General features: G+C 35.7%; 1 protein-coding gene across 1 annotated transcript; it reads left to right on the top strand.

Annotated features, from left to right (window-relative positions):
• The first annotated feature begins 18,600 nt into the window (after positions 1-18,600).
• LOC120878121 (platelet glycoprotein 4-like) lies at positions 18,601-56,913 on the top strand. Its single transcript, XM_040260731.1, has 14 exons — positions 18,601-18,965; positions 25,054-25,208; positions 32,221-32,381; positions 35,773-35,920; positions 36,343-36,522; positions 41,307-41,398; positions 43,505-43,551; positions 46,980-47,049; positions 49,728-49,915; positions 50,928-51,046; positions 52,221-52,294; positions 52,865-52,919; positions 53,730-53,894; positions 56,295-56,913. Exons 2-13 carry the CDS (start codon positions 25,089-25,091, stop codon positions 53,892-53,894), a joined length of 1,419 nt encoding a protein of 472 aa, XP_040116665.1. The 5' UTR covers positions 18,601-18,965; positions 25,054-25,088; the 3' UTR covers positions 56,295-56,913.
• Positions 56,914-58,724: the final 1,811 nt, after the last annotated feature.

Raw genomic sequence — 58,724 nt, 5'->3', positions numbered from 1 at the left:
GCCTCAAGACTTCTCCATCTATACAACACCGATGATAAAACATCTAGGTTAAAGATGAAAAGTTTCTCCACATTGAGGGACACCCAGAGAGGTTCACTGTTTTTAAAGACAATGATCTGCTTTTCTGGGTGCCTGATGTGCTCTGCCATTATTGAGAAGTTGTTTTGTAGAATTTACTCAGCATTGAAATGTCCTTTTGATGAATTTGTGGGGGAGAAAGTGGTCTCCCCATCCTATTCCTCCACCATCTTAGATAACCTCCAATTTTGAGGAATTTTGAGAAAGAAGAACAAAGCTGGAGACATCATACACACTGATTCCAAACTGTATTACAAAGCAAAACAGGATGTTATTAACGTAAAAACAGACACATATTAATGGAACAGACCAGAGACTGCAGCAATAAACCTCTGCATATATGGTCTAAACCTATGCAATAATTTACAACAAAGTAGTTCAGAATATATAACAGGAAAAGAATAATCTCTTCAATAAATGTTGGTGCAAAAACTGAACAGCCACATTAAATAACTGACACTCAGTTCAGTTCAGTTGCTCAGTCGTGTCCGACTATTTGTGACCCCATGAATTACAGCACGCCAGGCCTCCCTGGCCATCCCCAACTCCTGGAGTTCACTCAGACTCACATCCATCGAGTCAGTGATGCCATCCAGCCATCTCATTCTCTGTCGTCCCCATCTCCTCCTGCCCCCAATCCGTCCCAGCATCAGGGTCTTTTCCAATGAGTCAACTCGTCACATGAGGTGGACAAAGTACTGGAGTTTCAGCTTCAGCATCATTCCTTCCAAAGAAATCCCAGGGCTGATCTTCAGAATGGACTGGTTGGATCTCCTTGCAGTCCAAGGGACTCTCAAGAGTCTTCTCCAACACCACAGTTCAAATGCATCAATTCTTCAGCACTCAGCCTTCTTCACAGTCCAACTCTCACATCCATACATGACCACTGGAAAAACCATAGCCTTGACTAGATGGACCTTTGTTGGCAAAGTAATGTCTCTGCTTTTGAATATGCTATCTAGGTTGGTCATAACTTTTCTTTCAAGGAGTAAGCGTCTTTGAATTTCATGGCTGGAGTCACTATCTGCAGTGATTTTGGAGACCAAAAAAATAAAGTCTGACACTGTTTCCACTATTTCCCCATCTATTTCCCACGAAGTGATAGGACCGGATGCCTGGATCTTCGTTTTCTGAATGTTGAGTTTTGAGCCAACATTTTCACTGTCCACTTTCACTTTCCTCAAGAGGTTTTTGAGTTCCTCTTCACTTTCTGCCATAAGGGTGGTGTCATCTGCATATCTGAGGTGATTGATATTTCTCCTGGCAATCTTGATTCCAACTTGTGTTTCTTCCAGCCCAGCATTTCTCTTGATGTACTCTGCATGTAAGTTAAATAAGCAGGGTGACAATATACAGCCTTGATATACTCCTTTTCCTATTTGGAACCAGTCTGTTGTTGCATGTCCAGTTCTAACTGTTGCTTCCTGACCTGAATACAGGTTTCTCAAGAGGCAGGTCATGTGGTCTGGTATTCCCATCTCTCAGAATTTTCCACAGTTTATGGTGATCCACACAGTCAAAGGCTTTGGCATAGTCAATAAAGCAGAAATAGATGTTTTTCTGGAACTCTCTTGCTTTTTCCATGATCCAGCAGATGTTAGCAATTTGATCTCTGGTTCCTCTGACTTTTCTAAAACCAGCTTGAACATCTGGAAGTTCACTGTTCACATATTGCTGAAGCCTGGCTGGAGAATTTTGAGCATTACTTTACTAGCATGTGAGATGAATGCAATTGTGCAGTAGTTTGAGCATTCTTTGGCATTGTCTTTCTTTGGCATTGGAATGAAAACTGACCTTTTCCAGTCCTGTGGCCACTGCTGAGTTTTCCAAATTTGCTGGCATACTGAGTGCAACACTTTCACAGGATCATCTTTCAGGATTTGAAATAGCTCAACTGGAATTCCATCACCTCCACTAGCTTTGTTCATAGCGATGCTTTTTAAGGCCCACTGACTTCACATTCCAGGATGTCTGGCTCTAGGTGAGTGATCACATCATCATGATTATCTGGGTCATGAAGATCTTTTTTGTACAGTTCTTCTGTGTATTCTTGCCACGTCTTCTTAATATCTTCTGCTTCTGTTAGGTCCATACCATTTCTGTCCTTTATCTAGCTCATCTTTGCGTGAAATTTTCCCTTGGTATCTCTAATTTTCTTGAAGAGATCTCTAGTCTTTCCTATTCTGTTCTTTTCCTCTATTTCTTTGCATTGATCGCTGAAGAAGGCTTTCTTATCTCTTCTTGCTATTCTTTGGAACTCTGCATTCAGATGCTTATATCTTTCCTTTTCTCCTTTGCTTTTTGCCTCTCTTATTTTCACAGCTATTTGTAAGGCCTCTCCAGACAGACATTTTGCTTTTTTGCATTTCTTTTCCATGGGGATGGTCTTGATCCCTGTCTCCTGTACAATGTCACGAACCTCATTCCATAGTTCATCAGGCACTATATCAGATCTAGGCCCTTAAATCTATTTCTCACTTCCACTGTATAATCATAAGGGATTTGATTTAGGTCATCCCTGAATGGTCTAGTGATTTTCCCTACTTTCTTCAATTTAAGTCTGAATTTGGTAATAAGAAGTTCATGATCTGAGCCACAGTCAGCTCCTGGTCTTGTTTTTGTGGACTGTTTGGAGCTTCTCCATCTTTGGCTGCAAAGAATATAATCAATCTGATTTTGGTGTTGACCATCTGGTGATGTCCATGTGTAGAGTCTTCTCTTGTGTTGTTGGAAGAGGGTGTTTGCTATGACCAGTGCATTTTCTTGGCAAAACTCTATTAGTCTTTGCCCTGCTTCATTCTGCATTCCAAGGCCAAATTTGCCTGGTACTTCAGGTGTTTCTTGACTTCCTACTTTTGCATTCCAGTCCCCTTTAATGAAAAGGACATCTTTTTTGGGTGTTAGTTCTAAAAGGTCTTGTAGGTCTTCATAGAACCATTAACTTCAGCTTCTTCAGTGTTACTGGTTGGGGCATAGACTTGGATTACTGTGATAGATAGGATACTGAAAGAGGAACTCCCCAGGTCAGTAGGTGCCCAATATGCTACTGGAGATCAGTGGAGAAATAACTCCAGAAAGAATGAAGGGAGGGAGCCAAAGCAAAAACAATACCCAGCTGTGGATGTGACTGGTGACAGAAGCAAGGTCTGATGCTGTAAAGAGCAATATTGCATAGGAACCTGGAATTTCAGGTCCATGAATCAAGGCAAATTGGAAGTGGTCAAACAAGAGATGGCAAGAATGAACGTTGACATTCTAGGAATCAGCGAACTAAAATGGACTGAAATGGGTGAATTTAACTCAAATGACCATTATATCTACTACTGCGGGAAGGAATCCCTCAGAAGAAATGGAGTAGCCATCATGGTCAAAAGAGTCCAAAATGCAGTACTTGGATGCAATCTCAAAAATGACAGAATGATCTCTGTTCATTTCCAAGGCAAACCATTTAATAACTGACACTAGACCATCTTATAACATACACAAAATTAACTCAAAATGCACTGAAGACTTGAATGTTAGGCCTGAAACCATATAACTCTTCAAAGAAAACATAGCTCTTTGACAACAATCTTGAGTTTTTTTCAAATTTTGCAACAAAAGGAAAACAAATAGGTCTATATCAAATTCAAAAATTTCAGCAGAGTAAAGGAAACCAATAAAATAAAAAGACAAACTATGGAATAGGAGAAAATATTTGCAAATCATGTATTTGATAAGAGGCTAATATATGAAAGACATAAAGAATAAAAAAATTCTTGACGAATAGAAAAAGAAATCTGATTAAACAATTGGAAGAAGATCTGAATAGATATTTTTCAAATGAATATATACAAATGGCCTAACAGGTAGTTGAAGTGAAAATCACAACCACTATGAGATACCACTGCACACTTATTAGAATGGCTGTCATTAAAAAGACAAAAAATAGCAAGTGTTGGAAAAGATGGAGAAAAGGAAACCCTTGTGCACTGTTGTTGGGAATATAAATCGGAGTACACAACATGGGAAAACAGTGGAAGTTCCTCAAAAAATTAAAAATATCATAAGATTCAGGAATTCTACTTCTGGGCATTTTTTGAAGAAAACAAAAACACTAATTTTGAAAGATATAGTCATTCCCCATATTGTTGCAGCATTACTGATGAAAGCCAAGATCTGGAAACAACTTAAATGTTCACTGAGGAATGGAAGGACAGAGAAATTGTGATAGATAGACAAACACAATGGAATATTATTCAGCCATTAAAACTGACATATTGCCATTTGTGATGACATGAATAAATCCTGAGGGCATTGTGCTAAGTGAAATAAGTCAAAGAGAGAAAGACAAACATGGTATGATCTCATTCATATACAGAATCTAAAAGAAAAAAAAAATCAAGCTCATAAATACAGAAAATACATTGGTGGTTGCCAGAGGCAAGGGGTGGGCATAGGTGTCAGGAAAGGAAGTCAAAAGTAAAACCTTCAGTTATAAAATTAGCCTTGAACATGTACGGCATGATGACTCTAGTTAGTAATAATGTATTGCACATTTGAAAGCTGCTAAGACAATCAATCTTAAGAGTCTTTATCATAGGAAAAAATTGTAACTATTTACAGTGATAGTCGTTAACTAGACTTATAGTAGGGTCTTTTTTGGTGGCTCAAATGGTAAAGAATCTGCCTGTAATGCAGGAGACCTGGGTTTGATCCCTGGCTTGGGAAGATCCCCTGAAGGGCATGGAAACCCACTCCAGTATTCTTGCTGGGAGAATCCCATGGACCAAGGAGCCCGGGGTTACAAAGGGTTGGACATGACTGAGAAACTTTCACTTCACTTCAGACTTATTGTGGTGTGATCACCACACAGTATAACTATGTTGTACACCTGAAACCAAGATAATGTTATACAGTCATCCCTATGTATTTTGCAGGGGATTTGCCCAGACCTCCCTGAATACCAAAACCCAAGGATGCTCGAGGCCCTTACATAAAATGACATAGTACAGTTGGATCTCTATGTCTACCCTCTGCATCCCAAGATTCAGCAAGTACACACTGAACTCCAAACATAGCTTAATCTGTAGATGGAGAACCCATGGGTATGGAGAGACAACTGTGTGTAAATTGTACAATTTTTTAAAAAAAGGGTATTCAGTTCTGCTAACCAAAGAACAAATAACAAGAACAGATGAAACTGAAGGTAGAAGCCAGTATGACTCATTAGATGCAGAGTATTTGTTGAAAACAGAAGGGATGAAACACCAAATAAACATGAGTCAGTAAACAATTAAAATTCTACATTTATAGGAGGCAAAGAGGTATCCTGGGCTTCCCCAGTGATTCAGTGGTAAAGAACCTGCTTGCAATGCAGGAGACCCAGGTTCGATCCTTGGGTCAGGAAGATCCCCCGGGGAGGACATGGCAGCCACTCCAGGATTCTTGCCTGAAGAGAGGAGCGTGGCAGGCTACAGTCCATAGGGTTGCAAAGAGTCAGACACGACTGAAGCGACTTAGCATGCATGCACACACAGAGGTGTCCCATTTGTCCGCTCTCAGTAACAAGTAAAAAAAACAAACAAACAATGCTGTCCATCAGGTCACTAGTTGTCTACAGCTGTGGCCATACTTGTTCCTGTGTCTCTCCAATACAACAATAAAAGGGTGGAATTTGACCCCAAGTACTTCCAGTATTTTAGACTCACTTGGTCCCCGATAATGTGCCTCAGGATTCATGTACAGTGAGGCTTTCATCCTGCGAGCATCCTTTCTTGTTTGTAAACCTAGCACATCTCTCTCCTCTAATTTCTCACTGTGTACTTTTATATTGATTCAAAAATTATACTACTCAACCGTCTAAAGTTTGGGGATTTTTTGGTTTGAAGGCCACTGGGAGAGTGCCTAGACATGTGCTTGGAAGACACTGTTGCATCAAGGTAATTTTTTACACAACTTTATGTTAGGATCAAAAAAAGTGTCTGTTTATCTGAAATAATTTAGCATGCAAAATATGAAGAAAATATTCAACAGATTTACCAAATTAAAAATAAAAAACAAACTATAAGAACCATATGCCATATAAGGCCAAGATGGCAAATACATTTCTTTCAACATTTATTTGATAGTAGTAGCCTAAAATCAATTGGTTGAGAAAGACTTAAACTGGTTGAGAAAAATAAATAGATAGTTCAAGATCTGTGTAGACAAAAGGCCATGAACAGTTAGTAAAAGTATATCATGAGAAAAGATAAGTGAGAAAATTTATGTAAACCTAGGGGAAGAAAAAAATCCCTAAACATAACTATAAATGAGCAATTTGATCTCTGCCTTTAACCACTGACATCATTAAATGGAATAAACATGGTCCATTAGTTGAAAATGTCACACTGTAGAAATGAAGAAAAAAAGTTCAGTATAGTAATAATAGAGTTCAGTTCAGTTTAGTCGCTCAGTAGTGTCCAACTCTTCGCAACCCCATGAACTGCAGCACGCCAGGCCTCCCTGTCCATCACCAACTCCCAGAGTCCATGGATATGGAGAATTTATCATAGGAAAAAATTCTCCCTGTCATCCATCGAGTTGGTGATGCCATCCAACTATCTCATCCTCTGTCGTCCCCTTCTCCTCCTGCCTTCAATCTTTCCCAGCATCAGGGTCTTTTCCAATGAGTCAGCTCTTCGCATCAGGTAGCCAACATATTGGAGTTTCAGCTTCAACATCAGTTCTTCCAATGAACACCCAGGACTGATCTCCTTTAGGGTGGACTAGCTGGACATCCTTGCAGTCCAAGGGACTCTCAAGAGTCTTGTCCAACACCATATTTCAAAAGCATCAATTCTTCAGCGCTCAGCTTTCTTTACAGTCCCAACTTTCACATCCATACATGACCACTGGAAAAACCATAGCCTTGACTAGACAGACCTTTTTTTGGCAAAGTAATTTCTCTGCTTTTTAATATGCTATCTAGGTTGGTCATAACTTTCCTTCCAAGGAGTAAGTGTCTTTTAATTTCATTGCTGCAATCACCATCTGCAGTGATTTTGGAGCCTAGAAAAATAAAGTCAGCCACTGTTTCCACTGTTTTTCCATCTATTTGCCATGAAGTGATGGGACAGGGTGCCATGATCTTAGTTTTCTGAATGTTGAGCTTTAAGCCAACTTTTTCACTCTCCTCTTTCACTTTCATCAAGAGGCTCTTTAGTTCTTCTTCACTTTCTGCCATAAGGGTGGTGTCATTTGCATGTCTGAGGTTATTGATATTTCTCCCAGCAATCTTGATTCCAGCTTGTGCTTTCTCCAGCCCAGCATTTCTCTTGATGTACTCTGCATATAAGTTAAATAAGCAGGGTGACAATATACAGCCTTGATGTACTCCTTTTCCTATTTGGAACCAGTCTGTTGTTCCATGTCCAGTTCTAACTGTTGCTTCCTGACCTGCATACAGGTTTCTCAAGAGGCAGGTCAGGTGGTCTGGTATGCTTATCTCTTTCAGAATTTTCCACAGTTTATTGTGATTCACACAGTCAAAGGCTTTGGCATAGTCAATAAAGCAGAAATAGATGTTTTTTTGGAACTCTCTTGCTTTTTGATGATCTAGCAGATGTCTGCAATTTGATCTCTGGTTCCTCTGCCTTTTCTAAAACCAGCTTGAACATCTGGAAGTTCACAGTTCCTGTATTGCTGAAGCCTGGCTTGGAGATTTTTGAGCATTACTTTACTAGCGTGTGAGATGAATGCAATTGTGCAGTAGTTTGAGCATTCTTTGGCATTGCCTTTCTTTGGCATTGGAATGAAAACTGACCTTTTCCAGTCCTGTGGCCACTGCCGAGTTTTCCAAATTTGCTGGCATATTGAGTGCAGCACTTTCACAGCATCATCTTTCAGGATTTGAAAGAGCTCAACTGGAATTCCATCACCTCTACTAGCTTTGTTCATAGTGATGCTTCCTAAGGCCCAGTTGACTTCACATTCCAGGATGTCTGGCTCTAGGTGAGTGATCACACCATCAAGATTATCTGGGTCATGAATATGTCTTTTGTACAGTTTTTCTGTGTATTCTTGCCACCTCTTCTTAATATCTTCTGCTTCTGTTAGGTCTGTACCATTTCTGTCCTTTATTGAGCCCATCTTTGCATGAAATGTTCCCTTGGTATCGCTAGTTTTCTTGAAGAGATCTCTAGTCTTTCTCATTCTATTTTTTCCTCTATTTCTTTGCATTGATCATTGAGGAAGGCTTTCTTATCTCTTCTTGCTATTCTTTGGAACTCTGCATTCAAGTGGATGTATCTTTCCTTTTCTCCTTTGCTTTTCACTTCCCTCCTTTTCACAGCTATTTGTAAGGCCTCTTTAGATAGCTATTTTGCTTTTTTGCATTTCTGTTTTCTTGGCGGTGGTCTTGAACCCTGTCTCCTGTACAATGTCACGAACCTCTATCCATAGTTCATCAGGCACTCTGTCTATCAGATCTAGTCCCTCAAATCTATTTCTCACTTCCACTGTATAGTCATAAGGAACTTGATTTAGGTCATACCTGAATGGTCTAGTGGTTTTCTCCACTTTCTTCAATTTCAGTATGAATCTATCAATAAGGAGTTCACTTCTAAACATAAAGAAGCATGTTTCACTCACTTTTATATACCTGCTGAATAAGATAATTTAAATAACATATGATATTGTTAATATGTGGATTTAGAAAAGGGTACCAATGAACTTATTAATATCTACAAAAAACACAAATAAGAGTTACATGTGAAGATAACAAACTTATGGTTACCAAGGGGTAAGTCGGCAGAGGGATAAATTGGGAGACTGGGATTGACATATACACACTACTATATATAAAACAGATAACCAATAAGGACCTACTGTATAGCAGAGAATTGTACTCAATATTTTATAAGGTCCCATATGGGAAAAGAATCTAAAAAAGAGTGGGTATATATATAACTGATTCACTTTGTTGTATAGCAGAAACTACATAACATTGTAAATCTACTATATTCCAATAAACACTAAAAACAAAACATATTTGTCATTGATGAAAATGTGTTTAAGGCAGTGAAACAGGAATTTAAAAACTTTTTCTGTAAAGGCCCAGACAGGAAATACTGCAGGCTTTGCAGGTCATACAGCCTCTGTGGCAGTAACCCCTACTCAGTTCTGTCACTGGAGCACGAAAGCAATTATAAACAATACTCAACAATTGGGTATGGCTGTGTTCCAAGAAACAATTGTTTATAAACAGAGAGTGCAGTAGTACTGGCCTGTGTTTCATGGTTTGGTGATCCCTGCAGCAGGTCGTTAAGTTTACAGATCTTTGTATCGTGAGTAATCATTTTTAGTAGCTTGGTTAACCTGATAGTTTCCTGGAATACTACAATTATACTAACACATTACTTCCCTGGTGGCTCAGATGGCAAAGAATCTGCCTGCAATGTGGGAGACCTGGGTTTGATCCCTGAATTGGGAAGATTCCCTGGCAGAAGGCATGGCTACCCACTCCAGTATTCCTGCCTGGAGAATCCCATGGATGGAGAAGCCTGGATGGAGAAGCATGGCAGTCCAAGGGGTTGCAAACTCAGAAGTGCTAGTCACACTTCTGAGTGACTAGCACACACATTACAGCTATGTAAAGTATATATCATATAAAACTGAGGCTACACAAAATAGATTCTCTTCAACTGACTGAACTGCTTTGCCACACAAACAAGAACCCTGACTTTGGGGGTTAGAGATCCATGTTAACATCTGAATGGGACTGCTATGCTATCTGAATGATTAAATAAGGAGTATTAACCATATCTTGAATTGGTGAGGCCCAAACTCATTTATTTACTCTCTTTCCAGATTTTACTTATACTTGTTAGACAATGACATTTAGATTTGCTTTTCTTTTTATGGGTAGACATTTGCAAACTCAGGTTCTTAATATTTAAAAAATCCATCTTCAATTTGGTTTTTATGTTTTGTGACAGCTGTTCTTGTTTCTATTATGAATAAATTTAAAATTCCTTTATCTTCTTTCTTTAAATATCATAGATAGAAATTTGCTTCTGGTGCCTGGGGTTTGAATTCGAGGCCCACCACTTACTGTGTGACCTCATAAAAATTAATTAACCCCTCCATTTCTTAGTTTCCTCATCTGTAAAATGAAGGTACTCATATTACTGTCATAGAGTGGTTTTGAGGATTAAATAAGGTAATGCATTAAACAACTTAAAGAACTTTAGTTCTTTCCACAGTGAATATATAGAGTAAGCACTCAAATGTTAATTAAGACCTTGTAACTTTGATAGGTTATATCTGTGAGTTGATTGTCTTGTAACTCATACTTCTCCTCTGTCAAAATTAGTAGCCCTGGAAAGATTATTCAAATTAATATGGAAAGCACTGAAAGTTCATTATTACCACATTGTAACTGTTTTATCCTGGATTTAAATTTACCCTCGTTACAAAATAGAAAATTAATTTAAACTGTACATGGATGCTGGCAAAAGACACATGATACTCCTGGATCAAAGACAAAAGATTCTATTATAGTTCAGTAAAAAGCACAAGTCAGTTGCCCTGGACCTCAAGTCTCACACAGAGATCCAACAAGCTCAAATGGATGTTGGGCACATAGTGAGATTATACTGTAGCTCAGGAAGACTGAGTCTCAGGGATCCATCACTTTCACAGCAAGCAGTAAACAATACCTCTTAAGGTTTAGGGGCAGGAGTGAGATGTTACATAATTCCTCCAGGTTCACCACTGCAAACAAAAGCCCAAGAAAAGGCCCACATAACAAGCAGCTAGGAGATTTCTTTCTTAGCACAGTCAGCAAGACATGTAGAAAAACAAGAAGAATCTAGAAAAATGGCACTGATGACTCTATCTGCAGGGAGGGAATGGAGACAGAGATGTACAGTACGGACTTAAGGACAAAGTGGGGAAGGAAGAGAATGGGATGAATGAGAAAGTACCATTGACAAATATACACTATCAGGTGTCAGACGGATGGCTGGTGGAAGTTGCTGTGCAGCACAGGGAGCCTAGTCTGGTGTCTGTGATGTCCTGCAGGAGCGGGATAGAGGAAGGCAAGGTAAGCATAAATATGACTGATTCATGTTGTTGTATGGCAGAAACCAACACAATATTGTAAAAATTAAAAAACAATTTTTTAAAGGAAATTAAAAAAATAATGATTACAAATACAAAGTGAATTTTTCAAAAATACTGTTGGATGTTGCTATTTTGCTTGCTTCACACAATTTATTTCCTGGTCTTAAAAGAAAAAATCCCTTGTAATACCCTTAATCTGTAAAGGAATATAAAGTGCTGAGGGAAGAATGGAAAGAGGAAAGATACATACATCTGAATGCAGAGTTCCAAAGAATAGCAAGGAGAGATAAGAAAGCCTTCAGGGATCAATGCATGAAATAGAGGAAAACAACAAATTATGAAAGACTAGAGATCTCTTCAAGAAAATTAGAGAAACCAAGGGAACACTTAATGCAAAGATGGGCACAACAAAGGAAATAAATGGTAGGAACCTAACAGAAGCAGAAGATACTAAGAAGAGGTGGCAGAAATACACAGAAGAACTATACAAAAAAGATCTTCATGACCCAGATAACCATGATGGTGTGATCATGCACATAGAGCCAACATCCTGGAATGTGGAGTCAAGTGGGCCATAGGAAGCATCATTACAAACAAAGTTAGTGGAGGTGATGGAGTTCCACTCGAACTATTTCAAATCCTAAAAGATGATGCTGTGAAAGTGCTGCACTCAATATGCCAGCAAATGTGGAAAACTCAGCAGTGGCCACAGAACTGGAAAAGGGCAGCTTTCATTCTAATCCCAAAGAAAGGCAATGCCAAAGAATGCTCAAACTAATGCACAGTTGCACTCATTTCACATGCTAACAAAGTAATGCTCAAAATTCTCCAAGCTAGGCTTCAATGATGCATGAACCAAGAACTACCAGACATTCAAGCTAGATTTAGAAAAGACCGAGGCACCAGAGTCAAATTGACAACATCTGTTGGATCATAGAAAAAGCAAGACAATTTCAGAAAAAAACATCTATTTCTACTTCATTGACTATGCTAAAGCTGTTGAACAACAAACTGGAAAATTCTTAAAGAGAATGAGAACAGCAGACCACTTTCTGTGCCTCCTGAGAAATCTATATGCATGTCAAGAAGCAACAGTTAGAACCAGAGATGGAAAAATAGACTGATTCCAAATTGGGAAAGGAGTATGTCAAGGCTGTATACTGTCACCCTGCTTATTTAACTTCTATGCAGGGTACATCATGTGAAGACAGGCTGGATGAATCACAAACTGGAATCAATATTGCCAGGAGAAATATCAATAACCTCAGATATGCAGATGATACTACCTTTATGGCAGAAAGCAAAGAGAAACTAAAGAGGCTCTTGATGAAGACGAAAGAGGAGAGTGAAAAAAGCTGGCTTGAAACTCAACATTCAAAAAATGAAGATGATGGTAACTGGTTCCATTACTTCATGGCAGAGATGGAAAACAATGGAAAACCATGACAGACTTTATTTTCTTGGGCTCCAAAATCACTGAAGATGGTGACTGCAGCCATGAAATTAAAAGACACTTGCTCCTTGGAAGAATAGCTATGACCAACCTACACAGCACATTAAAAAGCAGGGACATTACTTTGCCAGCAATGGTCCATCTAGTCAAAGCTATGGTTTTTCCAGTAGTTATATACAGATGTGAGAGTTGGACCATAAAGAAGGGTGGGTGCTGAAGACAATGCTTTTGAACTGTGGTGTTGGAGAGGACTCTTGAGAGTCCCTTGGACAGCAAGGAGATCAAACCAGTCAGTCTGAAGCTGAAGCTGCAATACTTTGGCCACCTGATGAGAAGAGCCAACTCATTACAAAAGACCCTGATGCTGTGAAAGATTGAACGCAGGCGTAGAAGGGGATGACAGAGGATGAGATGGCTGGATGGCATCACTGACCTAATGGACATGAGTTTGAGCAAGCTCCAGGAGTTGGTTAAAGAAAGGGAAGCCTGCTGTGCTGCAGTCCATGGGGCTTCAAGGAGTTAGACACAACTGAGGGGCTGAATAACACAAGAGCAGAGTAAGGTACACAAAATGTTCTCAGTATTTGAAATGGTTGTTTTCTCTGTTCTTTGCTTGCACTGACATCCTAACTTTTATCATCTGATTATAGTAGTAACAGCACTATTTTATTAACTTTTTGTACCACGTGACACTTTCCTGTAACTACATAGCTACCATTTAAGTGAATTCTAAACATGACTTCAATTTCCTTCTGTAACTTTCTGAAACTTCCCTTAAATGTGAAATATCTTACTAATGATTTAATCTTCCTTTACACTGAATGCATCCTCATTCTGTGAGAAACCATTCACCATTGTACAATATCTAGATTATTACGAAATTCAGAAGATATCAATCTGTTAATACCATGGCAATTTTCTTCATAAAAAGGAGATAAAGAGTATTGTCAGCTGTGGCAGAGACAGAGGTGGCCCCAAATATTTTGTCCACTCTCCTGCATCTCTCAGACCCCTACAGTTAGGAGCAGTTATGCAGTAAATTCTGGCTGACAGTCTATGGATGGAAGTTCCGTGCAATGCTTCCTAGGAAGTGCCACACAATGCTTTCTAGGAAGCACTTCAGAGCACTGAGGTTCTTATCACCTGCTGCTACCCCTGACAATATGCAGAGATTCCCATCAGCATGGCTTCCTGGGTGATGGTGTGGAGCACTGCCTCACCAGCAAGTGTTATGAGAAAGAAATAAATTACTGTCATGTTAAGCTGCGGAGAGTTTGCTAAGTTATATTACCCTTAAAAAAAAAAAAACTTTAAATAATAAAAGGCCTTCCCCAAAGCAAAGTTTTTAGGGTTCTCTTTGAAGTCATCAACAGCCTATATATTACCTGTGTAATGATCTGGAAACCTTGAAGAACCTTATATTTAGGGACTAAAATATCCTGTAGTAATATTTACTAAATGGTATAACTTAGAACACTAGTTCTGGGGTATGATAACAGATACTATATGGGGAAAATTTGGTCCTCTGGGTAAATATTTGGGAAATATTGCAAACTAAATAGCCCTTCTGAGGAGTCACCAAACATATAAGCATGACATATGTTCCACCAATATTCCTTTAATCTAGTTTTCTAAACATAAGCATGGAACAGTTTTTCCATTCAATATTTAAGGTAGCAACTTACAGAATTCTAATTTTGGAAAGCTAACATGGGGAAAAGTTTAGTACTTCTTTTCAATATGGCTGCTAAGTGATAGAGGGATTATGTGTATTTCATATGCCTCAAGAGCTTCAGGTAAATGGGCACAATATAAGGAAGATAAAGAGGTTATATGTTGGCTCAAAAAGAAGCCTCTTTACTCCTAATGAAGTGCTTGGATGGATACAAACAAGGACAACCTTCAACTTCAGCTGGCAGCATTCAAGCTCCAAATTGGAATCATTTATTTGAGTGGGTGCCTAAAGCATTTGAACCTTAACTTCTGAGTCCTGACAAAAATTTTCTGTTGCAGAGAGGATGTGGAGACAAGGGAGCCCTCCTATACTTTGGTGGGAATGTAAATTGGTACAGGCACTGTAGAGAATAGTATGGAGGTCCCTTAAAAACCAAAAATAACAGATGTACCATATAACCCTGCAATCCCACTCCTGAGCATATATCCAGAGAAAAATATGATCTGAAAGCATACAGGCACCTCAATGTTCATTGCAGCACTGTTTGCAATCGCCAAGACATGGAAGTAACATAGATGTCCATCAGCAGAGGAATAGACAAAGAAGAAATGGTACATATATGCAGTGGAATACTACTCAGCCATTAAAAAGAGTGAAATAATGTCATTTTAAGCACCATGGATGGACCTAAAGACTGTCATAATAGGTGAAGTAAGTCAGACAGAGAGGGAGAAATATCATATGACATTCCTTATATGTGGAACATAAAAATAAATTATACAAATGAATGTACTTACAAAACAGAAAGAGATCAACAGAGAAACTGGGGGAAGGATGGGGGAAGGGATAGTTAGGGAGTTTGGGATGGACATGTACACATGTACACACTGCTATACTTAAAATAGATAACCAACAAGGACCTTCTGTAAAGTACATGAAACTCCACTCAATGTTATGTGACAGCCTGGATGGGAGTGGAGTTTGGGGGAGAATAGATACATGTAACTGTATGGCTGAGTTCCTTCCCTGTTCACCTAAAGCTATCAAACAATTAACATTGTTTCTTTATGGTCTATACCCAAATACAAAATAAAAAGTTTAAAAGACAAAAAAAATTTCCTGTTACATATAAAATTTTGAGGCAGATAGACAAAGGGAAGTACAAGATATACACACATATAAGCATGCATATGTGTGCACACGTGTGGATATATGTGTGCACATACATATGTATGTATATATAGATAAGAACTTAAAAATGATTTTTTTTCGCTCTCCTTAGAGAGTTGAGTCAGCTGTGCAAACAAGTAAAGATGATGTCTGCCAAGATTTTTAGGTAGCCTTTGAAATTACATATTGATCTAACTCTGCCCACATGAGAGCTATCCACATATACTGAGGCTCTCTCGCTTTAATCTGTCTTTTACACACAGCTCCTACCACAGCTTCTACAAAATATATGGGTAAGTTTATTTTATATCTTTGATGAAGTAGGTTTACTTTCATCCTGTGTTTTTATTCATTAGACTACATGGCTTAAGTCTAAACTTTAATGACCTTGATATTATCTTTAGCAATGTCCTTGAAATTTTCTTTTAAAAGTTGTATAGAAATCTCAATTTTAATATCTCAAGCTTTCACTGGCATTATTGTGTACTTAATATGCTTTGTGTATTTAATATTCTCTTTTTAAACTGTGTACATATATATTTATTTTTATTCCTGCATGTGAAGCCCCTACTCACAATATGAATCAGGTAGAGCCTACTGCTGCCTTAATACTTCTGTAAATGAACAAGGCAGTGATTGAAAATATAGGTGTTCATGTATATATAGATACATACACACATATGCACAAATATGTGTGTGTAAATATCCATGATTAGTTACCCCAAGGATAAAAGTGATGACACAAATTTTACCTTATTGTTTTATACTGGTAACTAATACTGTGAAATACTTTACTGTGTATGTGTACTTTACAGGTCTTTAGGATAAAATTTGTTTTATTTAATCTCAAAATAATTTTATTACTTGCCACATACAGAATATACTCATTTTCATTTTTTGTCTGTTGAATTTAGATATAACTTTCTAACATCAGGTTATTTAAAACTGTTATTCAGTTTGTACAAATGTCTTAAAAAGAATATATAAAGTTAGGTATTGACCAAGAACTAATTTATATATGTATATATATATATATATGTTTTTTCTTTTAGAAAAGTATATGGGCTCTTCAGTCAGATGATTGGGGTTTTAATCCTTGTTTTGGCATATATTAGTTGTGTGATCTCAACTAGTTGTCTAAAGAACATACAAGGTCAATGAGATAACATATGTGAAACACTTTTTTCAATAATTGACAGATAGTAAGCTCCCAATACATGTTAACTCTGTGACCATATCATCATTAAAATGTATAGGTCTTTGACTGCCCATACAATCTAGAATTGCAAAGCATATTGAAATTCTTTTCATTTGTTAGACTACAAAAAAAGAATGAATCACTTAAACATTTATGTCTATTATATAAAATCTGTATTCATCTTTACATCTTAAATTTAAACCTACCATATGATTTAATCTTCAGCTTGAGGCTGTAGGTAGGCTCTATAGTTAGTTTCTTTAACAAGAAAGACAATCAGGAATATGATGACTGTATGAAGCTCAGTTCACAAAACCTATTATTATTAATAGAGCTGTGGTCAGAAATTGGACTCTGTGATCCCCCATCTAGAACTCTTTATTATGCATCTGTCATCTGCTTCCTAAATATGTTGTAATATTTACAATTACACAATGTACTTTACTCTTCCTCTTTCACTTCACAAGGGATAAAGTCCATGATTCAGCTGATTGAGAAATACTGTCCTAAAGGATTTTCTGAAACCATACAAAAGCTAGAAGAAAGTTTATTTATTAAATTTCATAAAAATTAAAATTTAAATAATCTTAAAAATAAAGTTTAAAATATTTAAAAAATCTTTTTTAAAGGGTCAAATGTTAAAAGAGTAGCTATTTCATTATTAATTAATAAGGACAAACGAACCCCAAGGAAAAAAATGATGAGCAAGGGTATTAGCAGAATTACTTTAAAATACAAATGCCAATATAATTAATAGGTTAAACTTCACTAAATTATTTACCAATAAAGAATAAAGTTCAGTATGAACCAGTGTGTGTGATATATTGAGACAGGCATTTGCAAACACTGCTGGGTACAGAAATTTGCTAATACTCTTTCTACCAAAAGAAAGTATGTATTATTGATCCAGAAATTTCACTTTTGCTGTTTACTAGGCCCAAGTACATAAATAAAACCACACATATGAATTTTTAGCATTGTTTTTAAAGTTCCATTAGATATGATATGGGTTATTTAAAACACAATACACTTTTATTATGGACTATTTTTCTATAATTGAATAAAAAAGTTAACACTACTCATAATATGAGAATATCTCCAAGTACCTGATATTAAAAGAGGCAAGTAGCAGAAGTTATGATTCACTGTATGCACTAGTCCATATACATATGGATATAAGTTTGTGGGCAAACTCTTTGCAACCCCAAGGACTGTAGCTTGCCAGGCTCCTACATCCATAGGATTCTCCAGGCAAGAACGTTGGAGTGGGTTGCCATTTCCTTCCACAGGGGATTGAACCCTCATCTCCTATGTTTCCTGTACTTGCAGGCAGGTTCTTTACCACTAGCGCCACCTGGGAGGGTCTTTCTCTCAAAGTGCAAGGCCTTTTATTTGGTCAGATTTTAAAATAATGACTTTATTACTTATGTATACACTCTTTTTTTTTACATTAAAAGTTCATCCTAAATAGTAGAATTACTTAAGTGTTATGTGATGATTGTCTTTTTATCTGAAAAGATTGAAGATAAATTAAATGATTTTTAGTTTGCATAGCAGAATTTTTCTGTGGTCATGAAACTTCTGTAAAACTAACAGAAAATGATAGTGAAGAACTTCCAGTTAGAACAATAGGCTATTTCCTTTTTTAAAATTTGTTTGTCATCCTTGTCGACTGACAGTCTCCAGTTTTGTTTTGCAGTTATTAGCCTCAACACCCTTTCGATTAATGCTGTATGGGAAAGTGTACTTTATTTAAACTTCATGAAATGAGTTTTTCAAGTTATATTATGCAGGAAAGTCAGACTGATAATTCTTTCATCTGCACTTCCTATCCATCCCCAGGTCTTAGTTTATCATCTGAAATAATGATTGTGTAGTAAAAGTGTATTAAAGGCCACTCAGCAAGTTAGTTCCTTTTGTCTCTCTGGTATCTGATCTGCTTGGACGGAAAAGGTGTGTGATACACGCACACAAAGAGCTGCAGAGGATCTCAGATATGGGCAATGGATCTTCAGCAGAATACAAAAAGCAGACTCTAAGGGTCCATATCAGTTCTGAGATGAACGTGGGTTTCTTTCTTTTTCTTTAAATTTCTCTTGCAACGAAACACTCACTGAGATGTGGCTATCTCTCTCTTTTTTTTCCTTAAAGCATATTTAAACTTTCAAACTTTATGTAATCATAAACTGAAATCAGGATTTCAGTGTAGGGTTTTCTAGGGAATATCATTTGATCCTACTAAGAATTAACTGTTCAAATGTTGGAGCATTTGACTGAAAAATCCTTTATAACCTTTTTTAAAGGTGAGTCAATGTTTCTTTCATGTTTTAATAAAAGATTTCTATCTTCCAAATTGTAGGAGATGACACTACTATATAAAAACTCTTAAGAAGTTACAGAACAAGAATAGCGAGCAGGAATTTTCTTAAGGTCATCAGGCTTTTTTAAAAAAATTAGGTTTGTATTGTTTTATAACTTATCAATCTTAACTTTTATTTGTAAAAAAATTATTAAAACCTTGTCCACTAGTCTATGGCATTTTGCTTCTTGTTTAAAATCTTATGTTTATCTCTACATATTTGTGAATATTTAAAATAATGTACTATCCAATGTGATTAACTGCAGAACTTTCATTGTCTACTTAAGCTATTTATACATGATTTTTCATTTAAGTTATGAATGAAAATCAGCATTAATAAAAATAAATATAGAATTATTTCTTATAAATGATTTGTTACTCTTATAGCAACATGCTTTCTTCTATGCAATTATTAACTACTTATTATTTTAGAGTTTTTAGTTTAACTTTCTATCTGAATTACCCAATTTTTGGTGAATCTCACATTTGTCTACATGGCGAAATGCAATGTGTTCTTGGATATGTTATTTTTAAGTGAACAAAGCTATTATAATTGTACTGGGAATGGTAAATTATATTTCAAATAATGATTCTAAATTTAATAATTTTGTATAAATTATATAAAACTTGGTAATATAATAAAAACAAATCAGAATGAATGATTTTAGCTATTTAGGAAGCTTATGACAAATATCAGTGCATTATTTTCCTGAGTGATGATACCAAGTTTAAATAAGAATAAATCATTTTGAAGAAATTTAAAGTTATAATTTAATTAGTAATGGAATTCATACATAACTGTAATGGCATAAATTTTCTGTATCTCAGTTTCTGGAATTATCAAGTTATATATTGAAAGGTATTTTCAAAAATGTTGCAAGTACTTTTCAGTCTTTTCTTCACTATGTGGTATTAAAATAGTAAAAGAAACATTGCTTTTAATATCAGTTCAAAAATGATCAAAAAATTGCAAAAATTTTGTCATCTGGAAGGTCCAGTGGTCCACTGGATTTTGAGAAGAAAAATACATATAATTTTTTTTTCATTTACCAGAATCATTATAAGACCAGAAAGATAAATCCAATATATAATCACCAGAGAGCAGATTAGCCTGGGAGGATCTCAAAATCATAACGAGAGGTATTAGGACAGAGTGTACTGAAAAATTTGTAATTTACCTTGGAAGTTATAGTTGCTACCTATGTATTTCATGAAAATATTTGGCAAAGTTTATTCAAATATATTTGAATCATGGATTCTTTGGTCCTGAAGAATTGGTTCTCTATTTTCTGATTTAATCACAAGGTGTTTTTCTTTTCCTTTTTTTTTGGTTCACTGGCCCAAATCATACCTGAAAGTTTCAAAGAGCACTGTTCTAAGCTAGAAGCTGCAGTTTTATTTGCATGATTGTCAGTTTCTGTATATATAAAGGACAAATCATCTCATCAGATTTTATGGTAGTCTCAAGTGTTTTGCAAATAATCATTCCTACTTGTGTAAAATATATTTATTAGATTTTAAAAAATAATACTTGGTCAATATGCAATAATATTTTACTGTTATGATTGCTTAAAATAATATGTCATAATAACATTTGAAATAAAAATAACATGGTGTGATAGGAATTTTTATCTCATTTAATCTGATTTGACATTTGAAATTTGAAAAGTCCCTGATGCTGGGAAAGATTGAAGGTGGGAGGAAAAGGGGATATCAGTGGATGAGATGGTTGGATGGCATCACCGACTCAATGGACATGAGTTTGAGTATGCTCTGGGAGTTGGTGATAGACAGGGAAGCCTGGCGTGCTGCAGTCCATGGGGTCACAAAGAGGTGGACACGACTGAGCTGAACTGACATTTGAAAGCTTACATGATATATATCATATCCAGTTAGAGAAAATTGAGCCACAGAGAAACTATATAATATTAAGACCCAAAATTGACCTAAATTACTTGACTTCAAAGCCCAGAATCAGTATAATTCCTGCAGACTGTATAGTATCTTACAACTTGAGGTAAAAAAACTTGAGGTAGGAAAAAAAAAAAGATAATAGTATTTCCATCTTGGATACATCAAAAATGGCTTCAGATAGTTCTATTTAAACCAATATGACTCTAAGGGAATCACTTCAAGCTTATAGCAGTCCCAGTAATCAAGTATTCCAAAAGTACTCTAAAAGATAAGGTTGTTTCTAGAAGAATCTTTAGTATACTACATGAAATCCAATGCATTTGTCTTAATTTTTTAAGACTGTCACCAAAACAGTTGTAAGTTCTAATATGTGAGAGGTATCATTTAGTGAAGTATATTATTTTATGTCTATTTTTTTTCTATTATATATTAGCTCCATATATTCTGATAGGATGGAAATGCACAAGTAAATTGGAAGCTTTGTGGTAATTTCAATGAGAAAAGGTGTTGGAGATCCCCTAACCTAATTATTTAAACATTTTCCACAGAGCCCTTGGGTTCTTTGGGAATGACTCAGAGTCCATACTTTGACCAGAATAGCTTTTCTTTTAACTATATTTATATACTGGGATTGTGTGTAAAATAAGTATTAGTCTAATGACCTTATGTTTCCTTATGATGAAACACAAGATTTAAATGACTGATTTAACTAGCTGGATGTGAATCTACATCTTATCCATGGCTAGGGAATCATAGCTTTGTAAACACACCTAGAAATCATGTAAGAGTGTGAAAAGGAACTTTCATCATTCATACTCCACCTGCTTGTTGCAGTAATCATAACCAAAACTCTAAAACTGGGTCATCTAGGTCCTGGCATTCATTGATGGCACATGTATGTACTTTTGTAACCCAAAATTGTTTTAAAGTATTGTAGTTCACAGCCCAGGAAATTTCACCTCTGGCCAAGACTGTCCTTGGGCTTCCCTGGCAGCTCAGATGGTAAAGAATCTGCCTGCAATGCAGGAGACCCAGGTTTGATCCCTGGGTTGGAACGATCCCCTGGAGAAGGGGATCTTCCAGTATCTTTACCTGGAGAACCCCATTAACAGACCATGGGGTCACACAAAGAGTTGGACACGACTGAGTGACTAACACTCACTTCAAGCTTTTCCTTGGTGGCATCTCCCAAGGAACACAGCACTATCCACATATCTGAGTTATTATAGATTTTCAGGCAACTTTCTCTAATATTCTGACCTATTCATTGGAGAAGCTTCTTATAGCTCAGTCTCAGTTTCTGCCACCAAATTTCTAACACAGTGGAAAGTCATAATGCTCGTAAGTTCACTCCAGAAACACTCCATTGATTTGACAGAAAAGAAAAACCAGAGAAGCTCTTAGTTCTTTCAAAGATAGCTCACATGTAGATATATTCGTGAATTCTACAAAAGGAATAAAATGTATAATCTCTGAAATGGTAGAGCTAATCTCCCTACAGACTCAAGAAAGGTATAAGATAGTTATACTTTATAGATCAAATTTGCCTCTTTATTTTCTCTTCTTGACCTGGTGGTGGTGGTTTAGTCGCTAAGTCGTGTCCGACTTCTGCGACCCCATGGGCTGTAGCCCGCCAGGCTCCATTGTCCATGGATTCTCCAAGGGAGAATACTGGAGTGTGTTGCCATTTCCTTCCTGACTTAAGTCCAAATAATTAGTTTTCATTCCCAAACCTGTGATTATTCTTCGTTTCCTAAATTTAAGCACTTTAAGAAAGCAATAAATTGCTACAGATATCTATATCTTACTGTTTCTTATGACAAACAAATAACAATGAACAAAAGTTAATTTAAAGTTAGCAAGTAAAATAAATTTCAATATGTAAGAAGCTACATTATTAAGACAACCGAACATGTAAGGCAGAAATATTATATGCTGTATATAGCTGCATTTGAAAGAAAAGTGGATACAAACAACACTGCTTTTTGAATATAAAATTAATGGAAAAGCAGCTGAGTAGAATGTGCTGAGTAACTTGAACTTTTCTCTTATGTACTCAGGGTATGTCTTGCATAATGTGTTTGTCCCTCTTTTGCTGCAGGTGAATAAAACTACAGGTAACCCTTGAACATAATAGGTTTAAACTTGTGGGTGTACTTTTACACAGAATTTTTTCAGTAAATATCACAGTACTACCTGATCCACAATATGTAGCTGGTTGGATCCATGGATGCAGAGCCACAGATAAGAAGGGCTACACTGTTTGTTATACTGGGATTTTCCACTGTGTACAGGGTCCATGTCTGTAACCCTTCTGTGTTGTTCAAGGGTCAACTCTATTTGGAATTTTGTAGTATGAAGTATAAGGTTAAAGTACGATTAGAATGGCAACATTCACTCGTGGTGACAAGATACTGAATCATAATAAATGAACACAAGTACAGCAGTCCCTCTTTTTTCCACAGGTATGGGCAGATACCTTCTAAAACCTTCGTGTGGCTGAAATCACAGATAGCATCAAGCCATAAGTAGAACTTCCCCTTATTCTATGGTTTCAGTTACACTCAGTTGACCTTATTTGACCATGGGTAAGTGAAACCATAGAGAGCAAAGCTGCTGATAGAGCAGGACAAAACTCATGTGAAATATCTTGTCTATTCTTAAAAAAAAAAAAAAAATGTAAAGTTATATCAAGGTAACAAAGTGAGTCAGGGAGTTCAAAATTTGAAAAAGTAGATAAATTCAATCTCACCTTTCAGTCTATGTATGCAGGAATGTTACAGCAAAACTTCTTTCTTTCTTTATATGATCCAGACCAGTGTTAGACTAGTAACTGTCTAACCATGCAATTCAACAGAATAAATTACTGTTTTCTTGCACTTGACTTATTAGCAGTGTGCTGTGTGAACTATTTCACTACAATTTTAGGTCAAAGCAGACAGAACCTAGGCAGTACCCAGTCTGCCCACGACTTGATATCTCTGGGCTCAGGGTCCTCGAAAGTCATAATAATGAGTTCTCAGGTTTTGAGCAGAAGACACTGAAGAGCCTGTTGTTCCCTGGATCATAAAGTGGACATTCTTGGGACCCTTCCCTGTAGTCCATGGGGCTGCTTGAATAAAGGGAAATGATTCAGGTATAGGTCTGGTATATTCTCGACTATGACAGCATATAGTCCAAAAACAGGCAAATATTCACATATATACAATTTTAGAAACAGTAGTTTAGTAATGTTTAGAACAATTCATATTCTATCTGTCAGAATTGCAAAGGACATTAATATTGACTAATTTTATGGGCCCATGAAAACTGTAAGGCGATGTACAATTATACTTAGCAAAGGGGATTCTACCCGAGAATTATCTAGTCATTATGATCAGGTTTACATAACTTGTTTCATCGCATTATGACCACCCTGGCCAAAGCCATAAAAGGTAACCCTCCATCCCCAAGAAATTAATTAAAAACCCCACTCTAATTGCTTAGGAACACATTAAATTCCACAGGAAAAATGAATCATTGGTTTCACCGTGTGTGGTGTTTATGTTGGAAAAATCATGTAACACTAATGATGATATACATTTCATCAGGACCTCAAGGTGAATCCATTTGTTCATCCTAATATACAGTGGAAGAATTTTCGGTCTTAGGCACTGGCCAGGGAAACCATAATGGATAAAAAATAAATTGCCATGAAAAATTGCTTATAATTCTTTCTACATTTTGGGGAAAATCTAATTTTTCTTATTTCCTTACCTGTGCAATTAATTCTTTAAAAAAACTAAATGGTTCTTCAAGTGGACAGAAATAGTCATAAAAGCATCATAGTGGTATTTCTACCACAACAAAGCTGGGGAGGGAAAACCTGAGCTCATAACAAATTTTAATTTTTATTATCTTCACAAGATTGAAAAAAATGTGTTTTTTTTGTCTTTTTTGTAGCATCCATTCCGTTGGCATTTTTATTTTCCTTTGTCAGGGCATTTTGAAGTAGGGAAATTTTGTAAGTTACAAACCACAGTTAGGTCAACCCCATTTTGAAAAATGCTGTTGCAACCAAAATATCTCAGATGAACATGTTTTCAAATATTAGAATAATATATTCTTTGTTACAATAGGATCTACTCATTCTACCTAGAATTTCCCTGCAAGAATGGGCTGCAATCGAAACTGTGGGCTCATCACTGGTGCTGTCATTGGTGCAGTTGTGGCTCTGTTTGGAGGGATTCTAATGCCAGTTGGAGACATGCTTATTGAGAAGACAGTTAAAAAGGTACAAGTACTATCAAGAATATTTCTTGTCATTTTGATTCATTCCATTTTTATCCCCAAGGGTGCCTCTTTTGTATTTCACTTTAACTGGCAATTTTTGGTCTCCAACATAATAAACCACTGAAACTCTATATTATTGAGAAATGGTCATAGGATGATTCATATTCTATACTAATGCACTATCATCTTAAATCTAAATATCCAATTTTTGATTAAAAAACTATTATAGGTATGCAGGTAAGTAGAAGTAGTAGCTTTTAATTATGTTCAAAGATTATGTTGATATGCTTTTTTGTACACATATATACCATTTTATTGAAAGAAAGATTCTTTAAATTCTTCAGTACTTCAAAATTTTCTAAAGTTTCACGTACATGATTTCATCTGTTCAGTTCAGTTCGGTCCAGTTCAGTTCAGTCGCTCAGTCGTGTCCGACTCTTCGCAACCCCATGGACTGCAGCACACCAGGCCTCCCTGTCCATCACCAACTCCCAGAGTTCACTCAAACTCATGTCTATCGAGTCAGTGATGCCATCCAGCCATCTCATCCTCTGTTGTCCCCTTCTCCTCCTGCCCCTAATTCCTCCCAGCATCAGAGTCTTTTCCAATGAGTCAACTCTTCACATCAGGTGGCCAAAGTACTGGAGTTTCAGCTTTAGCATCAGTCCTTCCAAAGAACACCCATGATTTTATATAATTCCATAATAAACATTTTCTCCTATTTTTGTGTTGCTCCAACTTCTCTCCTCACTGGTACACTTTGTTCTCTATATCCATGAATCTGTTCCTTTTTTTACTCACTAGTTTGCTGTATTTTTTTAGATTCCACTGTAAGTAATACCACAAGCTTCCCTGGTGGCTCAGATGGTAAAGAATCTGCCTGCAATGCAGGAGACCCAGGTTTGATCCCTGGGTTGGGAAGACACCCTGGAGATGGGAATGGCAACCCACTCCAGTATCCTTGCCTGGAGAATTCTATGGATAGAGGAGCCTTGTGGGCAACAGTCCATGGAGTTGCTAAGAGTCAGACATGACTTGTGACTAACGCTTTTACTTTTCCTAATATCATATAGTATTTGTTTTTCTCTGTCTGATTAATTTCACTTAGCATAATGGCATCCACATTCATCCATGTTGCTTCAATTGGCAAAATTTCATTCTTTCTCTATGTCTGAGTAATATTCCACTGCGTATAGATACCAAATCTTCTTTATCCATTCATCTACTGGTGGACATGTAGGTTGCTTCCATATTTTGGCAACTGTAAATAATGCAACTATGACCATTGGGGAGCATGCATCTTTTCAAATTAGTGTTTTTGTTGAATACATATCCAGGGATGGAAATGCTGGGTCATATAGAGTTCTTTATTTAGATTTTGTGGACACCTCCACCCTTGCTGAATCAATTTACATTCTCATCAACAATGTATGAGGGTTCCCTTTTCTCTACATCCTCACCAACATTTATTATTTGTGTTCATCAGAGATACTGGCCTTCAATTTTCTTTTTTTGTAATATATTTATCTGGTTCTGGTATCAGGGTGATGCTGGCCTCACAGAATGAGTTTGGAAGTACTCCTTCCTCTGCAATTTTGTGGAATAGTATGAGAAGGATAGGTTTCAATTATTTTCTAAATGTTTAGTAGAGTCCACCTGTAAAGCCATCTGATCCTCAAATTTTGTTGCGAGAGTTTTTAAATTACTACTTTAATTTCATTATTGGTAATTGGTCTGTTCATATTTCCTGTTTATTCCTGGCTCAGTCTTGGGAGAATGTATCTTTCTAAGAATTTTTCCATTTTTTAGTCTAGATTATCCATTTTACTGGTATACAGTTGTTCATAGTACTCTCTTATGATTTTAGGTATTTCTGTGGTGTTGGTTGTAACTTCTTTTTCATTTCTGATTTTATTAATTTGGGCCATTTCTCTTTTTTTCTGATGAGTCTAGCTAAAGGCTTATCATTTTTAATTATCGTTTTCAAGAGCTAGTTTTTAGTTTCATTGGGTTTTTTTTTAGTATCTATTTCATTTATTTCTGCTCTTATCTTTATGATTTCTTTACTTCTACTATCGTTGGGTAAACGTTTATTCCTCTCTAACTCCTTTAGGTGTCTGGTTAGGTTGTTTAACTGAGATTTTTTGTTTGTTTGTTTGTTTCCTGATGTAAACCTGTATAGCTATAAAATTTCTGTTAGAACTGCTTTGCTGCATCCGTTAAGTTTTGAATTGTCGTGCTTTCATTTTCATTTGTTTTCAGGTAACTTTATATTTCCTCAGAGATCCATTAGACGTTAAGAAGCATATTATTTAGCCTCTACGTGGCTTGTTTTTGTGGCTCTTTTTCATGCCATTTAAGACTCCCTTTTAGAAAGATTACTGCTCATTCTGCAGTAATTACTGTCAGTCTGTACTAACAAAAGGCACTCTGGTCTAGTGTGGTAGAATACACAGAACTGATGGGATGCACTGGGATAAAAGGATTAAATAGGGAGAGGGAAGAGTAAAAATTGCAAACAGTAAGATATCCAACTGAGTTACTGAAGGAAATGTATTCCCTGGAAGAATAAAATAGAGGTTTTACAAGTAATTTGATATCAACATCAGTATGTATTTCAAAGGTTGGTGCTCAGACAGATTTTATCATTCCTATAGAGATTACATATAAAACTGGACAGCAGGTTTGCTTTCTAGAGAGTTTAAATGTAGAAACAAAAGGTCAGAGAAACTGGCCAACAGTAGGAGTGGCATTTCTGAATTATATGTAAACCCAGCGGTAAAGAATCCGCCTGTAATTCTGGAGACACGGGTTAGATCCCTGGGTCAGGAAGATCCCTGAAGAAGGAAATGGCTACTTTCTTCAGTATTCTTGTCTGGGAAATCCCATGGACAGAGGAGTCTGGCAGACCAGAGCACATGGAGTCACAAGAGTTGGACATGACTTAGCAACTAAACCATCACCACCACAGTGAGCCAAGTGCCTTACCTCTACCTCAAGAGCACTTAGTTTAATGCTGTTTATTTTACAAATATTTTAGTCCTGGTCAGTTTTTGTTTACCATTGAAATCATTACCATTACTAGCTTCATTAAATGGACTAATACCAAATTGGGAAAGTTATTATCTGCATACAAACACCATTTAAAAAAAGGAAGTAGAATTAAAGTACCTAATTTTAACAGGTCAGAATATCATCTCATGATGTTACCTAACTTTTAAAGTATAGATCTGGGACTCTCTGATTCCTTTCAATTCTAAAAGATGATACCCTAACTCTAGCATTTGAAATGGCCTAAAACAACTGATTAACTTATATATAAAAATACATACATACATATATATATATTTACTTTATTTCTAAGCAGCTTTTAAGGACTGCATGGTAGAAACTTTTTTCTAACAATATTTTAGACTATGATTCCTAGCAAATTTATGTGGAGACAGCAGGCTTATACAATCTTGCTAGATAAACTAAAAGTCAATGGTATGAGTTGCCATGAATGTGGAAAGCAGAAACTGCCAAAGGACTTTAGAAAAAGGACAAAGTTTTGCCAGTTTTTATGAAGGATAATTCATTACCTTGACATTGTTCATATCATTTGATAAATGTTTAGAGATTATTGTATAACAAAAGTAATTTTACATAATTTTTAAATTTCCCTATGATATTAACTACAGAACACAAAGAAATGAATTAAAGATTTCTTTCTCTCAGCATGCAAACACATACATGTTCATAATGCATACACATATAAGAAAATTTTCTAAACACAGAAACTGCTTGCAAGTGATTGCAAACAGAATATTTTGGTACTGAGGAGAGGAGATGAAAAGCATTTTCAGTATATTTCTGCTTTTTAAGAAGCTTTAATTTCCCTGGCTGGAGAATAAACATAAAAATTATAAAACAGCAAGAAAAGAACTTATAATTTTACATGAGTTATTGCCACATAATTGGTTTATACAGTAATGCTAAGAACAAAGTAGTTAAAGCAATCTAAGAAAGTAAATAAGACCAGAAGTCTCCCCTCTAACGGGTGGATAGAATTTGTATAATAAGAGTAGTCAAAGTTTACTGGTGGAAACAGCACAACACTGGAGTGAAAGATCTGATTCTCCATTCAGTTCAGTTGCTCAGTTGTGTCTTACTCTTTGGGACCTCATTGACTGCAGCACTCCAGCCTTCCCTGTTCATCACCAGCTCCCGGAGTTTGCTCAGACTCACGTCCATTGAGGCACTGATACCCTCCAACCATCTCGTCCTCTGTCGTCCCCTTCTCCTCATGCCTTCAACCATTCCCAGCATCAGGGTCTTTTCCAAGGAGTCAGTTCTTCACAACAATGGCCAAAGTACTGGAGCTTCAGCATCAGTCCTTCAAATGAATATTCAGGATTGATTTCCTTTAGGATGGACTGATTTGATGTCCTTGAGGTCCAAGGGACTCTCAAGAATCTTCTCTAAAACCATAGTTCAAAAGCATCAGTTCTTTAGCATTCAAACTTCTTTATGGTCCAACTCTCATATCCATACAGGACTATTGGAAAAACCATAGTTTTGACTAGATGGACTTTTGTTGCCAAAGTAATGTCTCTGCTTCTTAATATGCTACCTATGTTTGTCATAGCTTTTCTTCCAAGGAGCAAACATCATTTAATTTCATGGCTGCAGTCAATCTTTGAAGTGATTTTGGAACCCAAGAAGATAAAGTCTCTCACTGTTTCCCCATTTGCCATGAAGTGATGGGACCAGATGCCCTGATCTTAGTTTCTTGAATGTTGAGTTTTAAGTTAGCTTTTTCACTCTACTTTCACTTTCATCAAGAAGCTCTTTAATTCCTCTTTACTTTCTGTTGTAAGGGTCAGTGTCTTCTGCGTATCTGAGATTATTGATATTTCTCCTGGCAATCTTAATTCCAGCTTGTGCTTCATCCAGCCTGGCACTTCACATGATGTACTCTGCATAGAAGTTATATAAGCAGGGTGACAATATACAGTCTTGACATACTCCTTTCCTTTCTCAATTTGGAACCATTCTGTTGTTCTATGTCCAGTTCTAACTGTTGCTTCTTGACATGCACACAGATTTCTCAGGAGGCACAGAAGGTGGTCTGGTATTCTCAACTCTTTAAGGATTTTCCAGTTTGTTGTGATCCACACAGTCAAAGGTTTTGGCCTAGTCAATAAAGTAGATGTTTTTCTGGAACTCTCTGCTTTTTCTATGATTCAACGGATATTGGCAATTTGATCTCTGGTTCCTCTGCCTTTCCTATATCCAGCTTGAACATCTGGAAATTCTCGGTTCATGTACTGTTGAAGCCTAGCTTGGAGAATTTAGAGAATTATTTTGCTAGGATATGAGATGAGTGCAACTGTGCAGTAGTTTGAGCAATTTTTGGCATTGCCTTTCTTTGGGATTGGAATGAAAATGTACCTTTTTTTGTTCTGTGACCACCGCTGAGCTTTCCAAATTTGCTGGCACATTGAGTGCAGCACTTTACCAGCACCATCTTAGGATTTGAAATAGCTCAACTGAAATTGCATCACCTCCACTAGCTTTTTTCATAGTGATGCTTCCTAAGGCCCACTTGACTTTGCACTCCAGGATGTCTGGTTCTAGATAACCATCGTGGTTATCTAGGTCATTAAGATCTTTATTGAATAGTTTTTCTGTGTATTCTTGCCACTTCTTGTTAATATCTTCTGTTAGATCTATACCATTTCTGTCCTTTATTGTGCCCATCATTGCATGAAATGTTCCCTTGGTATCTCTCATTTTCTTGAAGAGATCTCTAGCCTTTTCCATTCTATTGTTTTCCTCCATTCTTTGCATTCTCCATTATCTACTATTAAGTTGTCATATAGCATTGAATCAGACATCTGTTTTCTATAGAACTCTAAAAAAATGGATGGGATTAGGTGACCCTAACTCTAACATCTGATAATTCAATGCATACATTTTAGTTTTGTATTTCCACTTTCCCAGTTGAAAAAAAATCTACAAATGAACTATTAAGGAAAAATGATTCATAGCCTTCAGAAGAAAAACATGATATGCTTATTCTGTGTTTTGATATTCAATGTATAAGCATTAGAATGAATAAATTTTCTGTCCTTCCAGGTATATTCTACCACAATTCCTCTTCAATTCTGTAAATACTTAGAAGTTCCTTTAATTAAGAACATTTAATAAGATATGTGCCTTGGAGTCATGATAAACAATTGTTATTAGTCTTTAAGATTCTTACAATGTGAAAATAATAATGTATATGTCCATGTGCTTCCTTGAAATGGGAAGTAACATCTAATTCTTTAGGACTGATTTCAGCTTCAACATCCTCACAACACCTTTACATTTAAACAAGCCATAATACTTTTTCCATACCTAATTTTGTCTTTATTTTGGGCTTACTATAGAAATAAAATGTCAAGATACGATTGAGCATTTTTGAAGGAAAATTGGTTGTAAATCATGAGGGTCTCATTCGCTGTAGCAGCTCCAATATACACAATGTAAAACAACTGTGACAGCATGAAAAATGAAAATACTTCCAGTTATCACTAGATTTTTCTCTCATTTCTGTTTTTCCTCCTCAGTTCAACCTGCTGAGGGTAGAAAAGTTAATGTTCAACCTGGTAAGAACTTTTTGGAAAGGTTTAATAAAATTTGCTTAATAAATTGTTACAAACTATTGCAGTATTGAAATAAGATCACTCTAAACCTTGCCAGTAGTTGGCCTTACCAGACATGTGTACAATATTACACACTGATTCTCTTTGTAAAAGATCGACTAAAAGAGACTGCCAACCATCATGTGTTGAAAACATTTCTGTTTCATCCAAACATAACTACTGGAAAAACCATAGCCTTGACTAGACGGACCTTAGTTGCAGAAGTTCTCATATGCAAGTACTTGAGCTTAGTCCTTTCATTGACTAATAAAGGTTTGCAACTCCCACAAGTACCCTTATTGACTACAAAGAAGTAACCCAAACTTGTTTTATTTTTCACAGGAATCTGTCCTTGAAGAAGGTACAATTGCTTTTAAAAATTGGGTTAAAGCAGGTGCTAATGTTTACAGGCAATTTTGGATATTTGATGTGCAGAATCCAGAGGAAGTGGCAGTTAACAGCAGCAAAATTAAAGTTAAGCAAAGAGGTCCTTACACGTACAGGTGAGTCCACAAAATGCATGGCATTCTTTCCTTGAACACAGGTATTTCTGAAAAAGCTTCCACTTGACAAATGTCACTGTATTGAAACGTATTTATTACTTTCTTGCCATTAACATACACTGAAATATTTGTTTCTGCCTATGTATTAATAAAACCCTAATCTAATGATTTAATGAGTATACGAAATACAGATTTTATTATGGATTTACCAGCATCAATTAACTGCTCTATATTTAAGAAGTTACCAGTGTTTTACCCTTGTGGCATTTGTTCTCAACTCTAGCAGCGTCTGCAGGTCAATTCCAAACTCCCAATCTATCCACACTGCTGTATTTAAAATAGATAGCAAACAAGGACCTACCACATAGCACAGGTAACTCGGCTCAATATTATGTAATAACCTACATGGGGAAGGGATTTGAAAAAAGAATAGATGTGTATAGACGGGCATATATTATATATATGTATGTGTGTGTGTGTGTGTGTGTGTACATATATAACTGAATCACTGCTGTAAAACTGAAACTAGCACAACACTGTTAATCAATTATACTCCTATATAAAATAAATATTAAAAAATAAAGTAAAACAGAAAATTTAAAAAACAGCTCTAACATATGTGAGCCAAATTTTAAAAATCTATCAAAAATTTAAAAACCAGAGTATTTTAAAATCCTAAAACTTAAAATGTAGGTTCTATGAGTGGTTCTCAAAATGTGGTGTCTGGACCAGCAACATCAACATCACCTGGGAACTAGGTAGAAATGCAGTATCTCAGGCCTCACCTTAGACCAAATGTATCAGATATACTTGGTTTTGAGCCTAGTAATGAGTTTGACAAATATTCTGGGGATTTCAATACATACTCAAATTTGAGAATCACAGCATTAAACTGATTTTACATAACTACAATACTTGCTAAGGATTTCTATTTAAACTATTTTCCAGGTGTTAAGGGTACTTTTATTCACTTAGTAGTTTCCTTTTGTCCAGTACTGAGACTGAATAAGCTGTACCTTTATTTTGAATGCCTTAACAGTTTAACACACTTTTGAAAAGAATCTTAGGTATCAGCACTAATGGGAAATAATTTGCCAGAAAGTTTCATCCTATAAATTTACAAAACTCATTCCAGGAGCTGTGAAATGACTTACCATGTTCACAGAGCCCTAGGAACTGGTAACTAAGGTGTTTGTGTACCTCTTCTCCTATCTAAATTACAAGACTGTGACTTTTCTAACTATGAAAGTAAGAAAAGAGCCTAAACTTAGCCAAGGATTAGGATTTTAGTTCACTGACTAGGGATCAAACCTGTGCTCCCCTGAAGTAGAATTGCTAAGTGCTTTTCCTGTGGTCATGTATGGATGCGAGAGTTGGACTGTGAAGAAGGCTGAGCACCAAAGAATTGATGCTTTTGAACTGTGGTGTTGGAGAAGACTCTTGAGAGTCCCTTGGACTGCAAGGAGATCCAACCAGTCCATTCTGAAGGAGATCAGCCCTGGGATTTCTTTGGAAGGAATGATGCTGAAGCTGAAACTCCAGTACTTTGGCCACCTCATGCGAAGAGTTGACTCATTGGAGAAGACCCTGATGGTGGGAGGGATTGGGGGCAGGAAGAGAAGGGGACGACAGAGGATGAGTTGGCTGGATGGCATCACTGACTCGATGGACATGAGTCTGAGTGAACTCCAGGAGTTGGTGATGGACAGAGAGGTCTGGCATGCTGCGATTCATGGGGTCGCAGAGTCAGACATGACTGAGCGACTGAACTGAACTGAACTGAACCAAAGGACTTTCAGGGAATTCCCTGTATTCTAATTTTTAAACCAAAAATTGAGTGGTTATGTTCTCTTTCTAAAAGTACATTCTAAACACAGGCCTCAGTTTAAAGGATTTTTCTCTTAGTGAGTGCCATATACTGGTACAGTGTTGTAAGTACAACTAAATAAAACTAGAATTTGGTCACAGTGGTTTTACTATCATCTCAATTATTATAAATACATAAATATTCCTGAAAATTAGAGCACTTTAATTTTAAATGTTAATAATAGATAATCTAAATTTAAAATACAACTAAGAGAAAACAGTAATTGACTGATAATAGATTGTGGATGCTGTTTCAGATTTTTATATTATTTGCATGTTTACAGGACTCGGAGAAAAGTAAATGATAAAACCTTGAAGAAATTATATTAACAGTAAAATATATTTCTATCTTTTCTGAGTTCTTTTTTGAAATAATGTGAAACATTAATTATTTGTTCAAAAAGTTTTTGTTGAAAACTTACCAAGTACCAGGCACTGTGGTTGGAGATAAAAACACTCATAATATCTACCATACATGAATTTTACATTTTTATTATACCTGGTTGAAATGTGTGATTTTTTTGTTATATTTTAAACATTTCAGTCCCATGATTTTGTTTCAGTCTTTATCTTAGATAATAATAGATACCTATTTTAACCTCAAATAACAGACAATCTAATATAGGACAGTACAATGTATACCTTATTTCATCTCAATAAATATCTTGTAATTGCAAAAGATTTTGTTTCCATAATAACAACCCTTCACCACATTCCTAAAAAAGTGGTTGGTACTTTGCCTAGAGATGTTAGATCCAGGAGCTCAGAACTAATAAATATACAATATATGAGGAAGGGATGGAGGGAAATTGACCTGTAAAGTGGAAATTCCATTAGATATCTTTAATTTTCATTAAAATTCTGGAAATTATGAAAAAGTCGGCACAGGAAAGTCTGTTCAGTATGAACAGACTATCTAATCAGGAAACGAGCTCTTACTGTCCCTTCCTTCAACTTCTCTACTGTCTCCTCCTGACCGCAGGATAAAAACCTAAACATTTGAGTATGGGGTACCACCTTTTATGTTCGACATCTTGTTTACTTTAGTAATCTTTTTTCCACCACTCTCCTTACTCTGACTCTGTAAACCAAATATATTGAAACATCTGCATATGCAAAATTACACCATGTCCTTACGTCTTATACATGCTATTTTCAACACTATTTTGCTTAACTACACTTCTATTTGTCCCTCAGCCTACTTATGTGGAATTGTATCCTGTCCATTATCCCCACCATAACCATGCCTAGCCTGGGTCTGTACCTGTTCTGTGTCTTCCCACAGAGTCTATGTAAACTCCTATAATAACACACATTCTTTCTTCCCTGCTGTGCACAACTAAGACACCTCTCCCCGACCTTCTCTAATTTGCAAGACTCAGCATCTGGCATATATATCTTTTTAACTTACTTGTTTAGCCTAATTTCTGACCATCTACATACTCAAAAAATTTATTTACTGCATGAATGAATGGCATTTGTGACAATGATTTTTCTGAATTTTCTTTTTACTTCTGTTTTTCAGAGTCCGTTATCTAGCCAAAGATATTATAACCCAAGACTCTAAGACCCACACAGTCTCTTTCCTACGGCCCAAAGGTGCCATCTTTGAACCCTCACTATCAGTTGGAACAGAGAATGACACATTCACTGTTCTCAACCTGGCTGTAGCAGTGAGTAGACAACAAAATTATTGATTGTTTAACACTTTAGAATCCTCTGTAATTAATTTCATGATTAGAACTATCATCAGATATCATCTGTAATTTTGATGAAAATGTATTCTCATGACATTCTGAATTACAATCATTTGGAAATATGACAAGATCATAGAATAATCAACTGAATTGAGAAGACCATTTAAAGTGTATCATTTAAAAAAAGTAGGATTTAACTGAAAGTCTACTTCCTGTGGCTCACACCAAGACAGAAATGTAATAGAAGAAACATTACACTTTTAATCTTGCAAAGATTTGGCAGTAATTTTAGAGATACAATTAAAAGTTTTATTAAACTTAGATGTACTATTTATCCATTTCTTGTAAAAAATCAATACTGCAACTGGTGTCTTACACAGTGCTTTTTTTTTTTATAGGCTACACCCCATCTCTATCCAAGCACATTTGTTCAGATAATACTCAATGTATTTATCAAAAACTCAAACTCGTTTATGTTTCAAAAGAGAACTCTGAAAGAACTATTGTGGGGCTATAAGGATCCATTCTTGAGTTCGGTTCCATACTCTATTCCTACCACAGTTGGTGTGTTTTATCCTGTGAGTAACAAATATGAACATCTATACTGCTAGACTCTAACTATATAAATATAATGGCATTGGCAATTCATAATTTTATCATTTAGTATGTTAACCCTATTTATGATCTGGGAATACATAACTGTAAGTTTTTAAAATCTTTATTCACATGGATTTAGCTTTCCTAGTTGGGAAAATTAACTTGTCTGCATGAAACAAATTAATTGTTAACAATTAAATTTAAAATTAAGAAACGTACATCTAATCAAGTTTCTACTCCAATAAATATACAGCTGTCTAAAATTAGATTGCAAGCTGCTAAGGCTTTGAGCCATCTTTCAGTTTTGACTTCCCATCTTAAAAAAATCAAGGGTAATGCCACATTTTAATTTATTTCTGTTGAATATATTCATCATGTCATTCTTCCTCCTCTAGACTTCTTACAAATTTGTTTAAATGAATATTTAAAACTTAGCCAAAATTGAGCACAATGAGCCTGATATATCAGCAATGTCATATTTTCATAGAATTATTAATAGCTGATTAGTAATCTACTAAAGTGATGAAATGACAGTATGGAAATTAGGAAAAAATGTGAATTTGGTGATGAACTTAGTTGTTCCTTAATGTTTTGAGTTATAAATAGGCTAATCTGACTACTGAATTGAAATTTTGACTATGATGGCGCTTGTCACTATACAAAATAGTTATAGTCTCCAGTTCATCATTGCTATTTTACTACAGTTTTTAGAAATGCAAGGTTATGTATCAATTAAGAAAGCATTGAAAGTGAAAGTGAAGTCGCTCAGTCGTGTCCGACTCTTTGCGACCCCATGAACTGTAGCCTACCAGGCTCCTCCCTCCATGGGATTCTCCAGGCAAGAGTACTGGAGTGAGTTGCCGTTTCCTTCTCCAGGGGTCTTCCCGACCCAGGGATCGAACCCAGGTCTCCTGAATTCTAGGCAGGCACTTTACCCTCTGAGCCACCAGGGAAGCATTAAGAGATAATAAATTCAGTTACTAGTATTTAACTCAAAGACTTTTAATTCTTTCCTTGGCTAATCCTGTTTTTAATCCTGTGTATCCAATCTTTAAATCAAGTGGGCCTTAGGAATCACTGCTGTTAATAAAGCTAGTGGATATGATGGATGCCTGCAGAATTATTCAAAACCCTAAAGGATGGTGCCATCAAGGTGTTGCATTCAATATGTCAGCAAATCTGGAAGGCCTATAAGTGGCCAAAGGGTTGGAAAAGGTCAATCCTTATCCCAATTCCCAAGAAGGAGCTAACTAAAGAACGTGCTAACTATCAGATTATTGCTCTCATCTCCCATGCTAGTAAGGTCATGCTTAAACTCTTGCATGCTAGGCTTCAGCATTATGTGAACCAAGAACTTCCAGATGTCCAAGCTAGGTTTAGAAAAGGAAGAGAACCAGAGATCAAATTGCCAACATTCACTGGAACCTAGAGAAAGCTAGGGAATTCCAGAAAAACATCTTCTTCTGCTTCACTGACTGTGCTATAGCCTTTGACTGTGTGGATCACAATATCTTACCTGTCCTGAGAAACCTGGATGTGGGTCAAGAAGCAAGTCAGAACCCTGTATAAAACAACTGATTGGTTCAAGATTGAAAAAGGAGTATGATGGGGCTGTCTGCTGTTACCCTGTTTGTTTAACCTATTCACTGAACACATCACGAGAAATCCCAGGCTGGATTCCACAAGCTGGAATCAAGATAGGAGGGAGAAACATCAACAACCTCAGGTATGTGGATGATACCACTCTAAATGGTAGAAAGTGAAGAGGAACTAAGACCCTTTTGATGAGGGTGAAAGAGTAAGAGTCGGCTTAACGCTAAATATTAAAAAAAACTAAGATCATGACATCCAGCTCCATTCCTCCATGGCAATAGAAGGGGGAAACGTGGAAGTAGTGACAGATTTCTTCTTCTTGGACTCTGAAATCAATGCAGACAGTGACTGTAGCCATGAAATCAGAGGTGATTGCTTCTTGGCAGGAATGCTATGACAAACATAGACAATGTGTTGAAAAGCAGAGACATTACTCTGCTGACAAAGGTCCATATAGTCAAGGCTATAATCTTCCCAGTAGTCATGTACAGTTGTGACAGCTGGATTGTAAAGGTAGCAGAATGCCAAAGAATTGATGCTTTTGATTTGTGGTGCTAGAGAAGACTCCTGAAAGTCCTTTGAACCGCAAAGAGATCAAACCAGTCAATCTTAAGGGAAATCAACCCTGAATAGTCTTTGGAAGGATGGATGCTGAAACTGAAACTCCAATATTTTGGTCATCTGATACAAACAGCTGACTCATTGGAAAAGTCCCTGAAGCTGGGAACAGTTGAGGGAAGAAGGAGAAGAGGGCATCAGAGGATGAGATGGTTGGATGGCATCACCAAAGCAATGGATGAATTTGGGCAAACTTTGGGAGATGAGCGAGGGATAAGGAGGCCTGGCATGCTGCAGTCCATGGGGTCACAAAGGGTTGGACACAATTGGGTGACTGAACAACAACAATAATTTTATCTTTCTGTGCTTGCATGCGTGCTAAGTCACTTCTGTCATGTTTGACTTTGTGACCCCATGGACTGTAGCCCACCAGGCTCCTTTGTCCATGGGATTCTCTGGACAAGAATACTGGAGTGGGTTGCCATTCCCTTCTCCAAGGGATCTTCCTGACCCAGGGATGAAACCCACCTCTCATTACATCTCCTGTATTCGCAGGCAGGTTCGTTACCACTAGTGACACCTGGGAAGACCATCTAATCTTTCAGTTCAGTTACTCAGTTGTGTCCGACTCTTTGCGACCCCATGAATCACAGCATGCCAGGCCTCCCTGTCCATCACCAACTCCTGGAGTTCACTCAAACTCATGTCCATCGAGTGGGTGATGCCATACAGCCATCTCATTCTCTGTCGTCCCCTTCTCCTCCTGCCCTCAATCCTTCCCAGCATCACAGTCTTTTCCATGAGTCAACTCTTCGCATGACGTGGCCAAAGTACTGGAGTTTCAGCTTTAGCATCAGTCCTTCCAAAGAACACCCAGGACTGATCTTTAGAATGGACTGGTTGGATCTCCTTACAGTCCAAGGGACTCTCAAGAGTCTTCTCCAACACCACAGTTCAAAAGCATCAATTCTTGGGCACTCAGCTTTCTTCACAGTCCAACTCTCACATCCATACATGACCACTGGAAAAACCATAGCCTTGACTAGACAGACCTTTGTTGGCAAAGTAATGTCTCTGCTCTTGAATATGCTATCTGGGTTGGTCATAACTTTTCTTCCAAGGAGTAAGCGTCTTTTAATTTCATGGCTGCAGTCACCATCTGCAGTGATTTTGGAGCCCCCAAAATAAAGTCTGACACTGTTTCCACTGTTTCTCCATCTATTTCCCATGAAGTGATGGGACCACATGCCATGATCTTCGCTTTCTGAATGTTGAGCTTTAAGCCAACTTTTTCACTCTCCTCTTTCACTTTCATCAAGAAGCTTTTGAGTTCCTCTGCACTTTCTGCCATAAGGGTGGTGTCATCTGCATATCTAAGGTTATTGATGTTTCTCCCAGCAATCTTGATTCCAGCTTGTGCTTCTTCCAGCCCAGCGTTTCTCATGATGTACTCTGCATACAAGTTAAATAAACAGGGTGACAATATGCAGCCTTGATGTACTCCTTTTCCTATTTGGAACCAGTCTGTTGTTCCATGTCCAGTTCTAACTGTTGCTTCCTGACCTGCATACAGGTTTCTCAAGAGGCAGGTCAGGTGATCTGGTATTCCCATCTCTTTCAGAATTTTCCACAGTTTATTTGATCCACACAGTCAAAGACCTTGGCATAGTCAATAAAGCAGAAATAGATGTTTTTTCTGGAACTCTCTTCCTTTTTCCATGATCCAGTGGATGTTAGCAATTTAATCTCTGGTTCCTCTGCCTTTTCTAAAACCAGCTTGAACATCTGGAAGTTCACGGTTCACGTATTACTATAGCATGGCTTGGAGAATTTTAAGCATTACTTTACTAGCATGTGAGATGAGTGCAATTGTGCGGTAGTTTGAGCATTCTTTGGCATTGCCTTTCTTTGGGATTGGAATGAAAGCTGACCTTTTCCAGTTCTGTGGCCACTGCTGAGTTTTCCAAATTGGCTGGCATATTGAGTGCAGCACTTTCACAGCATCATCTTTCAGGATTTGAAAGAGCTCAACTGGAATTTCATCACCTTCACTAGCTTTGTTCATAGTAATGCTTTCTAAGGTCCACTTGACTTCACATTCCAGGATGTCTGGCTCTAGGTGAGTGATCATACCATCATGATTTTTAGTAACCACCTTTAAAGATCATAACATAGAGAAAATTTCTAGAAATATGACATGGTCTCATAGGATTTGTTCCCTATCCCGTCACCTCAATATAACAGGACTAGTGATCAAAATGCCCTTTCTGGCTTAATTACAACAAAGAACAGAATTACAACAAACTACTACACAATTTCAGTCATCTCACATGCTAGTAAATAGTGGAGTTGGATCATGTCAGCTTCTGATATGTTTTCTTCCTTTGCCTCAGCATCTAGCACTTGTTTCTAGGCACCTTCTATATCTTATTTTTATAAAAATACTAAAAATCAGTAATTATGAAAATTTATTTGCTTATATATTTCAAATCACATAAAATAGTTGTGAACAACCAGTGTCTGAGAAATGCAAAAGTGAGTTAATTACATATTTTATAATTTGGAAAGCATGGCTTGTTTTAGAAGTAATTTTTTCTTGTATGAATCTTTTCAGTACAACAATACTGCAGATGGAGTTTATAAAGTTTTCAATGGAAAAGATGATATAAGCAAAGTTGCCAGAATTGACACATATAAAGGCAAAAAGTAAGTATTCAAGCAAAGTGTGTGTGTGTGTGTGTGTGTGTGTGTGAGAGAGAGAGAGAGAGAGAGAGAGAGAGAGAGAGACTAGGATACTCTAAGGCAGACAAGAAACTTATTTACTGACTGGTAAGGCACAGGCACCAACCTAGGGAACAGAGCTGCCTATATCTCAGCCCTAGAAACTCCTGGTCTATCAGGCATTAACCCTTTAGTTGTGACAACTGATCACACTAGTGCATAGGTGCTGAGTATCAGCTCCACTGGAGGACTGATCTTCATGAACAAGTTTTCTTACATAAAGAAATCTAAAGGGACTATTTCCATCCCTGATGCATAACTGGTATTATCATACACCCTAAAATTACATAACTGCAAATGAAAAGGAAGAAAATCAATATGTCAACTCATCATTTTAGCATCCAGTATATCTTACTGATGTTTTATTTTTGGAGTTGGTGATGGACAGGGAGGCCTGGCGTGCTGCGATTCATGGGGTCACAAAGAGTCGGACACGACTGAGCGACTGAACTGAGCATGAAATATAAAAACTGCTCATTCCCAGGACATAACAAAGTATGTCTGTAAATATGGCAGCTTAATGAATCCATGCCAATGCTTTCATGACTTTCTCTTTCAAAATTTTCTCAAAAAGATTTTGTTGATAACTCAGCTTTTTAAAATATTTATCAACACAAAATGGAATTATTATTTCCTGTTCTAAAACTGACATATTAAACTTGAAAAATAAAAAGCACACCTCCTGTGAAGTAGTAATAGAATGAGATATGTTCATACAGCCATGATTTCCTACTTTTCCCTAACTCCTGCCTATTTATCTGGAGTACACCTAATTCATCATGTCTAAAACAGGAAGAACCTCAATAAATATCAAGGGAGACAGAAGTTTCTCTTCAAAGTTAAAATTAGTTTTAGATCAGTGATTTCCTGACAAAGAATAGAGTAATCAAAATCAAAAGAGATGAAATATTTTTATAGATTAATCATTATGTGACAGAGTTATCTAAAAAATTGCATAAAACTGTTAAATACTCATGTAATCCTTTTTCTTCTACAGAGACCATAATCACATATTTTTTTAAAAATAGAAAAGTCTAATGGAGGAAAAAAAAAACATTTCTAAATGCTCATTTTAGGGGAATCACATCGGTGTCTGTATATAGAGGAAAGTGAGCATTGCTTCCATTTCAATATTAGAGAGAGATTTTGAGGAGAATTACTAAGTACTCCTAATTGGAGTAAGAATTTCACAAGAGTTTGAGATTAGGACAAGGTTACTTTAACTGACCATGGCAAGACTAAAAATGGCAGACTGAGCAGCTTATTCTGTTTAAAAAAGAAGTAACAACTTGCCTTGACGTCTTACTGGATGATATGTTAGGAGTGTGAAAAACTCATTTCCTATCACCAACAAGTGTCTAAGTATGCAGAGAAACTATCACCACGATTGTTTTCATTGTTTACATATATATATATATATATAAAATTTATGTAGGTACCAGAGTATAAATTAATAAACTTTCCCTATTTAAATGCCAGTTCAAGAGTTAAAAGAAGTGGAAAGTATAAATTGATTATCCATGTTTCTAATCTCTATTGATCCAATATCTGCTTCTCTTTCTTTCCTCCTCTACACTCCCTTCTTATCCTTCATACTGAGTTTATATCAGTTAACCATTTAATATCTTCATCCTATTCAGTGTAAATAAAACATACTATCAAATAATCCATTTCTCCCTAGGTGGGGAACTTTCTCCTAAAAGGTCAAAATTTCGGACAAGTATTTCTCAATTTTCTTTTTTGCAGAACTGTTTCTGTTCCATGTGGTTTCTAATTAACAACATTTGGCAGTTTTTGTTTTATAATCTGGTCACTTAATTGTTTCAGGCACTTCCTTTATCTCAACAAGATGCAGACTTCAAGCAAAACATAGGCCAAATGGCTTAAAACATTTCTTAAACTTAGCATTTGTCACATACAGGCTAATCAATAGTTATTATTTTAGCAGACTTACTGAATCATAATAGAAAAAGTGATGTGAGAAAGGTGCTCTTCAAACGATCATTTTCTTTTTTCCTTTTTATTTCTAAGGCATCTCTCCTATTGGCCAAGTTATTGTGGAATGATTAATGGTACAGGTAAGAGCATATGAAAGTGAAAAAGAAAGTGTTAATCACTTAGTCCAGTCCAACTCTTTGCAACCCCATGGACTGCAACCTCTATCCAAAGAATTTTCCAGGCAAGAATACTGGAATGGGTAACCATTCCCTTCTACAGGGGATATCCTTGACCCAGAGATTGAATCCAGGTCGCCTACATCACAGGCAGATTCTTTACCATCTGAGCCACCAGGGAAGCCCAAAAGAGCATATGGTTTGTGGTAATAATCACAGTGAAACCAACCACTATTTCCCAAAATCCACTTCCATATTTACAATGTTCTTGGAGTTGAGGGTATGCATTTACATATCTCTGTATCCCTACAACGTAATTCAGAGTCTCTATTTTTATGTAAGCTTAGTAAATATATGTGTAATGTGATGAAATTTCTCAAAATTAGCCACCAAGGATGAGCCTTTACTGCATTCCAGGGAAATGTTTGTTTTGTACACGTAATGAACTTCTTCCTGACCACAGAAGTAAAACATTAGAGAAGTTTAGAGTAGTGATTACACCTTTGTAAATAGTGTATAGATCATCATTTAAAACTGAAAGAATTAAAATATCAACATAATTTAAGAAGGTAAGTTATGCCTCCAAAGACTTCAAGCTGAAGTAGAATCAGTGAACTTTCAAGCAGAGCTCTATTTTGAATAAGATGGTCAGAAAGAGAGAGAAAAGAACAACAGCAACAAAAATAAGGTTACTGGTAACCTAACAATGAGAAATATATGCAAAAATGAACATTCTGAATTAGAGTTAGGAAAAAGTACTATGTACTTAGAGTATGGTTCAGTTCAGTCGCTCAGTCATGTTCGACTCTGCAACCCCATGAATCACAGCACGCCAGGCCTCCCTGTCCACCACCAACTCCCAGCGGAGTTGCCAGCTGAGTCACCAGGGAAGCCCAAGACTACTTCAGTGGGTAGCCTATCCCTTCTCTTGGGTATCTTCCCAACCCAAGAATCGAACTGGGGTCTCCTGCTTTGCAGGCAGATTCTTTACCAACTGAGCTATTAGGGAAGCCCCGAAGAACAGTATAATGTTTATAAAGTCAGTTAGGCAATACTTTATAGGAAAGTAATATTATAGAGATGAAAAATGTTAAATACAAAGTTAGAAAAAGGTAGGGAATAAAAAGCAAACATAGGAAATGTTTACTTTTGCAAATGTGCTGATGAGTTTTGCATGTTTACTTAATTTTCTACTTTACTTAATTTTCAACACGTGTAGGAAAAACCCAGCAAAACCACTGTTAACTTTGCTTTGTAGTGCGCTTTGACTCAGAAAGTGTATGAAGAAGTTCTTTTCTAAGTAGTTCTTTCTGCCAAAAAATTGTCAAGTGTACCAATACCACTAACTCTAGTAACTTCATAAGCATAAACTTCATACTGTACCCTCAGACAGAGACAGAAGTGTACTGTTGTTTAGTCACTAAGTTCTATCTGACTCTCTTGCGACCCTATGGACTGAAGCCCACCAGGTTCCTCTGTCCATGGGATTTCCCAGGCTAGAATACTGGAGTGGGCTACCATTTCCTTCTCCAGGGGATCTTCCTGACCCTGGGATCAAACCTGTGTCTCCTGGATTGCAGGCAGATTCTTTACCACTGAGCCACCTGGGAAGCTGAAATATACTGTGCTTCTCCTAAATAGTAAAGGGGTCTTTATGGGTTAAGGAAAAAATATTAAACATTTTTTTTGTCCAAAACTAAGAAACAAAGATACTTTTTAAAAAGCAAGTAGAGGACTTATTAATGATAATAACATAAATACATGAGCATCAGGCACAAAGTTAAAAGAAAGAAGAAAAAAGCAGTAAAATTAACTAGGAGCAAAGGTTGATTACACAGGCCAGGGTCTCTGATGAAACCCTGTGAGAGAGATTCTTGGTTACAGCACTAGGAAAAGAGACTAATGAAATGAAAAGGCTCTAAAGAGTTTTAATCATGATTTTGAAGTACTTCCTCTACCTTCTTCAACAAACTTAGAGATATAAATTGATAATGTTGATTTACATTTGAATGTATTAAAGAAAGAGAGCCTGGCTAACATCAGTTATCTTATGATCATGACCCACTGTAATTGCTGGTTGCTATGACATAATCTTCAATGATATTTCATGATTGTTCTTTACAGATTTTCAATGCATTCTTGTCTTTTATGACTAAGGTGTTGGGAAGGTAGTCATAGACAATGCCCATTCAGGACCAATCTTGAGAATTTAAGCTAATTTTCAATATTCCATACTCTCAATATCATGATCTAATTCACTGTGATCATCTGTTGCATTTCACTTATCACAAGAGTATAAGTGTAACATAATAAGATCACAAGGTTAGTGCAGTTACCAAAAAAGAGCATGTATTCATAACTGAAGGATAGATTTTACTGTTTTGAACAAACACATTCAGTGGTGGCTCATTTTGGTGATATTCATTTGTGGAGTAAATGGAGGAACTATCTAGCTATTTCTTCTTATATCCACTGTATCATGGATTATAACTATAGTGTTCACTTGCTAAGTTGTGTCCGACTCTGCGATCCTATGAACTGTAGCCTGCCAGGCTCCTCTGTCCATGGGATTTCCCAGGCAAGAATACTAGAATGGGTTACCATTTCCTTCTCCACGGGGTCTTCCTGACCCAGGGATCGGATCCACATATCTTGGTTGGCAGACAGATTCTTTACCACTGGGCCACCTGGGAAGCCCTCATAACCCTAGCAGAGATTCAATAAACTCAGCAAATGTCCTTTTTAGTTTCATGTGTGCTTTCCCCAACATATTCAGGAAATTATATTGAGTGAGAGAATCAAATAAATGACTTAAAAATATTAATCTGCTGTTAGGGCAGATGAATGAAATCACTATTTAAAGTAAGAATAACATTTACCAAACAGGAGTTCCAAATGAACCTCAAGGTAAGAAAAGTGCTACTCTACATATATGGTAGGGATTTCAAAAAATAAACACAATCACAGTTTTAACAACCTGTGGTTTTGCCATTGTACACATTTTAAACTTTAGTTTTAAGGGGTAGGAAAAGTTAATATGAATGGATACCAGTGAATATGTATAGTATATAGACTTGTTGAATATGGTAGCTACTAGCCATATTCACACTTAAGCAGCCAGAACAAATAGAGATAGGCTGTAAGTAAATATTAGATCTAGAGTTTTGTTAATTATTATGTTGATTACAAGTTTAAACTATATTTTGGATATGGTGGGTGATATAAAATATACCTGATACTTGTTTTATTTTTTAAATGTGGCTACTGGAGAATATCAATGTTATATGTACAGTTTGCATACTTCTCTTAACCAAGCTAAAATCAAGATTTCTAGATTTTTCTAGGACACATACTCCACCTAATCCCTTGCCATTGGCTTGATTTCTAAATAGACGGAGCCACATTTCCACCTTTCATTGAGAAGAATCGGGTACTACAATTCTTTTCCGCTGACATTTGCAGGTAAGATAGTCACTGATCTAGTTCTGTAAGTCAGAATTCTTTTACCAAGTGACAAAACACAGACCCAGAAGTTCATACTTAATAATCATAGTATTTGAGAAAAATAAAATATATTCTCTAGGAAGTTTTTCTTGATGTATTAAAAAATAAATATAGAATTCATAATATGTTAATAAGCTTTTTAAAACATTGAAAGTTGTAGAAGAATATTTTGCATAATGCAAATCATTTTCTTCTTTTTCATTTCTAAGCAAGACATTCTCTTTCTTTTGCTAAAATGGTAGGGCATGGCCCCACCATAGCAGCCTCATTCTCACTGTGTTCACAGCATCCTCACAGACATCAAGGAACAGATTGTTATTACAGAAAATCAATAAGGCAACAGAGATACTAAATGACACAACAGAGCAATTAGACTTAATTGATATTTTTAGAACATTACATCCTAAGATAACCAGACTACTGTGTATTCATTTCAAGTGCACGTGGAACATTCTAAAGGGTAGACCACAAACTAAGACATATAATAAGCTCTAAAAAATGTAACAATTTCTAAGATGCTTAGAAATTACTTTAAGCATCTTTTATGACCACAATGGCACAAAACTAGCAATCAACCACAAAAAGAGAAATGAGAAAAAATGATTACATGGGGACTAAACAACATGCTACTAAAAAAAAAAAAAATCTATGATGAAATCAGAGGAGATTAAAAATATCTTGAGACTAATGACAATGAAAATATAACCAAACAAAATCTACAAGATGCAGCGACTGCAGTCGTTAAGAGGGATGTTTATAGCAATACAGGTCTCCCTCAAAAATCAGAAAAGTCTAAAACAAAGTAACTTACCTAGAATACACTCACACAATATACACACAAAAAAATGCAAAATGGCCTAAAAACCTAGATATAAGAACACCGTAAAACTCCTAGAAAAGGACCTAGGCAAAATATTCTCTGACATAAATAGCAGCAATGTTTTCTTAGGTTAGTGTGCCAGGGCAATAGAAGTAAAGGCAAAAACAAACAGATAAGACCTAATAAAACTCAGAAGCTTTTCCATAGCAAAGGAAACCACAAACAAAATCTAAAAAGGACTTACAGCCTGGGAAAAATTATTCACAAACAATCAAACTCAAAAGGGTTTAGTCTCCAAGCGATACAAACAGCTGACACAGCTCAATATCAAAACAACAACAACTCAATCAAAAAATGGGCCGAAGACCTAAATAGACATTTCTCCAAAGAAGACATACAAATAACTAATAGGCATGTGAAAAAAATGTTCAACATTGCTAATTAGCAGAGAAATGCAAATCAAAACTGCAGTGAGGTATCACTTCACACCAGTCAGAATGACCATCATCAAAGCAGCTACAAATAAATTCTGGAGAGGATGTGGAGGAAAAGGAACCCTTCTATACTGTTGATGAGAATGTAAACTGGTGCAGCAGTTTTGGAAAACAGAATGGAGGTTCCTTAAAAAATATAAATAGAGTTGCCAGCAATCTTACTCCTGAACATATACCCAGAAAAGACAAAAACTCTAATTAGAAAAGGTATATGCACCAGTTTCTTAGCAGCACTATTTATAACAGGCAAGATATGCAAGCAACCTAAATGCCCATTAACAGCCGAATGGATAAAGACCTGGTGTATATATACAATGGACCATTACTCAAGACATAAAAAGAATGAAATAATGCCATTTACAGCAACATGGATGAATCTACTGATTACCATATTAAGTGAAGTAAGTCAGAGAAAGACAAATATCATATGATATCACTTCTTTGTGGAATCTTAAAAATGGTACAAATAAACTCATTTACAAAACAGAAACAGTTTCACAGACATAGAACATCAACTGACAGTTGCCAAAGGTGAAAGTGGAAGAGGGATAAACTAGGAGTCTGGAATTGACATAGACATACTACTCTATATAAAATAAACAAGGCCCTAGTGTAAAACACAGGAACTATACTCCATACCTTGTAATAACCTATAATGGAAAAGAATCTGAAAAAGAATGTGAAACTCTTTTGCAACCACATGGATTGTAGCCTCTGTCCAGGGAATTCTTCAGGCAAGAATACTGGAGTGGATTGCCATTTCCTCCTCCAGGGGATCTTCCCAAGCCAGAGATCAAACCCAGGTCTCCTGAACTGCAGGCAGATTTTTTACCACCTGAGCCACAGGGGAAGCCCAGGCACATAAATATTTAATCTACAGAAGAAAGTAGCTCTGAAAATGCCTTCAATATAACTACTCCATAGTAATTTTGAAACAAAAATTATTTTCAGCAGAGTTTGAAAACAAAGGTAAAAATAGTTCATACTCAGGTAGGTATTGAGCCCTGGTGTGTCATAAAATGGGCTTCTCTGGTGGCTCAGACAGTAAAGAATCTGCCTACAATGCAGGAGACTTGGGTTCGATCCCTGAGTTGGGAAGACGCCCTGGAGAAAGGAATAGCTACCAACTACAGTATTCTTGCCTGAAAGAATTCCATGGACAGAGGATTACAAGAACTTTTTTTTCTAGGGAATTAAGCAAGAATTCTAACAAGATTATATCCAGATTTTCTAATTTAAAGCAATAATATAAATTAAAAAAAAAGAATCTCCAGAATGAAGTTGAGGTTCCCCAAATGAAGCTCTTTCTTATCTGTGTTTAGGTCATTTTACGCTGTGTTTGGAGCCGAAATTAATCTAAAAGGAATCCCTGTGTATAGATTTGTTCTTCCATCCAGGGTTTTTGCATCGCCACTTCAAAATCCAGACAACCATTGTTTCTGCACAGAAAAAATTATCTCCAAGGATTGCACCTTATATGGTGTGCTAGATATTAGCAAATGCAAAGAAGGTATGCAAAAGTTCTCATGTCACAATTCATGGCCTAATCTGCAATATTCTTTAAAATGTAAACTTCACTCAGGATTCCTTTTCTACAAGAAATCTAAAGTGAGAAAGCAGTAAGGGCAGAAAGTAAGGGTAATAGTAGGATTTTTTTTTTTTTTTCATTTTTGTCCCACTTTCAAGGCCCCAGTTGTTACCGTGTTGCAAAATTTCATTTAGATAAAACCACACTGATACTTCCCTGAGCTACTTTGGAAAATGTCTCTTTAGGTCCTCTGATCATTTTCTAATTGTGTTATTTTTTCAGCTGTGTGAATTCCTTGTATATTTTGGATGTTAATCATGTGTTTTGCAAATATTTTCTCCCACTCCATAGGCAGCCTTTCATTTTTGACAGTTTCATTTTCTGTGCAGAATCTCTCCGCTCCTTTTAGATAGAGAGCAAAATGAAAATAATTCTCAGAATACTCTGAGCATCCCAACTTATCTATCTGACATTTTTCTAACTTTTTTTATGCTAGGAAATGGTAAATAAAAGTAAGCATATTTCAAGATGTCTCTGAAACAAAAGTTGATTCAATCAATAAATTGGGAGTCTCTCTCATTTTGCTCATCTTCATGTTGGAGTAGGTGAGAATAAAGAAAGAAAAGCCTAGTAGGTGATAATAAAGAAAGAAAAGCCTCTTAAATAAATTCTCAGTCAGAGACATATTACTGCCTGAAACATGAAGGTATATGGTTGTATTAATAACTATGTGTTCAGTAGCTAAGCTTTATATATTGAAAATAAACACTTAAGGGATGAACAACAGAAGTTTATGTTTTATTTCTGATCAAAAGTGATCAGATGTAATACTTTTCCCTCACCCTTATCCCTCAATTTCTATTCAAAGCAACTCTATGTTTCTTTTTCTATTTTTTTAAGTTAAAAAGCTTTATTTTCAAGGAAACCTTTTCTGAGTGCTATATGAAATGAGGAAAATAATTTATCCCAAATGTTTCTTAAACACTGTTTTCAGGAAGACCTGTGTACATTTCACTTCCTCATTTTCTACATGCAAGTCCTGAAATTGCAGAACCTATTGAAGGCTTAAGTCCAAATGAAGAGGAACATAGCACATACTTAGATGTTGAACCTGTAAGCAAATATATTATTGATCTGATTGGTTTAGTACATTTTACTGAAAGAAAAATTAAATTTTCTTCTTTCTGTTAATCACATTTATGATATTTATTACATCACAATCTATATAAATTAATTTTTTAGTGAATTATAGTTGATTTACAATGCCATATAATTGCAGGTATATAGCAAAGTGGTTTAGTCATATTTATATATGTATATATATATATACACACACATATATTTCAGATTCTTTTCCCTTATTAAAAAATACTGAGTGTAGTTCCCTGTGGTATATAGTAGACTCTTGTTGGTTATCTAGTCTACATAGAGTGATGTGTGTATATTTACTTACTTTTACTTCAAGGAAAATAATGTTGGCTGTCTTCCCATTGTTGCTTATGAAATGCCAAAGTAATTCTATTTTACTTTTTCAACATATAAAGTTTTACAAGCATTTTTAATTGTTCATAATTCATGAATAGAAATGATGGATATGATTATAATTGAATTAAAACAATTTAGTATAAATTACAATCTTATGCTCATTTTATACTTAACTGTGAATATTGCTTATATGAAAGGACACTGTAGATTACAAGGAACTAAAAGATTTTATGGGTATATGTGCATTTAAAGCAAGATATACTTAGCATCAAGAAAAATCTGTTAAGTTTCCTGTACTGTAACAGTTTCAACTTTTAATTTATTTCAAATATTCTTTTCAAAAGTTAAATGGCATGCCAGAATTTTAGTAGCCACATTTCATTTTAAATAATACTAGAAGTAATGCTGTAATTATACTGATGATACACAGGTTCTGACTGAATATATTTTTGACCATATATAGTTCAGGATTTAAACTGACTATATGAGTTCACTACTATTGTTGATTTCCCAAAACCAATCACATAAATATCACAGATCTAACTAAAACCTTAATAGTAGTTTGGGCAAAGAAATTGTGTGTGTGTGTGCATATATACACATGTGTGTATACACTCGTGCATATACACATAAAATGTAATTATGAAGTTTTATGTACATAATATTTAATATGTTCAATTAATTAATTTCATAAGTTTTAAGTACTACAGTTTCACCTTAATTTCTATAACAATAAGTTTTGGATATTATAAGTGAATTATTTAAAAGAAGTTGGTGATTATTTTAGTTTCTCTCTTTTTAGATAACTGGATTCACTTTACAATTTGCACAACGGCTGCAGATCAATATACTAGTTAAGCCAGCAAAAAATATTGTGTGAGTCTCTTAAACAGGTTCATTAAATTTTTAGTATTTTCTTCTCAGAAAGTGAATATATGTATGAAATTAAGCAGAAATAGTACAAAATTAAAACTTCTCTTTGGCTTAATATCATGAAATAATTACTAAATGCTTATAACTTTGTAATTTGGAATTATATCTAGTACCTATTGAAATGGTATTTATACATATTCTGGTATTAGCATTTGGTGACACTGCTCATTTTGCTAGTTGTCCAAATACTTCCATAACAATTGTTTTTAAAATTCAAGTTTACTGGGTATAAATTATAAAAGGGAAAATATATACTTACAAAAAGTCAATCTAGTTAGAAATCTGTATTAGAAAGATTTATAAGAATGAAAGATGTCTGAGAAACAAACATATTAAAATTTAAATGATTCATTATAGGGAACAAGAAACTTAGTAATCTGTAATTTTTTAGAATTTTTTAAAATGTTCAGAAATTTCTGAACACTTATTTACACTAGCAGTTACTAACATTTGTATTAAATATTTGTATTATTTTAGTATAATTTTCATAATTATTTTCAATGTTTATTACAGAGCATTAAAGGATCTGAAGCACAACTATTTGGTGCCTATTCTTTGGCTTAATGAGGTTAGTATTTTTATCTATTAGTCACCAAAAATGATAAACATAGAAAAAGCTTTCAAAGTTTGAAAATAGAATATACATGTATAGAATTTGAAGTTGTATATGTTTCCATTACTTATATGAGCGAGTTTATATATTATTAAATATATAAATATTTTCAGAGAACCAAGCTACACAGAAATATCAAGGTTTACATTAGTTTCCAGTGCTTTTATTTCTGGAAGATGAAGTACTTCCTAAAATTTTAGATTATTTTCATAATACGACTAGAAAACATTTTTCTTATCATATTGCTTGTGCGAGGAAAGAGGCATGGATATATGTATCTCCAAGAACTCACTGTGAATGTTATAGTGCTAATAAAAGCAAGTCAAGCTTATAATGAGCAAGTAAGAATAGATGTCAGCAGTCTATCCAAGTAACTGACAAGATATTTTTAGTACAAATCATGGAGTCCATTAACCACAGCATTAGGAAAAGCACTGCAGAAATCTTGAGAGGAAAGAAACTATCGATCTTTGCCATTTCCCTCTGTCACTAGGAAAAACATCCTTTGGAAAACTTAAAGATATTTCCATGAGACTGTTGCATAGATCAATAAAGTCAGTGCATATAATATGTTCAAGGCAGGAAAATTGTATTTCTCTTTCTAAATATTCAACCTTGACATTTATTGCCTTCTTTGATATTGGCTTGTCTTATGAAGATAACTAACACAGTGTTTTCATAAAGGACTGATACAAAAGTGGAGAGTTTTGAGTAGCTTGTTAAGCTAATGAAATGAAATAATGCTAATAGTTATCTTGATTGCAGACTGCCACTATTGGTGATGAGAAGGCAGAAATGTTCAGAAATCAAGTGACTGGAAAAATAAACCTCCTTGCCCTGATAGAAATGATCTTAATGAGTGTTGGTGCAGTGATATTTATTGCTTTTACAATATCATACTGTGCATGTAGACTGAAGAATGCAAAATAAGTAAGTAAAATATATAACTATATATATGGCTTTAGTAACATTCATTTATATATTATTTGCTGTTTCATCAAAAAGGGGTTACAAGTTAGGCTGTAAATATTTCTGCACATGTCTGGCCAACTATCATTTCTGATACTTCCTTGGAAGTTTTGAAGCTTAATGAAAATTCAAACATCAATGAATCTGAGAGGAATGGGCTAAAATAGGAAATTGTCACACGATGTGTGACAAAGAATATTGCACAAAAGCTATATATGTACATCTTATTTCTAGCTAGTTAATTATATTAAAATTACAGCTAATTAACAGGTCACTAAGGAAATTTATGTAAAATTGAAGATGGTGGATATTTGGGGAGACTGGAATTTACAAGGGAAAAGAAAATAAAAAGGAAAAGTAAATAAGCTAAAAATTAATGACAAATGAAAACAATAAATGATAGAGATAAAATAAGATAAAATATGCCACTTTAAAATGAAAATAGTGTATTAATGTGAACAGGATTGTTGCATATATACATGCTATCCAAAATCACAATGTGCAACACAAATGTGTAATGTGGAAGCCCTAATGAATGATTACAATACATGAGCTTAAATTGAATATAACAGTACAAGAAAACAGAAGACAAACAATGTTTGTAACAAAATTACGTTACTCAGACTTTACAGGAAAAATCAGATAAATACAGACAGATTTGAGTTTTGGCAAAAACTATAGAGGTGTTTTAAGCCTCTGTGTTTTAGATACTACTGCACATGCCCTCTTATACATAGAGGAATGAATGCCTGAGTGTATCTTCCCTAAGCCTTTCTTTAATAATCATACATGGCATAGGTGTGACCCATAGTTTCTATCTGCCATCTTTCCAGGAACATCAAAAAATATATACAATCAAAGTAAAAGCAATACACTTGCTATGAAAAACCATAACTTAAAACAAGTCTTGTTGCTATATGTTTCCAATCCAAGTGCGGATTTTAAGTTGTCTTATGTAGAAATTATGGAGCTGCTATTGATAATTACTGAGCTTTTAGTATGTGCCAAAGTCATGGTAACGATTTTACACGAATTATCACAGCTATTCCCTAATAATATTTTATGAGTTTCCAATAAGCGAGGATTCATTAGCATCCATTGTAAATTATGGAGTCATTTCAGAAAGTCATAAATTTAAACAGAGCAAAATTGTCCATTTTCAAAGTGTGATATCAAAGTGAATGTCAAGAAAACTTAAATGGAAAATTTGGACCAATTTTTTTTTTGGATTATGAGATTTTGAGTTTGAGCCTAGGAAGGCACCTCAATCTTTCTTTCTGATTTTTGTCACTACTTACTAAAAAGAAGACAGGACAATTCTGCCTACAATCCATTTGATAAGAATGTATTCAAAATGCTAAACTAATACACTCACATCGTAACACAAAAGGATATATTGTATCACCTTTAAGACCTGTCATCAGTCTAATAATAATTAAACAAAGTAATCCAATTTATGTAATAAACAAAAAGATCATCCACTGAAAAATTAAAATATAATAAAAGTTTGTTCAAGTGGAAAAACATGCTTTTCAAAACGAAGTACAATAGTGGTAAATTTTTTTCTATATTGTTCTCTATTGAAACTACATGAACAATTTCATCAGTGCTTAATGAGCCCTGAACATCAGTTATCATGGTTTTGTACCTGGCTATATGAAGGCAAAAGACTGAAAACTTCCCAGAGTTCCTTTCTCAACATGTATTAATATACTGGTTTGCCTTAACATCTGATTGTTACAAGGAAAATTACTACTTTTTACACAATGACATATCTTTTTTTTTTTTTACAGATAGAGAAGAAAATTTTTCTATGTAGATTAATTTATTTACTAGATTTAGAAGAATCCCAGATAATAGATTTTCTTAAACAAGCCTCAGTTTTGAATATCACAATTATGCCTTTTGGAAGATTTATAGATAATTGAAAAATAAGGAGATGGATGTACTAGAGGGAATAAAGCAAAGATGGTAGAGTGAAGGTGTGGTTTTACTCAATGGATCACACAGAGAATGAGCCAACAGTCTTTTCTAAAGTAGTAGTACATACACCACTAAACGGAGGATGGTCTGAAGGGACAGCAAGGAGTGGAAATGCTTATGCAGAGCAGATTTAATGAGCGACCCTCCTTATCTGACTGTGTGCAGCTCTTGAGAGCTGAGGAGGAAACTTCCATGTTCCCTGGAATGGGAAAATAATTGCTTCATCCATGAAGTGCATCACAGAATTTTTCTCTCCAGCTTGAGAAATTGGGCTAATCACTAGAAAATATGACACCTTCAGTATACAGAATTTAAACATTACCTGTTTCATTTTTCCACAGCTTTCCAGTAAGTACTTACCTTTCTTTTCCTTTCCAGGAAGCAAATGAGTCTTTGTGCACCAGTTACATCAGGACCATTATTAATATTGACCTACAAAATGAAGATTTAATATGCTTTATTTTTGCAAAATATACCTTATAGTTGAATAACTTGTGTCACTTTTTTTTTGCACTGAGCAGTAGCACATTTCAAAGGATTATTAAAATGTCATTAAAATCCATACTTTGAACAACAACAAAAGCACCTTTTAACATTCAACATGTTCACAATGGAATGGATTTCAGTTTCTACAGATGTGGCTTGGGTACAATCCAGTATTTTTATTTCTCCACGGGATCTTCCCAACCCAGGGATTGAACCCAGGCCTCCTGCATTACAGATGGATTCTTTACCAGCTGAGCCACCAGGAAAGCCCAGCTCTTCTGGAAATCTGAGCTAATTTTCATCTTTCTGCTCAGCTGCATACAGCTTATGCTTGGAAACTTCAGAATGCTGTGCTATTACTAAGAGGTGTAAACGATAATGCAGATATTACTGTATGGAAGATCATCAAGTACACAATGTGCATTCATAGTTATTTGTTGTAATATTTCTTGCTTTCATAGTCACCCCAGAAAGACTGGTTTCAAACATTAAAAGATGATGTTTCTCAAAATTTTGTGCTTTGTGCAATTCCTGTTGTGTCACAAAACATTTACTCTAGTTTTTTATCTGATTATTCTATCTGAATTTTTATTTCCTATGAATTTCTATTTCCTTCTGAAATATTATTTCTAAATTCAACCTTAACAAGATTTTTCCTTAGCTAATTTTTGAGCCAGTTTGGGGAAAATGAAATAAAAAGATACTTGGCCATGCTTTAGAGTCGCAGGACTTAAAATCTAGATTATGAAGGATATTTCCTTTTCATTAGATGACATGTTGGTAGGAAACCCTGCTTTCCTCAGCAGGGGTTCACTACTGGTTGAGACCACAAGTCCTCCTAAAAAGGCTCCCCATAGAAAGGAAGATAGACCACATTCTTCTCTGTGTTTTAAACACAGGTTTATAGCATAAACTGTTGGTAACTAGTTTGCTTGGATAATAAAATCCAGAATAATTTAGTTTCCTCATGTTAGCTGCCAGGCTAAACCCTGAAAACCTCACACTGAGATACCACCAATTCAGAATGATATTTTGAAAATCTGAAGATACTCAAAACATATTGATGTAATGTCCTTGCATTTAATTGGGAGGGAAAAAGTAACCTCCCAATGTATGGAAATGTACGAACCAAGACATTCTCTTCAGATACTTAAAAGTCTACTCTCTTTGCATTAGGATATCTGTGGACATTCTAGTCTAAGAGAAATACAAAGGAAACTTTACTTCTTAAACTAAGTAGGACTGGATGCTGTAAAGTAGAAACTCTTCCAAAGAAGTGGATGAAAATTACATATCTACCTCATGGCAGAACTGCATAACCAATCAATAATTCATTTTTTAATTTTCATATAGAAATGCATTCTATTGTATGTAGGTACCAGGAGAATGATTTTCACTTATGTGTCTATAGGTAAATACATGCATATTCTAAACTCTATCATTCCTCACCATGTTTTCTCTAAACTCTATATATTATTTATAAAAGGAACAAGAACTCATACTCAAACATTAGTAAAATACATGAAAAATACCCAACAGAAAATATACTTCCTTTAATACATGAGACATAGATTTTTTCCATGAAAAATGGATTTGGATGTGTGTATGTTTCTGTGTGAATGTGCGTGTGCTGAGCTGGGAGTGGCATTTTTGAAAATGTATTAAACATGTGACTTGTTTGACCAAGGCAAAGTGTCAACGTACACATGGATGAATCTTCATTCTTTACTCCATAGAAAATCTGTACTATTTGGTAAAGTGGCACATTTGCATTCTAAAGTATGCTTAATCTCTATTAAACTATAGTTGTTCAAAACTGAAGTTTGAAAATGAATAGCATGTGCAAAGGAGTTAACCTAAGTTAGGAATCTATAGCATCTTAAAATGAGTGTGCACTGAAAAGAATGTGAAGAAAGAGAACAATCTACACAACTTTCAGTTTTCAGGAAAAGTAGTATAATTTAAAGGAAAAAAAGGTGTAGTGATAAGGAAAGCTGGTTATCCATGAAAATTTGTTCTTGTGAAAATCCTGGATATTTGCATTTGGAATTTTACGCATGTGTTAATCTCTCTATCATAACCCATTATCAACGTCTGAACTATACACTGACCATATTTAGAGCTGGAGTTTGTTGCAGGTGTGTTTCAACTGTCAGTTCAGAGTTTCAGGTTGAAGTTCAATATATCAGATACACTGTGGCTGCTTTCTCTTTGTCTGCCTCTTCAGGCCCATCTACAACTTTAAATAACCACTCCACTTAGATAATCACTGTCTATTACATATTTCTGCATATACAAATGGGATTACCTGTTTGCTTTTCT

Source organism: Oryx dammah, unplaced genomic scaffold, assembly GCF_014754425.2.
Source record: "Oryx dammah isolate SB20612 unplaced genomic scaffold, SCBI_Odam_1.1 HiC_scaffold_18, whole genome shotgun sequence".
In the NCBI taxonomy this organism is placed as follows: domain Eukaryota; kingdom Metazoa; phylum Chordata; class Mammalia; order Artiodactyla; family Bovidae; genus Oryx; species Oryx dammah.
This window is presented reverse-complemented; position numbering and strand designations above follow the sequence as displayed.

What these genes read in the sequence shown, in the direction of transcription:
- LOC120878121 (XM_040260731.1), top strand. Translation starts at nt 25,089, where the DNA reads ATGGGCTGCAATCGAAACTGTGGGCTCATCACTGGTGCTGTCATTGGT. An exon ending in TTGAGAAGACAGTTAAAAAG is followed by an intron (nt 25,209 to 32,220) that starts GTACAAGTACTA and finishes TATTTTTCACAG; the next exon opens with GAATCTGTCCTTGAAGAAGG. An exon ending in TTCTCAACCTGGCTGTAGCA is followed by an intron (nt 35,921 to 36,342) that starts GTGAGTAGACAA and finishes TTTTTTTTATAG; the next exon opens with GCTACACCCCATCTCTATCC.